Source organism: Ammodytes marinus, assembly GCF_949987685.1.
Source record: "Ammodytes marinus genome assembly, chromosome: 18".
In the NCBI taxonomy this organism is placed as follows: Eukaryota; Metazoa; Chordata; class Actinopteri; order Uranoscopiformes; family Ammodytidae; genus Ammodytes; species Ammodytes marinus.
Window position 1 is genome coordinate 16,702,137 of NC_137222.1, and position 72,089 is coordinate 16,774,225.

The following is a 72,089-nucleotide window of genomic DNA, read 5'->3' on the forward strand; positions in this document are numbered from 1 at the left end:
TCTCTGATGAATCTTTAAACTTTTAGATGTTGTGAAGGATTCTTCACAGTGGTGGCAGCAGTGACGTTGGATCTCCTTTCTTCCTCTATTTTTCTGTAGCGACAGACAGACACATAGAAAGAGAAACAGAGAGAGAGGCAGTTATTAAGTTTATAAGTGGCTTCATTTATATCGTGGGTACTTTCAAAGCTGTCCAGTCACGTCAAGCTCTGTAGCTTTGGAGTCATTATTTTGATTGACATGTATGTTCAGTACTCAATTCAGGATGAGCTTATCTATTTAGTGAGACCAAGTCAGATCAGCTCGGAGAGTTCCTGTATAAACACTATATGCATAACCCAGGTCAATGTCAACAAATGGTGGAGAACAATGGCTGCAATCCCTCCATCCTCCTCTCCTGTTTTGTCTGACTGACTGATACAAATTGAAGTTTTGGAGGACAAGTCTCTATCAGTGTTGTTACACCAGTAGTGCTGTTAAGCCACGTCTCAACTGAGATCATAATATGAAGCAGCACAAGTGAAACACTGTGAATTGCCACCCAATTCTGACAGTCACTTTCTTATATCAGTGTTTTAACCTGGGGCTAAGCATACATCATTTTATGAAACTTATGGCATACAAGGTGTGAACATTCTATTGGATAGTTAATCATAAACAAGTAACTATGGTTACCTGATTTGGGTTGTATGTCTTTGGCACACACTTTCTGTAATCTCTAAGGGAACGAGGCTTAGGCGCCAAGAATGTTAATGTTTTGGGTCTGTGCTGAACACAGTGAACACAACCTTGGTGTGTGGGAGATGAGACTTTATCTGTGCAGCTGCCATAACAGTGTCTTCTAACAGGAGACAAATCATATTAGCTAGCCTGCCTGTGTGCGCTGTCCTTCAGGCTTATCAACACATTCTTGGTGATTACCTTCCCAAGAGCATGAGATAAGTTTGCACCAAGTAGTCTGGATCCAGTGGTGTTTGGATGAACCCCATCAGACTTGAAATGGTCTTTACAGTTCCAAAAGATATTGAAGTTGACAATCAACCTTTTCCCATTATCGAGGCACACTGATGGCAGCCATGTTTACAGGCCAATGAGTCTGCTAAAAGATATACCATCTTGGTTATAGAGTCTTCAATCAAAAGAGTGTATGGCCCTCGGCCTAGCAGTGCTTTTAGAGCTCTATGTTTGGATTTCGGTTAGCCTTAATGCTCGTGGTGTAATTAACTTCCCTGGGTTTAAAATAGTTCACATACAACATACAAAGCATCACATCTAGTCTGGAGGTGACCCAGATCAATACCTGGTAGAGATGTTTTTTTACAGATCTGGGTCAGAGGAATTTGTCCCACGAAACTCCCCCTCCCTCTGTCTTTAGTTTGACGTCATGAGCATCACTGACCTGAGCGTCGGTGGTCTCAGAGCGCGAGCCTTCCGTTTGTCTCGTGGGGACGTCGTTGCTCTGTCTGTCCGTGTCCTGGTTCTCCTCCATTCCTGCTCTCTGAGATCCAGCAGGTCTCCTCTCCCTCTGTGGCTGCTGCTCTGAAGCATGAGACGCTCACACTGAGCTGCAGGAGGAGTGACCACCACATCATGAAGTCTCCCTGTCACTTGGATAAACCCCGCCCCACTTAGTTACTGTTGCTAAGGCTGCAGATCATTGGCTCATTGTTTTCCTTGAATTACACTCGAAAGATAAAATAAGATATTCCTTTATTCGCCCCACATGGGGGTGGGGGGGCATGCACATAGGCAGCAACAGGCACAGTGCAGCATTGAAAGGAATAATAAAATAAGTTAAAGCTGGGGTGGAGGATTTGGAGAGAAAATGGCAGTTGGGATAGAGATTCGGATTCAAATACCTCAACCGCTCCACTTGTTCTCTTTGGTCCCTCCCCTATGGTCCCTCCCTGAAACGCTCTACACCAACAAAGTTGTGCCAAAGTGAATTGACAGTCCCATCAGCCAAAAAGAACAGAGAATCGGAGCCTCACTCTGATTGGTCAAAGTGTACAGCTCATGTTTACTTTGACCAATCAGAAATCATATACCCCAGCTTTAACAAGTGTAGTAAAATATTCCAAAAGTAAGTAAATGTAGCTAGGCTAGCGTAAACTTAGTAGCCTCTATTGCTATCACACAAGTTAACATGTGTTAAGGCTACCAAAGTAAGTGAACCAACTCTGATAAAATAAATTAAACAGCCCATGCTGACCATCTATAAATACTCGATGATTAAACATGTGTTATAATACGGGTGGCTTAAATCCAGCGATCTGATTGGGCCTTACATCTCCAGGGGCGTTGTTAGGATCTTGAAACATTGGGGGCTTAGCCCAGGGCCAGAAAGTAATCTAGGGGGGTTCGGGGGCGTGCCCCCCCGCAGTGGCGATTCAAGGGGTGGGGGGGGGGGGATATGTAGCCTAGTTCAGAGATGATATGTATTTATTTTTTTCTTTCTTAACTTTTTTTTTGCCACGTTCATCACACAAACACTCCAATCCACTGATATGAGATCAGTTTGCAATTTTCAAGTACTAAATTAATGGTAGGACTGTGGCCACTAGAACTGGTCTCTGGTCAGCAAAGGTCTTGAAAACCGCATGAAGTGTGCTTGTTACACGCGTGCCACCCATGCACGTGTATGAGCACGTGCCCCAGCAGATTTTTGAAATCTGAATTAAAAAATAAAAGTTTGTAGTTAGCAAGTGTAACATGTTCTTAGTAAGGGCAGAATTTCATAAAAGGTTTATTTTTCTAGCAAGATATTTGGTCAAAAGCTAGTGGTCATCCGTCCCTCTGTCCAGTTGTTAGGCATCTGGCTGCTAGCAAGTTATGTTGTCTTGCTAATTTTACTATTCATCTTAACTGAAATAAATGTTGACTTTTTCCTTTATTCTCTTCGCCAGAATGCACCAGAATGCTTAGATTACATGTTAAAAACACAAAAAAATCTTCTGGGGGGGATGCCCCCGCTTCCCCCTTCAGGGGTTTAGTTTTCTGACAAACATTGCAATGGATACTAACATGATTTGGGCATTTGGGATTATAAATCATCTTTGAATTGGCTGTACAGCATATCACATGCTATTCATTCAGGTGTGCGATGGCCACCCCACTCTAGCTCTGTGGCCCACCTTGGCCACCCCAGTCAAAATTTCCTGGAATCGCCACTGCCCCCCCGGAAGAAAATGTTGCACTTCAGTTAGTTAAATGCATCAATCTGGTGCACTAGGCACCATTAGGCTGCTATGGCGTCGCTAGGCTGTTTAATTCGGGGCTAAAGCCCCGGATCTAATTTGATTAGCCCCAAATCTAATTTTGAAAAAAAATAAAAATAAATAAAAAATCGAATTTCCGACGGTCCTTGAACGCCCCTCATTTACCAGAACAGACTAGAGCAACAAGTGCGTCAGTACACTTCAGCAGCCAGCCAGTCTCTCAGTGTTTACAACAGGTGAGTAGTAGTGAGCACAAGCCCTAGATTTCACAATGTCTTTATTATATGTCAGTAATTCAAATGGCTGTAAACGTTTTGAAAACCTTACTTATGGTAAATGTACTTGTACTTTGTCTGCGGCTAGAATGCTCTAGCTAGCTAACGTTAGTGACTGTATTAGTGTGATGGTACCAGAGGCATTAAGCCCGCCGTGAACGGCCTGGGCTAAGCCCCGGATCTCTCAAAAACCTAGGAACGCGCCTGAGCCTAATGTTTGGGTTGGCTTTTATCTGAAAAAATCCCCTTATTGTGGCGCTTGTGGATATTTTTGAAGGAAGTCCACTTCTAAGCAGATGTTTAGTCACTCTTAAAGCTCTCCATTTGTAGATGATTTGCCTTACGGTGGACCGATGGAGCTCAAACTTTTTTAAAATGTATTTATAGCTGTCCCCAGACAAATGTGCAACATCACAACTCTCTTCCTGAGATCCTCTGAGATTTTCTTTCCTCTTGGCATATCTGGCCTGTATGGGTTCACTTTGGTGGGCCTAAACTGACCTGTTTTTATCTCTGTTTTATCTAGTGCCGCCCAATTTCTTCCCTAAAGATCTCTCATTACATTGGTCCATTTCATCACTCAATTTGGCCCACCTGATTGTATTTACCTGCTCGATTTAAGCAGTGTGCTCAGGGTTCACAAACTTTTGCACGAACAACATTGATTTCCGGAAAAGAAAAATGTGGAATTGATAAAACACAGACCTGTTATTTAATATAAAACATGCTGGTATTGATACATATAAATTAATAATGATTATACTAAATACAATTCCAAAAGGCTCATGGGGTTCACATACTTTCAAGCAGCACTGTATAGAAGGGGCTTGTGGAGTTCAAGAGTCTTGTGGTGCTCGGATAGAAGCTGTTCTTGAACCTGGTGGTTCTTGTCCTGATGATCCGATACTGTCTGCCTGATGGTAGCAGAGTGAACAGTTTCTGGCTAGGGTGGCTGTGGTCCCTGAGAATGGACCGTGCTTTTCTCCAACATCCATACCGAGTGTAGAGGTCCTGTATGAATGGCAGATCAGACCTGGTGGTGTGCTGTGCCGTTTTCACGACCCTCTGCAAAGCTTTGCAGTCACGGCTATTGCAATTTCCATACCAGGTGGTGATGCAGCCAATCAGAATACTCTCGATGGTGCATTGGTAAAAGTTGCAGAGTATCCTGGAGCCCATACCAAACCTTCTCAGTCTGTGGAGGAAGTAGAGCTGCTGTCTCGCTGCCTTAACATCAATGTCGGTATGGTGTGACCGGGACAGGTCCTCTGTGATGTGTACTCCAAGGAACCTGAAGCTACTGACTCTCTCTACTGCTCTGTGTCGATGGGGACGTGCTCTCCTCCCTGCAGCTTCCTCTAGTCCACTATGAGCTTTTTTGTTTTGCTAACGTTGATTTAATTTAGAGTATAAATTGAGACATTTATAACCTGTGTTTTATCTTTACATTATGCATAATAAATAAAAAGAAAAAAGTGGTTATGATAAAAAAAAAGTTGCCCAACTAACTGAAATCCTCTCTGAAATCCTCTTTCAACCTACTGGTTCCATTGGTGGGTTTTTTATTACTGTGTGATAGCTTCATTATAGCGGATACATATCCTGTATTCTGTATAATGTTGTCATGCTCTATAAAACTGATATTTTCCATGTATTGAATCCTGAAAAAGGTTTTTTGAAATAAACTAGTTCAAGGGGTTAACAAAGATGTGTTCACTATGTTATTGTTGTTTTTTTACATTAACAAACTGTGAGCAATACATTCTCAAAAATGCTGGATGTATCACACATTCTACAAATTAAAACTTATGAAAATTGCTATTTCATTTTAATTTATTTATTTTTATCCAATAAGAATTCCAGTTTCAAAGAGTTTTTTTGGGGGGTTAGCGTTCATTCTACCTTGTATATTAAAGCTTCACGAATACATAAAGCATCTTTTCTAAAGCACATTTTCCTGCAGCATACGCTCCCTCCTCCTGCTCCTCTTCCAAAGCACCACTGTTTCCATTCAGCGGACCGTTTACAACCGATCCCAGCACTGTCTTCTTTGCATATGGCTCACTCCCGCAGCTGTTGATGACCTCCCAAGGTTCCAATATCTTAGGGGGCGAACTTAATTTTACATGGTGTAATCTTTGGAATAAGCACCATATAAATAAGCTTCAAAACTACAATGGAAGTTTGGCATGGCCTGTTATTAGGCAGCCCCTAAACAAGACTTACACTTGACGTTCATCTATTTAATGAATTATTTTTTCAGATTATATAGGCTACATGCCAAATTTACTTACTTACTCTCATTTTGGTTGGATGTGAATTTTCCAGCTTTATGTTTCCAGTGGTGATTTCAGTGACTTTGGCAAAAATAAAACTGATGAACACTTAACATTATGAGAGCAAAGTATGGTAGCGGTGCAATAGGAAGTTCGGGTAAATTAAGGTTATGAAGGAGCAACTGACCATTTAAATTAGTATTGACTCTAATGTTAGCTAGCTCTAACTTTACTTCAAACAATGGAATGGCCCAACTCTAATTTGACAGATGAACACTGACACCCACAGGCTTCGCAAACATTGACATAGATTGATAACTTTAAGATGGCATAAGTGGGCTATTTAGCCAACGGTTAGAGACAGCAGCGTCTTTTAACACATACCTTCTTCTAAGAGTGTAGGCAGTAGCCTACAGACGGCTCTGCCCCTTCCTGTACATAATGTCAGTGTTGGCCACTACTTCAACCTGTTCACCAGCTGTAGCCCCAGATAGTTATGTTTACAGTATAAGTGAAAAATATTAATATACAGTACATTTAAAAAAAGTGTTTTTTGAGCAACACATTTATTCATCATACTCACTTATACAAATAAAAAAGCAAAATAGATCATCATTTGTATTATATTAGGATTAATTTCATTTAATTTAGCTGACCCTTTATCTAAAGTGACTTCCAATGAGTGCATACAACCATGATGGTACACACCCAGAACAAAATAATCACAAGTAGGCCTACAATAGCTTCAAATAAGCTATATAAAACACTTTTACTGCACATTGTAACAACATGTAGGACTAGATGGTTCCATGTTTTTTTCAGGTTGGACCTGTGTGCTTGTGTCTGTCTCTGTGCTGCAGCCTTGTGTCTGTGAACACACACTCTGCTGTGTGTTCTCCTGTGGGCTCCTCTTGATATTCAGCTCTCTCTCAGCCTCCTCCACACGTGGAGCTTTGGCCTCCTGGATGTGGAGCTTCCCGTCTGGAGCCAGGTAGCAGGTGATGCCTTCAGGGTCCAGCAGCCCTTCAGGAAGATCAAACTCCTGTCTGAACTCCTGCCGTCTGTAAGAGTAGCAGCCTTTCCCACAGTCCTCCTGCTTCTTCTCCGTCTTCCCAGTGACTCTCAGCTTCCTGCCCACCTGCCTGACACACAGCTCCTCTGGGGAAAAGCCTGTAGTGTCCAGGTTCAGGCCAAAGTGCTCCCCCTCTCTCTCCAGCTGGTAGGAGACTGGTCGCACGGCCACACTGGTCTGGAAAGGCTCCTCTGTCTCCTCCAGGATGTGGTGTTGAAGTTTGTCCATCAGCTCCACACTGCTGTGGAGCTCCTGTAGGTTCCTCTGTAGTAGATCCTGCTGGTAGAGCAGAGGTTTGACCTCTGGCCACACACTGTGTACAGGCCAGGACAAGTCCATGAATGGACTGAGAGCAGACTGGAATCCATGAGAGCACAGCATCTCCACTGTGTGTTTGGTGTTGATTCTTCTTGTTTTGGGATGAAACACTGTTGCAGTGTCTGTTGTCTTCTGTGTTGCTTTGTGTCTCAGCAGTGGGACAGTCACAGCTTTTATATTAGAACTGGCCGAGGTCCAGAGTCTTCTGGAACTTTCCTGTCGTCACCACAGCTTTCCACTGGGTGGAGCTGTTACTCAGGAGTGCCAGTAGCACTGGATTGCTACTGTGATTTCTGGAACTCTCTTGTGTTTTCAGCTCACTTCAGCACTAGATATCACTCAAACATATGTCATCTAATCAGTTTAACCATTTGACCGAATGCAGCAACCATATTCATTTACTTCCAGTTATGTCTTTCTTTATATATACATACAGATAATAGTTTTTTTTGTTGTTGTCCAGTTTCACCAGGTACACACATGTGTTCTTTCTGGTAGTATTAAAAGTGTTTAGAGCAGGTTTGGCAAGTAGGTACCGTACATTTAATTATAATGAAATCAAAATGTTGTTTGCCTTGTCTCCATCTCTCCATGTCCTCGTTAGTGTCCAGTAGATCAGTACTCTTCCTATATTCCTTAGATAGACCTATCTTCTCAAAAGTCAGAGTATATAATCTATTATCTAAGAGTTGGGACATGTGTAAGCTCAAAGTGCAGCACATTTAAGACACATAGGCACACAAGTAGGTACCCCACTCACACACACACACACAACAACAACATTTAGGAAGCAACATAGTTAGCTAGGAATACAAATCACAATCTACCCCTACTTACACTTCAGTCAATCAATAGCAGGCTTGAAACACATAGGCCTAAAACAACATTCCAAACAACTAACTTAAAAACAATAAAAGAAAAACACAGTGTTGCAAGAGTGGACAATACAATTCATAATCTTGACCTGTGTCTTTCATTAAAACGTCTATTAGCAGAGGGGACATAGGACACGCTAAAACTGTTTGTTCTTATTGACCTTTGCAGCAGCCTACTGCTGCCACAGTTGCTGAGTTGGAACCTCCTATACAGTATAAGGGGTGGGTAGGCCGACCAGTAACCTCAAGGTCGCTGGTTCTCTCCCTGACACCAGACAGGTGGGTGTTAGTTGCAAAACTAGTAGCGGCTGTTATTATGTCTACGTTGCCCACCATCTATATACCATTGTGTCCTTGAGCAAGACTCTCAACCCCAAACTGCTCCAGAGGGGCTGTACAGTTTGTTTTACAGGCTGACCTTGCGCTCTGACCCCCTGCGAAGTGTGGTAACTTGAGAGGGGATATGTGGAAAGACATATTTCAATGTAACCATTGACTAATTAAATCCAATTACAATTCCAAAATATTACAGTCCACCTGAAAGTAGTTAAGCTTCTGTAAAAACAAATCTGTTCATGTATTTTTTTTACCTTAGACGTAGTACATCTCAAATTTGAGTTGATCATCAATTTCAATGCCTAGGTATTTATAGCTACTAACCCTCTCAATTGGTTTGTCAATAACAATGCTGTTAGGGATCTCACTTTTATGACGTCTAAAATATATTTCCATTTATTTAGTTTTATTTGCATTAACATCCAGGAAGTTGTCTTTACACCATTTTGGTGAAGTTACTCACCTCTTCCTCAAAGCTGGTTAGCGCTGAGCTATCTGGTTTCAAATACCCCATAATGGCAGTATCAATCGTGCATTTGAAGAAAGTGTGTGTGGATGTGCTAACTCTGCACTCATTAGTATAGAGTGTGTGGAGCAAAGGGGGGGAAAACACTCCCTTGAGGGGCTCTGGTATTAATGGGCCTGGAGGTGGAGGTGACTGAAAAAAAACTAATCTGTTGTGTCCTGTTTGTTAGAAAACTGTTGATCCAGATTATGAGTTTTTGGTTAACCCCTAGCCCTGCCAGTTTATCCACCAGCTACCACATTACTCTGTACCACTGTCTGCCTTAAAGGGGACATATTATGCAAAAACTCGGGTTTAAATGTGTATTTCCGAGGTCTACTAGAAAAGGTTTTAATGGTCTATTGTACAAAAAGCCCATTAGTTTTCTACCAATGCCCATTTCTTCATTGCCTTTTCAGGCCTTTTTTGGCCTCTCCCTAAAAAATTTGGTTTTGACATCTACCCCCCTCCTATCTACATGGGCGTGCATGCACCGCCCTGCTCATTTACTCTATACCTACCTATATGGGCATGGCACACGCCCAGCTGTCAGTTTTGTTTACTTTTGGCCAATGCAGCATGGAGATCGATGTTACCATGTTTACCTTCATTTCTACAGCAAATATCAGCACACTTATCACTTCTAAACCAAAAGCTTTACAACTGAACCTGGTCAGGCAGGAGTCTGAGCTGAAAACTGTGAAAATTGCATCAAGATTTCTGGTTTCCCTGACATTATCCTCAGGTAAATACAGTTTAAATATGTCACAGTCAGTAACAGAATATGAGCTAAGTATTTATGAATAAACTCTCTAAACTTGTAACATACAACATTTTATGTATGTCTCTACAGGTTAAACTGGGGAATGATCTACAACCCAGTGGAGTGAAAAAGCTTTGGTTGTGATGCCATGCTGTAAATGTACAGTAACGTGGCAGGAACGGAATGTATCATGTCAAGATCCACTGGAAAGACATTATCTTTTTTTTTAAAAAATATATAGAAACAATTACAGTCAGAGCTGCAAATTATCTGACACCCTTTCAATATCTAGTAGGTAATGTATCATTTGTATTGTGATCACTCATTTATAATAAAGTTTTACTGTTAAAACATGTATTGTGTTGCTTACTGTCACTGTTTGCTTCGTGTAGTAAAGGATTACTTGAAACTCACATTTTCATAGTCAGGATGTTGGACTAGTTTTCAGACCGATCTACATGCATTGACTTATACGTTTTTTAATTCAACCCTTTATCTCTGAAGATTTTTTCTTTGAAACAGTATCATTACATTTTAAAATGACCAAAACCATACTTAAAAATAAAGCAGTTTATTCATAGCCAGTGAAATGGAAATATAAAGTGTACATAATTCAAACAGAAGCAAAGCCATATTGTATGTAACTGTCCAGTTGTTGCTGGTGGGCCCTGAAGAAGACCACCTGTTCCATCCAGTGAACAGTCCTCTGATGGAACAGATAGTGTGAAGGTCCTTGTGGGTCAACGCTCCGTCAGGTCACTCATCTGTAAAACATGGCACAATCAATGTTACATCATGTAGCCTACATAGCATACATCATACATCTGTAGTTATGGCAAAGCTACAAACTAATAAATATATTTTTTCTTCCATTATTAAATAAGATAGGCTACTAATAGATTCAGTATAACCCTTGCTCAAGAAGCAACGAGTTCTGAGTGATACTGTGTGCTTTTTGAAATATAATGGACAGGAAACAAACAGCAGCAGAGGCAAATTACAGTATTCCTGTCTGTTATAGTGTACATTACACTAGAGATGTAATAGGCCTACTGCTGCATGTACCACGACTGCTTGCATAACTACACACTGTCAACAACAAACAAATACTCTTCAGTTTCCAACACACCGTACAGTTTCACCGTCTGTTTTTCACACGGGCTGTCACGGACAGACTCACAGATCTAACCATAGACATTATAATGTCTATGGATCTAACCGTTAGCATACAAGCTAACGGACGCTAACGCTAACGGACGCTAACGCTAACGGACGCTAACGCTAACTACTTAACCCAGAGACATTCTCTCGTTTCAGTCGGCGTTGGTTATTATAGGAGGGATAAATTAAAGCACATTACACACATTGAACTCATAAACGGACAGATTTGTTTTTAAATAGGACTACTTACATTTCCAGAGGAGAGATGGTGTCTCTCTGTCTTCCAGGCACAATCTCCTCCACACTCCAGTATAACAGCAGATCACACTAGATTGCCAACCTTTGCTGGGCATAGCCAAACAAAAAATGTAAGTAAATCCATTCAGCCCCGGTCTGCTTCGAGGCTGGGGTGTGATGGTAGCTTGAGGATGAGCTAACACTGCAGCTTGCTTCTCCTCTGTTGTTGCATGAGCGAGTGGAGGCTCAGCTGTGTGTGGTTACCAACGGGGCGTCTTGATTTGCCAATCAACTACCGAGTTTCTGGTAAGCTTTCCCGTGGGAGTATTTATGATAATGAAAACCGACCGGTTTCGTCACCAGTCTGTGTTTTTTGGAAGAAACCTTCAAATCCCCCTTTTTTCTAAAAAAGCATCCCTGAAGAAACTGACACATTTGTTTTTTTGAAGCTTGTGTGTGCTGGTAGAGACCCCAATAACCTAAAAGGGTGCCCAAACACCTGCAATGTTTTGTTTTTCATAATATGTCCCCTTTAAGTACTAAAATCATATATTGAGACTAGACGAGAACAGGATTAAATACAATCAAGAGAAGAGAAAACATTTTATATGTTTGTAATTTAACAATTTCTGTTTAAATGTATCATTTACACACATATCTATTAAAATGTCTTCAGTGGGTGAACACAGTGACACTCTCTTATCTGCCATCTGTTCTGTTTGTGCTTTTCCACAACAGCGTTAATTCTCCCTGGAGGACACTCATCTCCTGGGTTCTCATTTATCATATCCTCTTAATCCAGCAAGGCAACTACCTTTTCTTTAATGTAACTTTGAATGGCTACGACCAATGCAAAACACACAACATTTTCCTTTATTTGTGTGCAATAATATTGAACATATATATATTTGTCTGGGTAATGGTCACAAAACAAAAAAATGTTCCCTCCCATAACTTGCACAGCTCTCATAACTCAAAAAGGTTAATTTAGTCTAACTTGATAAATTAACTTGTATGTTCATGTAAACAGACTAGTATTCATTTGTTTTGAACATTTGACATGTTTCGACTACTTCCTGCAGTTTTCTTCAGAAGCGTCAGCTGTTGCTGTGTTGTATCAGCTGATGTTATAGACAACCAGCCGTCCCACCAGAAGAGGCAGGACGGCTGGTCCTCTGCTGTCCGTCCGTTCTATGGAGAACTGCATCCCAGGTGTGAGACAGCATGTATGCCCCCTCGTCCCGGTTTACTGTCCCCTGGGCCCGTTTCCTGATCTCCACTGCCTCCCTGATTGCACACTCGTTGGTATCCCATATGCAATATCCAACAGCATATCACAGACTGAAATTTGCATCATCACCAGTGACCAACACTGAAGATGAGTATTCAAACACTCTCTGTCCAATATATGTTGTATTGCTACACACACAACTGTGGATTTTATGAGTGTACTGTGATATCATGCAGCTACATGGCTGAATAGACAACATATACAAAGGTCTGACTATAAACGCTCTTGGTAAATATATTTAATTAAATTCAATCACTGCACCGGCTTGCAAGGCTTTTTTTTTGCTAATGAACTGCATAATGCGTTGCACTCTTTATTTCACTCCATATCTGACATATCTCTCCAAAAGATAGTAAAGTTAGAGGATGTATATCTTATTTTTATATCTTGTGACAACTAAAATACAATTGAATTTTAATACAATTAGATACCAATTTTTCTGTTTTAGAGACTAACATGTTTTACCCTTGAACAAGCCAAACATTTATTTATTGGAATCCTTGACAACGGCACTCCAGTTATTTGTGGTTATCTCCAATAACAGCCCCATCCTCTCAATTTAAAGACAAAAATCGTTCAATAGATAGTCAGCAGGATATCAACACCAGAGCCAAGTCCATAACAGATAAGAAGAACATTTGAGTGTGCGATACAACAGTGAATTAACTTTTAAAGTTCCCAAAATGATATAACATCATTCTGCAATACATTGCACCCCTCCTGGCTAAATGATAACCACAGCCAAAGTCATGCATTGCTAGTAACTACTGAAGTTACAAAAGACTGTACATCAATTTCTATCAGTAACATTTGTATTTCAAATAATGGACAACGTGGATGTGAGACATTCTGAAATGTAGCCTACTCCAAGATGGAACTGCTGACTTAAAGAAAACACAAGTTTTTGGTTAAACAAGGGAAAACACAGATACATGAAAGGGGACATGTCAAAAAGCAAGCATCTCTGCTAACATTAAGAACAATGAGTAAGGTATCATTATGATATCTTCTTTGTAAGTAAAATACAGCTTTAAGTTGAAAGAGTACAAATAAGTACCTGTTGACTTTTGAAAAAAGTACTATGTAGTGCCCTTTATGTGTAATTATCTCAATATAAGAGTTCCCCTTTGAGGTAGTTCAGTCTCCTCCTCAGTGTTCCGTAGCTCTTGGGAGGAAAGGTACCCTGCATGTGACCTTCACCTCTTGACATGAATTCACAGTGTGTACACTTTGCAAATGAGTGTGCCAGCCGCAAACATTATCTTCTGAATGAACCCTATTTGGAAGGCAAATGAGCCTCAGCAGTGACCTGGCAGATACCGGAGCTGCTTCCACAGTGTCAGCATCTCCTTGGGGCTCCGCCTGTGGACCAGCAGAACAGATTTGTAAGCGCAGGGATTGTCCCTGTCTGACTCCGGGAGGTCGAAAGTTAAAAAACCTGGATGATGACTTGGAGAGAGCCCTAGTCTGTGCAGGCACATGCCCAAAAACACATCATCGATCGGGAAAAGGTGCACCCTTTCAGACACCTCCTTCAAACGTAGAGCGAGTGATCCAGAATACACCACCCCTCCTCCACCGGCGTATGGCGGGTACACGCCTTTGTAGAAGCTTTCCGGTATGTAATATTTGGTGGATGGCTCACGGTTTGGCATGGCATTATTGATTACATCCCCCACAAACAAATCCATGTCGGTTTCATTTGCATAGGCTTTCCACAGGTTGTGCTCCTCCCATTGTTGGTTCAGGTAATCCAGGAGGGCACCCGTTCGGACGAAGACATCGTCGTCTCCTTTGAACACAAAGATGGCCGTGGGGCAGTACTGCTGGAGCCAATGCCAGAACAGCAGGTCCTTCAAGGTCAAGTTGAAGAAAGTGTCCCTGAAATCCCACTGTAGGATATCCCCATATTTCTGGTTCTCCAGCTCCAGGAGGTTCTTGAGGTCTGGGTGAGGACCTGTGCTCGAGTCCTGCCTTCCAAGCAGAAACACTGTGCGCACCAATCCGCCTTTCTTCTTTGATACCCCCCTCACCACACCACTGCGTCCCCACGTTTCGCGGATGGCCTGCCTGTTTTCAAAGTTCCCCACTTGAGACTTGATGGCCATGAGGAGCATGGGAGAATCCAGACCAGAGCTATTGTTTCTCCTGCACATACCAGGCTGGTTGATAAGGAGGGGGTACTCCCTGCAGTGCATTGACCAGATAAATGCAGTCATTTTTTCTGGCAAGCTTTTTAAATCGGGCATATGATCAAATGAACATTGGCGTGACGTGCAGTCCGAAAAGCATTTGATCTTCCTCGTCATCCCGCTCGTGTTTCCTCGCAGTATGGGATTGTGGTCACGGTCCCAGGCATGCTGCAACTGGTTCCACAGTGCGCTGTCCTCCAGACGAAGGTTCCAAAAAGAGCCAATTGGGTGAGAGGCCAATGTAGAGGAGTTGGCAGAGGTCCCCGGGGCGATATAGTGGACGTTTATTTTCGGAGGAGTGTAGGAGATGGTGACAAATATGGACACCATGATGTAAATCAGAAGGTGGCCGGTCATCATGCAAGGCAGCAGGCACATGCACAGCAGTCTCCCGTTGCACTTGCAGCATTTGCCCATTGCCTGTACAGTGCAAATCAGAAACACCAACACATTAGGAGATATGTTTTTTTTACAATCACAAGAGATATAACATTTAAATTACCCTCCTCTCTCAATGAACACAGCAGTGGCATTGTTTGAGCTAAAATAGTTTTTTATAACTAACACTGCAGGCCGCTCCCTGGTGGTACTGTCTCCTTGGTGACGATCCAGAGGGGGTTATTATCTGCTCTTGTCTACACAATCAGAGCATCATCCATTGCCTACACTGTAAACAATTGCTGTAAATTTACAGCATGATTTCAACAGCATTTACCTGTTATTTATAAAAACAGCATTTAACTGTTAAAATAAAAGGCAGTCTGTTAAATTACAGTCCTTTGCTGTTATTTTACGGAACTGTAATGTTTTTCAAAAATACTGAACTTTCCTGTTAATTTACCATCAAACTTGGAAGGGACAACTTGACATGAGCTGCCTGCACATGTGAAGTTTATACCATTTTCTTCATTAATCCTCATCCATCCACATCTTAACTAATAAGTGTTGTTTATTTTATATCCTCTGGTTAAGTTTACTTAAAGTTGAGTTATAGTTACTTGGAAATGGAAATTGCAGTTAACGTAATTAAACCAAGTTAGTCTTACTTAACTGAAGAGTTGTGTTTACTCAGTAGAATTAAGGAAACGGATTGCCTTAGATAAATCAAGTAAGCACAACAAAGTGTAATGTAGAGACGCTCCCTTTCCCACAATGACTTGCACTGGACTAAACGTGTATTATGTTGCTATTTGCACCCTCAGTAAAGGGGATGTTTCATTCCATTACCTCACTATGCATTTTGTTTAAATAAAACATTTCTGTGTGAACTGTTATTTTTGGTTATAACAAACGGTTTGTGGAAATCTTAAACAAGATCCCTAGTTCAACTCAGGAGACAATTTACAATAGAAATGAATCATTCCATTGAACTTAATATATTGTAAAAAGTGTCTTGAAGTAACAAACAGAAGCTGCTCTCTGTGTTTAGTATTTGAACAAATAGGGGACATAGTAAATTTACATATGGAATGAAACAGATCTGCCCAATGAAATATAACATCCCCTTCGCTCACGGTGCAAACAACATAACAAACATTTAGTCCAGGTTCATCCCTTTTTTCATTAACAGTATAATCCTGTCAATTTTAGTGACAGTCAAATAATGTTAATTTAACAGTAAGAAAATGGCAACCCTGCTGCCAGTTGATTACTGTTTTACTGAAAAAACAGGTTCATACAGTTTTCTTCATTAACAGCATAATCCTGTCAATTTGATTGACAGTCATATAATGTTAATTTAACAGTAAGAAAATGGCAAACCTGCTGCCAGTTGATTAATGTTTTTTTACAGGGAAATTTCTTACAGTGTACCTGTCGGTAGGTACCCAGCCCCTGTAGACGCACTGTTGAACATGTAATATAGTGCCTTAACACCCTTTTTCCTTTGCTCTTAAACGTTGGGTAAACACTGCCACATAATTTTACAAGCGGCATCAAAGAGCATTTCATTTTGGCTTCACAAGTTCTGCATTTTTCCCCTTCCTTTTTAATTTTAGTTTTTGACAACAACACTGTGATATATTGTTTTTAATTTCCTAATTCCATATCATACAACATATTTACTGTCTTAGTCAGATATGCCCTACATCTACATGCCTTTTCTCTATAGTATATACAGAATTAATCAGTATACCTATTACATTTCAATGGAGGTTACTGACGTTCTTGTAACTGCTTGCAAATAATTTATGCAATGAATGAAAAACAAAGCATACGTTAACTTACAAGTGTGTGGACGTCTGTAGTTGGTTAAGCCTACTGAGATAAATGTCCACCTTTTCTTGCTGATTTCATCCGGCTTGGTTACAGGCTGATTATAAGGAGACAGACCTGTAGTGCATCAATGATGTCCATAACGATGAAGGGTGAGGAGAAGAATCTGAAACAGACGTGCTCACAGCAAAGAAAAAGTAGCAGCTGAGCAACAGGTCCCAGGTGACTATGCGCACCACTGAGCATGCGCCTCTTTGGCTCCTCAACACTCCAGTGTATGCTAAGGAGAATAATGACAAGCTGCCTGTACCCTAGCACAGACTGATTTGAACTGTGGACGCAGAAAAAGACTGATTTGCATGCACCTGCAGCACCAGCAGATGCACATGTGCATATTTGCATTGAGGTGGTCAAATGACCAATAAAAAGGCTTATCTCGTAGTAATATAATTTCACTATACAAGTGAGTAGTGAGGGAACACTGGTGACCACTATTAATCAGTCAACTTAATAATCCATGCAATGCATTTAGGAAGCCATCACTGTCCTCATAGGCTACATGTGTATGCAGTTTAATGGATGAAACACAGATAATACAGAATACTAAATTGGAAAAACTAAACCAATCTGTAAACTATTTTTGAAGAAATTGACTATTGTAGTGTATTTTGTTATGACACATTCTAAGATTACTGTAGTGTATTATGTTATTATACATTTTATATTAAGGTCTACTGCTACAGAGTAGGACAGCGACAATGCCTCATCAGGCAGGGGGCAAAGTCAGGGATGTCAGCTGCTTGAGGAGGAAACCCTCAAGGCTGACCTGTAGATTATTCAAATTTCACACAAAGGTGACTGTCTTGTGAGTTAATCAAAGACAGTCTGGCTAAGAGTTAACAGTAGTTTATTGATCCTGGTCATCATCATCATCATCATCATCAGCATTGTCTTAAAAGTTGCTGAATCAGACTTCTTGGCCAACGTGACATATCGACTCTAGGTGATGACTAGACTCAGGATGTCCTCTGGGGGCCAGAGGGCAACCCAGATGTCCCCTGACTTATTAGGGTGGAGCTAGTTAGGGTACACCAATTAGGTGTTAGGAGGAGCAGGGCGTACTGTCCTAAAGAACCAATCAGCTCACTTAGAGTGGCGGTTAAAACCGGCCACAATTCTGGAAAAAGTCGGGTCTCTATAGCAAAGGAACTTCTTCATAGATTTGGTTACAAACACTTTAAATTCTTATTGGCTTCGTTTTGACTGCAGGATGAGTTTTGTTGTTTAATAAAGAGAAGTTTCCTGAGACCTCCTCATCTGCATTCAACTGTGTCTTCTTCCATCAACTAACTACCAACGCGGCTTTCTGAGTAAAGGCCCAAGAAAATATACTGCACTATCATCAGTGGTCATAGGCTATACTGAAGCCTATATCTAATGTAACATATAGTCCTACTAATAATTGATGACACCACTGTAGCCTATTGAATAGGCTTAGCATATAGGCTACCGTTTATGGTGACTCACTGTCATTAAAGATTTGCATATATTTGAAGTGTATGTGGCGCAGGGGTGTGAAGCCAGACAAATAAACAGCTTCAAAAGTAAAGCTTGGTTAAAAAAATATAGTAAAAACAATAGCCTGAATACAAAAACAAGTTCTAATATTTTTATTTCATTATTATACGTATGATATTATTAAATTTTATTCTAAAAATGAAGAGCTACGGTGGCCTATTATGCAATTGTAAAAGGACAATCAAAGTACCCACTGATACATCACTTACATACCTTCGTACGTAACAACGTAAGACAGACACGGTCTCGAGCCAATGGAACACGCGCCTGGCTACAGGTTATCGGCTGAACCCCGGGGTTCAGCCAATGGGAAGAGAGAAGAGGCGGGGCGTGGTGGCTTCGCCTCACCGTTTATGTTTTGCACTGGTTTTGCATGAAGCGATACATGTTTGGTTGAGCTTTGAATGAGGGGCCATCATCTCAGTGGCTCGGAGCTGTTAACATACACTTTAAAGTCTCTCTGGATGCATTTATTTCTTTCAAATGAACGAGCAGGCTCCTCAGAGTGTCAGTTCAGCGTCATTTCACCTCCTCGCTGGGTAAGTGTGGAACAACGTGAGGGATTTGATTTTCTGGGCGACGAAACATGCAACAGAGCTGTTTATTTGTCTGTGACACAAAGTAGCAAGCTTGCTAGCGGAATTTTTTTTGGTAGCCTACTCTTCTGTTTTTGAGGAGGAGGAAGAAAGCTGGGCTATCAGTTATTCCGAGACAAAAGAAAGCTGGATGTTAGCACTGTGTCTGAATATAATAGCGATATATAGTATCTAGCGGTGAAACCAACTCGCTTTTTTGGAGCTTGTCAAAGTCTGTGTCCACTGGAGCTGTTCTAGTGGGAATTGCTGCTCTTTGTAGCGTTAGCCTATTCTTCAAACCGTGTGTTGTGTTTATGGGTTTCGTAGAAGAAGAAGTAGCCTAACCCAAACAAACAAAATAGCGTTGCTTATTTTGCCCACAAGGCCGTGCTGCCGTGGTCAGCAGCAGTTCCAGTAGTCGATAATATGTAGCCTATTTACATTGTGACCCTATCAGCACCTTTTGTTCTTTGTGTTCCTTACATTAAGACTCTCTGCTCAGTTTGAAGTGAGTCTTTATGTTGCTTAATCATCGCTTGTGTAGGTATTGGCCAACATACAGTATTTCACTGTAGGCTACCATAGGTTTTCCCAGCCTTATCGCTATTTTGCCATACGCCTTCTCCCTGATTCAGTTGTTTATGTCGTGTGTAGTAGGCTACAGTATTCTGGCCTTAGTTGACATCACACATTGATTGTTTAGGCAAGGAACTCTAGTGGGATTAAGGCTGTAGTTCTTTTTTTTCCAGGAATGGTCTGCCTCCTTCAGAAAACCATTCATACTATTGCTGCACTAATGGTAAGCAGTCCAAGGGTTAAGCCTGTGAAATTAATTCTGAGAAGGAGCTTGGAGTTTCAGAGTAGCATGCCGAGTAGAGGAACAGTTATCCCTTGCTTCCTTCTCTGGGGACAGAGGTGGGAGACCTCGACCTGCATCACCGCGTGGTTCTAACTGTATATACAGTCTTATGGTGTGTGTGTGTTGTAGCCATATTGAATCAACCATATCAATTGTAGGCTATCACTAGTTTATTTTGTCGCCATTGCCTGCCCGATATGAATTCCGTAACATGGATTGCTCACCTGCCACAAATGGTGCATAGGTCGTAGAGGAAGGGTTCGCAGGTGATGTTAATGGGTCAGCGTGTCTTTTATCCGTCACGGCTTTAAATACACTGATCTGGAGCATGGTTTGATACTGTCGGACACTACTCAGCCTTTTGTCTGAGTGGAGGAATGCTGGTTCAGATAACAGGAGAGGTTTAGGACAAGCATAGGATTACCATAGATTTTATATTGACATGTGTCACATTTTTAGATATTCCTCTCCCCTGCGTAAAAGAATATGCTTGAAAATGACTGCATTGTAAATCATCTCCAATTAGATGTATATGTTACAACTATTGATAAATATCCATTCATTATCGGTCTTGCCATTTGGAGCGAAATGGATCATTCAAAAAGTACAGGGATCTGGAACACTTTAAAGTTCTGTACACTAGGGCATCTTTGAGGTTAAGTACCCATCCTGTGACCCAACACTGGCAAACGGTAAATGGTGAAATGCCCTATGATGATATGATATACTACGAGGTGATGGTGGTTCTCTATACACATTTACTTGGATATTGCTACTGTCAATAATCTGAGGAAGACATTTAGGTTTCAGGGTCTGGACCTTCCAATGTACCTTTTGTTTGTGCTGAACTAATCAGTGAAGAAGGCTGTGAGTAGCACCTAAACAATCATAAAATCCACTATATTTTAGGCAAGTCAACATTACAGACGGCAGCGAAATGCACATTGCGTTATTTTATTTTTTTTAAATATGTTTTGTCAAATTATTAATCAATTTAAAATCGCAGAACATAGGAATTGTTTTCAGTGCCTCTGCTGTACACTCAAAGAGAGTTAGCAGTGGTAGGTATGCTATGAGGAGGAAAACACATTTCATGAATGATGAATCTAGATGAGTTGGCATAACTGATGTAATCTGTTCATAAGAAACGGTCATGACTCATGTGATGAGTTGTACTTTCAGACTTTTCAACTTCTGAACGGTCTTTTTCTTTGTTTCTTTTAGGATGTGCTCCTATCTGCGGCCAATGTCGCCCATCTTCTGATACTCCCCAAGACCCATTGAGACCAATGCCTTAGTTCTGACAGGGCGTGAATTAAAAACACATGCACATATTCTGCATATATATCGTTTTCTAACACCTCCAGTTGGAATTCAGACAACAGTCCATCGCTTGCACAACCCTCCTTCCCCTTTCCCTTTTTCCTCTGTATGGCCCATTTAAGAGGTGCATCAAAACACATTTAGGACAACCATACACACATACACACACAGACACAGGGGCCATCATGTCGTCCATCCTTCCCTTCACTCCACCGGTAGTCAAGCGCCTCCTGGGTTGGAAGAAGAGTCCAGCGGGGAGCGGAGGAGCAGGGGGAGGGATAGGAGGAGTAGGGGAGCAGAACGGAGGAGGAGCACAGGAGGAGAAATGGTGTGAGAAAGCTGTGAAGAGCCTGGTGAAGAAGCTCAAGAAGACGGGCCAACTGGATGAGCTGGAGAAGGCCATCAGCACGCAGAACAGCAACACCAAGTGTGTCACCATACCCAGGTGAGATGAGGACACGCATGGACACACACACTGCTTTTCTATGGCTGTCTAGGTTCTGTGTTGTAAATGCGTACGGACATAAAAAAAAAGACAGACACACACACACACACACACACACACACACACACACACACACACACACACACACACAAAACGTTGTCATTGTCACAGGGCACCATGTGCTTAAAGGTATTTTGGTAAACATACGACATAAGACACACAATTTCATGTATGCTAGCAGATGGCAAGTTTGTTATCATCGAGTGTCTGGAACAAAACAAAAAAGTTTAAAATTTGTCTGTTTGTCTTAGAAGATTTTTTAAATGATCAAAATTAACTTGTTAGTTTAAATAGTTTCAGAACTAACACACTTTAAGTTGTGCTCTTGCCTCAACACACATCCGCAGTCCCCTATGCACTGGTGAACCACAATGCCACCAATACAGATCGGCACGCGAGGTGTGTCAACACACATGAAAGTAACAGTGAGGGTAACGGGCACCCACAGGCTTGCAGAAAGAAAAGTCTCTGTTGTGCAACTACAGGTCCACTTCCCCATTCGGTTGTTCCATAGGTTGGCAAGGCGGCAGAAGTGAAACCTGATTGGAGGAAACAGATGTCCAACAACACGACATGATAGCATCCAAAACATGTCTTGTGTTGCACTAATGTGCAGCAAACATCCATGTGCATTCACATCGCATTTGCGCTGCTGATGGTTTGCTCTTATCTGATCAATCGCTGCAAGTGTGACAGGCCCTGATTGCGCCTACGCAGCTGTGGTCTTTTGCAGCTGCAAAATACTCAACTGCCCAACCTTGTTACATTATTGTATTTAATCTCTCTACATTGATTCGATAGGTTGGAAAAACACTTTTTTGAATGTGCTGCTTGGATTAGGATCAGTGGAATTTAATAAAATGAAATGACTCGAGAGGGTATCAACAGTTTTCTTTTTTTTGTTATATAGTTGAAGTGTATAGAAATATGCACCAATACTTAACAGCATCAGATCAGTATCTCTGTCCTTCTGCAAATGTGGTTTGTTTGGATACCATGGTTCTTATCAGAAAGATGCTGCTTCAGTACAGAATGGAACGTGTGACTGTTGCTTGGGTGTCTAACTGGTGGCACACATTCTAGTTCCTCCTGACGGCAGCATGATGTTTGGATCAGCCCTGGACAATGGCAGGTGCCTCCACCAAAATGAAGTAATTGGTTCCTTAATCAGTTTCTTCAGAGCCTCCTAAGTGGAAGTACAACCTACAAAGAACTGGAAAGCGTGCATTTTTCAGACTTCAAATGCAAAACAAAGCCAGTGTTAATATACAGCCTAGGCTCTGTTACCTGGGCATGTTGCTTGCTACGGTGGGCCCCTTTGATTAAATACATACCATATTGTTTAGATACCAGTTTGCAAAGCGTACTAACAGCAGATGTTGGCAGTAAAACCACATAAAAAAAATAAAAATTCAGGATCATTATATTCTTCACATATTCTCTGAAAACAGAACATATTGCAGATACTCATAGTTTTTAATAGAAAAAAAAATACATAAATGCAAATGTGTATTCTTTAAAAAGAAAAAAACTTCTTGCCACCACCCAAACCTGCTAATACTGGAGCTAGCGTACAGTGGTTACAGTTCACGTGTCGGACGTTCAGTATAGATTTCTTCACAAGCCAAGTCACCAGACCAGGTGAAACCTAATCGTCGCGAGGGGAGCCCCATGAGGAGCATGTGATTAACGTCCATCAGTCAGGCCGAGGATCAGCAGAAAAGGGAGATAACTAGGCGGCTCTTTGAAGATTGTATGAGCTTCCCCGTCTCACATGTTCTATGTAATCCCGACTCTCTCTTCTTTCAATACGTTTACTTTAGTCATGTTGTGTCAAATAGAAGAAATAGTCTTTTCTTGTGCCCCAACCACAAATCAGCTTACCTGCAGCTGATGGTGATTTAAGTGTCATGCTATCACCACACCACCCTGCTTCACCACACCACTCTGCTTTCTCTGGTTATCTATTTGACGGATAGGAACAAACCTTGGAATCGAGACGTCTTTTTTTTACTGGGTATTACAATGCAATCTAGGTAAATCCGGTATTCAATGGGCTTTATTTGCACATTTTGCACATGCTTTGTGAAACATAGAAACAATCAATGTTGATCCTTGGTGACACTGCACATAGTATGCTGTGACTGAAACAGATGCCATTGTCGAGGAAATGGTACTAAGTTAGAGAAGTACTGTAAATGTAACAATTGGGTAAAAAAAAAAGAGAAAAAGAAGGACCATGTGCGGGTAAAGTGTCTGATGCCAGCAAGGCCTTAGTCTATATCCTAGCTCAGAGGAATGTAGGTGAGATAGTAGCTTCTCAAATAGAACTGATAAGGTGATGCTGGTTCTCGTGAGACATTAACTTGAATGCTGCTACAGTCTATAATCTCCAAGGAAGACATTTAGATTTCAGGGTTTAGACCTGACAATTACTTCATTTTGTGCTCAACCAATCAGTGAAGAAGGCTGTCAGTGGCACCCCAACACTTGAGAATGCACTATACAGTGATTTATCATAGTGTGTGTGGGTTTGCTGCTCTGCTTTTATTAACACATAAAAACACACATTCTTATTAAACGGAATGATGAGTTTAAACAGATGTGTGGCATGGCCATAGTTTTTCAGAGAATGATGGCATCTTGGTTGAAGTAGCTGCACGTTATGGGACAACACTTGCCTTTTGAATAGTAGGTCCGGATGTACTACTTGACAGCGCTGCTCGGTAGTTTTTGTGTAGATAGCGATTCAGGCCTTTGATGCCTAGCTCACTTCCCTTTGAACCCAGAGAAGTAGGGTTGATAAAAGAGATACATTACTCTGGCTCTTGAAGTTGTCGTCTTCTTTTTTTTGGGTGGTGGAGGATGTCAGTGAGGTGTCTGGCGATCTGTCAGGCTGTGTAGATTTCTGTTTGAGTGGAGGTACGAAGAAGTAATGAGACGGAGGAGGAAGGGTGCAACTGTGTGTAGAGATAGCAGGCAAGGGTAGCTCATAGAGTAGCGACGGAAATGTGGATGACCTCAGGAAAGAGATAACGGTTTAGTGTTTTTGAAGAAAAAAAAACCAGTAAAGGTCAGGGTGAAAACATCCTCCTGATGTTTTGCAAACAATCCAGTTTACTGATGGGTGGAGCTGAAACGTAAAGGTGGAGTCAGCAGTTCTGACTCCATGCAAAACCATTCTAGTATAAAAATAAATTTGTCAGTGATCATCCCTTTTTATTATCTACTTCTTGTCCGTACTGTGTGTGCACTGAAAATAAATCCAGTTTTAATAAACACCATAGGCTCTGTAAATGGTCACGTAAACAAAGGGGCCCATCGTAGCTACCGACATAGCCTACACGTTTACAGTGCCTAGAGCCTATTTTTTCAGCGCACACACACACACACACACACACACACACACACACACACACACACACACACACACACACACACACACACACACACACACACACACACACACACACACAGTATGGTCAGGAAGCAGATCATAAGGAGATATTCACTGTTTTGGATTAAAAAGTGATTTTGTCTAGCTTTGATCCGTCTTAGAGGCTAGTGGATGAGGATCAAGAAGAGTGGTGCTCAAGTGGAACTCGTCTTTTCACAGACAGACACTGCTGGGATTGCACTGGCAACCTTTAAAGTGGGAAAGGAAGAAAGCGAGACATTAGCAGGGTCTGGGGATTAGGAAGATAAAGTGTTGATAGCAGGTCTCGGCACGGACAGGTCTGTCAATTACTTTGCTCGGATCAGACGGCAGCATCTCAAGTCGGCAACAGTCGGGATGTGTGCTTTCTTCAATCACACACAAACACACACACGCATACTGTATTTATATATACACACATTTGTGTTGTGTCTGTTTTTTTCTGTTGTGTTTTATTACATTGTGTGTAACATTTCTTTATTTATTCATTCACATATCATCGTTGTGTATGCGTATATTTCCTGTTCGACTTGTTTCGTCACATCACACTTCTCATGATGTCTTAGAAATCAAATGCAGGAATGTGAATCGCATGCAGGTGTAAATTCAGATGCAATCTTCAACCGGGCATTGCGGGAGCTTATTTAACCGTAAAACAAGTTTAAAAAAAAAAAAAAATCAGACGTGTACTGTTTTTCATCTCTTTTTACCTATGATCATGTGTAGTGGGTCATCGTTCAGTCTCGTCTACCCAATACATCACGTGTTTGCACCACATCGCTGTCTGTCCAATTTGGGTTTGTCACATGTCACTCAGTTAGTGTCTCCTATTGAAATGCATGAGGCAGGATCTTTATCATTATCTTCCTTCGTGCCAATAAGAGACCAACTGTACATATGTTTGTGATTTCATTCTATTCATTTGGAATGAAACGCCTCATGTTTACCATCTGTTTGCTTTTTATTTCTTTTGTCCTTTTTGCACCTGTCCTCTGTCTGTGTGTGTGTGTGTGTGTGTGTGTGGGGTTGTGTGTGTATGTACATGTGTGTGCATGTTTGTTGTGTGTCTGTAGCAATTGCTCAGATCTATGGGGTCTAGGCTCAGGCCACACGATAGCGCAGTGGGACTCTGCAGGCATGTATGGATACCATGACCACAGCAGGTGAATATGCTCACACGCGTTCAAACACACAATGGGCTCAACAATCTGTATAACATATACATGTCCCTTAATTCCTGCAAATGCTACACCTATGCAGTAAAAATGGTCATGTACACATGTTGTTTTAATTTGGATCTGTCTTCTTTCTATTATATATAGTATTACTACTCACTGGATTGTGTGACCATTTCCGTTCATTAGTGTTTCATGGAAAGAGTGTTATTATGGTTAATGTACTGTAATACAGGCACCAATGCAATAATTGAGCTGCATTTGAATGAAAATGCATATGGAACAAATGGACCTGCTGTAGCCAACATGTGTCGTATTAAGCACACAATATGAGTAATGTTCACTACCTATGCTATTAGATGAAGAGGGAGTATTGATTAGATGAAGAGGGAGTATTGATTACTCATCAACACATATCATGAATAAAGATTTGTTGTTTTCCATTGAGCTGCCATGTCTATAATAGATATGAGTGTTTCTGTAGAGCAAGGCTAGTCAAACACAGGCTAGATTTTACAAAGGACAGGTATGATTAAATATTTGTTTTTAAGTTCACATGACTTTGCAGTGGCTCTGTCCAGTTTGAGTGTCGTAAAAAAAAGTTTAAGTCATAACGCGTTACCAACGTCCTGAACTCCCCAACAGTTGGCTTTCCCGTGGCCTTTCTTGATTACTCTAAAAAACAAAGTAAAGAAAGCTTCCCATCCAGTTTACAGACTTGTGTCAACATATCACTGCACTGTTAAACGACCTCTCTCCCAACCCTCCACAGGTCGTTGGACGGGCGTCTTCAGGTGTCCCATCGTAAGGGCCTGCCCCACGTCATCTACTGCCGCCTGTGGAGATGGCCCGACCTACACAGCCACCATGAGCTGAGGGCCATCGAGGCCTGCCAGTTTGCCTTCAACCTCAAAAAGGATGAAGTGTGTGTCAATCCCTACCACTACCAGAGAGTGGAGACACCCGGTAATGATACCACAGAGTTTTTTTAGCGGAGGAGGTTTATGCAGTAGAAATCAATCTAGATGTTGTGTTTTCGTGTGTGTATAAGATGCAAAATATTGTTGGATTTGTATTATGCAATTTCCATTGTAAATAATATTTGCCTCTGTCAGTGACACTTTGTCTTTCTCAACAGTTCTCCCTCCGGTGTTGGTGCCACGCCACACGGAGATTCTGACAGAGCTTCCACCTCTAGACGACTTTACAAACTCCATCCCTGAAAACACCAACTTCCCTGCAGGCATAGACCCTCCTAATAACTATATACCAGGTCCGTATGCAGGGCAGGAGTTGGAACTCCTTTGCATTCTCTTATTACATTAGCTGTCGTTAAAGCCAAATAGATTTATTTTTAATAGAAGGTTATTCATTAAATCTATAGTGCGTAACTTTTTCAACTTTTGTTGACACAAAGTTCATAAAGCCGCGTCCACAAAACTCTGTATTTCTCAGTATGGCAGCGTTTACACACTGGTGTCGCTCCCTGACACTGGCACAGAAAAATCCTAAGAAGTGTCCAAGAAATCGTACAGTTGTTGATTCTACTGCTAAGAAAAAACCTGGACATACAGCAGAAGGAATGAAATCCATGTGTGATCACAGAAGAGCTGCCTCATGTAGATGCGCTGACATTGTTGTTGTATTTACTCATAAATCCTCATGGGGGCAACGTCCTTTGTTTTCATTTCTGCAATGCGCATGATCCTACACGTAAAATCTAATGTATTTTAATTGTGTGTGTGTGTGTGTGTGTGGTCGTGTGTTTTATCTCACAGAGACTCCTCCTCCTGGCTACATCAGTGAAGATGGAGAAACCAGTGATCAGCAGATGAATCAAAGTATGGAAACAGGTTGACTAGTCCAGTGTTGTCTCACCGGTTGGAGAAAGACACACTGACAAACGTACATCATTTAGCCGTAAACAAAAACACTACAGGGCCTTTTTTTCTTCTTCTTTTGTCTCCCAGGCTCTCCAGCAGAAATGTCGCCAGGCAGCTTGTCCCCTGTCAGTAATAGCCTCGGTAAGACTGCTTTACTGGTATTTCTTTATTAGTTTTCTTCCATTTTATAACGGGTCGAAAAATATATACTGTATAGCTCTTGAAATTGAAAAAAACTTGATGGTAAATTGTTTGATTTTTTTGCAGAGCAAAACATGTTCCAACAGTTGGAAAAACTTAAGTTGTCATATTGACAATAGTAATTTTTTTCCAGGAGGGTTATCAAATAATAGAAAAATGGAAACGGTTAAAGACTTGTAAAGAACAACACGTTAAAATGGCTACCTTGTTTTTGATTCCTTTTTCAGACCTTCAGCCGGTAACCTACAGTGAACCTGCTTTCTGGTGCTCCATAGCATACTATGAGCTAAACCAGCGGGTCGGAGAGACGTTCCACGCCTCACAGCCGTCTCTGACAGTCGATGGCTTCACCGACCCCTCCAACTCTGAACGCTTCTGTCTAGGCCTTCTCAGCAACGTGAACAGGAACGCAACCGTTGAAATGACAAGGCGACATATAGGTATAAGCAAACACACTCACAAGTCATTATTGATACACTGTTCTGTTTGAGCAAAGTTAATTGTATCTTAAAACTTGTAAAGATATAGGAATATTTTTTGGATCAAGCTCAGAGTCCTTTCCTACGTGTTGCTATGTTGAACTGGCTATGAAGAAAATGTCCCAACTTTTTTTTTCCCGTCTCACGCTCTGCAGGTCGCGGTGTAAGGTTGTATTATATTGGAGGGGAGGTGTTCGCCGAGTGCCTCAGCGACAGTGCCATTTTTGTCCAGAGTCCCAACTGCAACCAGCGATATGGCTGGCACCCTGCCACAGTCTGCAAGATACCTCCAGGTTTATACACATATACACATTGTGTTCCTCTATTTTACTCTTAAGCTAGACGGATGCTCTACAACAAACGTAAAGCCCCTCTTGTTTGGTTTGCCAATAAGGTATATTTGGAGTGTTGACATTTACTTTCAACAAACTGATTGAGTCCCTACTGTGGCTTTATCTGGCAGCCATATGATACAGGAATCAGTGCTACCAAACACACTCAATAACACTTGGTGCATTAGTGTGAAACACTCCTGGCTGTATTGCGGACCATGCCAGTTTTTTCTTCATCTGATATTGATAAAGCATAGCATTACAAAGGGCACTAATAGCCTCCCACATACACTGACTCATCTGTACCCATGCAACTTTGAACATTTGTTTCCTGGCCAAATGAGTGGTGTGAACCGTGTTGTTGCTCAGGCACAGAACTGAACGGAAAGAAAACGAGGATCTTGTATACATTAATGTCTCAGACTTGTCTTCATTGTAGATAATATTCACCAACATGCAATACACCCACACCTCACAGTGACCCCACTAAGGGCTTTAAGTCATGTCTGCAGGACTTGTGAAATCATTGGTTGTGGAAACACCCATTGTTGGAAATGTCCCAATATTTATATGATTCAAACACACCAGGCCTTATCAGGGATAGAACAAACAGTTTTAGTAGTATATCCATTGTATGTTGGTCCTAGTGTTTTCACATCCACTCTTCTCTACCAATATGAAGAAATGTGTTGTATGTCTGTATTAACCCATAAGGACCCATGGTGACACCCACGTAACACACACTTTGAATGTCCTACAATCTTCCTTATACAGCTTTTTTGTTGACTTTTACTCATTAAGTCCCTAAGTGACATATACTCAACGTCCTGGTGTGGTGGTAATGTGACAGTCATGTGACTATGTCAGGAAGTGACTTCCCAAAAATTGCATTGTGACATGTGCACACAAGTGAAGGACCCAGCTCATTTTAAAAATATTTTTTTTTGTTACTAAAGGTGAGTTTAAACCCATTTAACAATTATAATGCGTTAATAAGGTGTCCTTTATTACATTTAACTTAGTCTGACCATATTTCATGAACAAATTAATGTAGAACAAGTTAGGAAAATATCGCTGTGACGTATACGTCACATCGGGTTTTAGCCTTAAAATATTCTTGGAAATTCTGATGTGACATATTTGTCACAATAACAAGAATGGTAATAAGCCGCTCAATTAGCTACGCTGTTTAAATTATTTTTAATTAATATATGTTCTTTTGTGCAATTCAAAGTACATTTGAACATATATAATAAAAAAATAATTATAAATTATTATGTTATTGATCAAATATATTACAAAACTATTTTTGCATATCTGTAAATAAAACAAACACAATTCACTGTCCTATGCTGGTCCCATTTGAATGTAGTAGGCTAATTGTTTTATTTTTTCTTATGTATGACTGAGAATAAGCACTACACTGTTGAGAATGCACTTGAGCTCATCATGGGAGATGAAAGTGAATTTGAAGGCTGCGACGACGATAGCTCGGATGAAGACTCAGATTACACTCCCAACAAAAAAGAAATGGAGAGGGAGTGGTGTGGTGATTCATACTCTAGTGAATCAAGTGATGCAGATAGATGAAGTGCCACAACCAAACACAACGGTTGAAGGAAAAAAACTATTTTCTTGGAGAAAAGCAGGCCTCCCCTGGCAGGCCTAGAGGGCGGGTCCCCTCAAGAAAGTATGTAGTGGGCTCAGGAACTGGACAGTGTTCGTGTGGTTGCTTGAGCGCCTTCAGGAGCTGGTAGCTAGCATGCTGGTTGCTGGAGGCCGGGGACTGGAGCTTGCTGCTGGAGGCAGAGGTCGACTCGGAAGCTGGAGAGCATTGTGGTAATGGAAGGCAATCCAAACTTGCCGGGGGCAGAGGCTTGAAGCTGGGGACCGGGGGCAGAGGCTTGTAGCTGGGGACCGGGGGCAGAGGCTTGTAGCTGGGGACCGGGGGCAGAGGCTTGTAGCTGGGGACCGGGGGCAGAGGCTTGTAGCTGGGGACCGGGGGCAGAGGCTTGTAGCTGGGGACCGGGGGCAGAGGCTTGTAGCTGGGGACCGGGGGCAGAGGCTTGTAGCTGGGGACCGGGGGCAGAGGCTTGTAGCTGGGGACCGGGGGCAGAGGCTTGTAGCTGGGGACCGGGGGCAGAGGCTTGTAGCTGGGGACCGGGGGCAGAGGCTTGTAGCTGGGGACCGGGGGCAGAGGCTTGTAGCTGGGGACCGGGGGCAGAGGCTTGTAGCTGGGGACCGGGGGCAGAGGCTTGAAGCTGGGGACCGGGGGCAGAGGCTTGAAGCTGGGGACCGGGGGCAGAGGCTTGTAGCTGGAGACCGGGGGCAAAGGCTTGGGCTTGTGCTGGCAGCTGGGAGACAAACTCAGGAGGGTATAATAAGCCCTTTGCCCACTCTGGCAGGGACTCCCCAAGCCAAGGCTGTAGCTCCACAGCTTGGCGTGCCAGCGTCAAGGCTGCCTCTCGGTGGTCGAGTGTGGGGCCCTTCTCCCGGGCTTTCTTGAGGCAAGAAATGGTAAATGTTACCTCCTCAAGCTCGACCTCAAAAGATCCGTCTGCTGGGTCCATACTTGGTCCGAGTATTCTGTTACGGTGAGTGGCAGACAGGCAGGCAAGGAGGACTCAGATGCAGACAGTTTCACTAGAAGACTATTTATTCCTTCCAAAAACTCGCAAAAAGGCTAGGCACATGGAACACAGGGCCAGACTCACCAACAGGTACAATACTCAGACAGGGAACAAAGACACACAGGGAGTTATATACACACACAAGACAGGGCAGACAACGAGGGACAGGTGCAACACATTAGGGGAGGGAGCAGCAATCAAACAAGAGGGAAACTTGACAGGACATGGGGAGGAACAAGACAGACATACCAAAATAAAACAGGAAACACAGGGAACACCAAAACAAGACAAGACAAAGACAGACCATGACAACAGTATCCAATGAGGCAATGTTATGTGATTCTATTCAGTTTGCGCATTTTGTGACGTAAAACAAATCTTCAAAATAATTTGTTGTTAAACAGAACTGTTAAAGTCACAATATTGATATATGTTGTGGAAATGCAAATACAAATGCAAATGTGTGTTACTAAGCAGAAAAACTGTCATGTTGATTAATTTTAAAATAAGGAATACATTTACCATAAACGCCCAATGTGACATATTTGTCACATCACAGATCTTTGACATTATGGGGTAGTATTTGAAAAAAACTTCAGAAATGTGTTCTTTGTGGTCCACTTGGTCTGTGTTATATCCCCCATATTTTTCCTTTAAGGGGAAATGGGTCTGGGTTCTTATGGGTTAACTCTCTCTGATAATGATGACCAGCCTATGCCTTACAGCAATGTTCCCTTTTTATTTTAGGCTGTAACCTGAAGATCTTTAACAACCAAGAGTTTGCTGCACTGCTGGCCCAGTCAGTCAATCAGGGGTTCGAGGCAGTCTACCAACTAACCAGGATGTGCACCATCAGAATGAGCTTTGTCAAGGGTTGGGGAGCAGAGTATAGGTATGTTACACTCTTACGCACATCATTGTCTCTTACTGCCATCTGTGATGAATGGAGGGTTGTAGGTCAGACTAATCACTAGAGAGTGGTGCAGTGAAATTCATTTCTGCCTCGTCGCAGGTTTTGCTATACGCTTGGTGACATGGAGACTTTCTTGCAAGCTATGCAGTGGCTAGTGGCTGCTGTTGGTGGTTGCTAGTTGTGTTTGTTGCAAAATAGATAGAAGGGGACAAACTGTTGACACGGCTTTTCATTTGGCTGAGCAGTGTTGTATAGAGTAAGATGTCATAACACAGCCAACATTATATCGCTTTTTTCCAGTTTCGACACACTCCATGTACTCATTAGCTAATATATGCATGTGTATAATCTCTATTATATTCCTCCTTTTTGTTGTAAACATGTCAGCGAATTACAGGGCATTTGTCTCTGTCCTCCAGCCAGCAGATATGTGCCATGTTCCTGGCTCTGCTTTCAGTTGTCCCCTTCCAGGAGCCAAACAACAATGTTTGTGGGGGTGTTTTGGCTTGTCCTCACTGGTCAGGGTTAAGCCGCTGTGTATCATGTCTGGTCAACAGTCAGTAGCCCCTTTTACACAGCCAGTGAAAGCCGGGAATATGCCGGCCTTTCGGCCCTCCCCCCAGCTGTGTAAATGCGACAGTTGCGGAACGAGGGAAGAAAGGTGCGAGTGATCGTTCCGGGAATTTTACTACCTCGGGGGGTAGTAAGATTCCCGACACGATCAGTTCCGCCTCTCTGTTTAAATGCTCCAGCTTGTTGTTGCGGAACAGGGGGGCGTTTGACGTTCCATAGTCTACGTTCTAAACATGCGACCATGTTAGCAGTTGAAGGACGTGTGTTTAACATTAACCACGGCGGCCTGATGTCCCGTAAAAATCACCAAATAAAAGGAACGGTGTATAATCTATCTGATCATAAGGTCCGTTGCTCAATCCAAACCCCCGCGCTTCATTTTGCAGAGTGTATGAGTCTATTTCTGCCCAGGAGAAGTTGTACAATGGAAAGCTAGGCTAGGCTAAGTAAGGGATAAAGTATAGCGAACGGGTCACTTGCTAGAAATAAAGACCAACAAGCTGAAGCAGGAGCCCGACGCGCAGCGGAGGGCTCTTGTTCAGCTTGAAGGTCGACCTAGTAACGGGGGAATAGTCTGCTCGCCCCGCTAGACTGTCTGCTTCAGCTGACTGAAGGCTCCGGCTCAGCTGTTAGCCACAGAGCTACTGTTTTGCTAACACATTCCGCCGCCGCTATTATTATCCTAAGTCTGAGCGTATATCCACACTTTATTTCTGTCTACAGTAACGTGACTTCACACACTGTGTGTATGTGTATGTCTGATTGGCAGATCGCTGCCCTCACAAAGAGACTCGCTCACAACCAACCTGTCACACACACACACACACACACACACACACACACACACACACACACACACACACACACACACACACACACACACACACACACACACACAGAGGTGAAGCGGTCGGATTGATTTAGTCAGTTTGGTTAACTGTCCCAGTGATGTTGGACTCAGCGCGTAGCGAGATCAACTGGCACATCGTGGGGACAGTAAAATACGGCCCTCTTACTGCAAGCTCCAGCACTTCTGCTCTCAATTCACCGGCCATTGTTGTTGTTGTAAAGCAGCTGACCGGCGCGGCGCTAAATGTTTACGTCACACCTGACGCTGTTTACAAGCACCTCTTTCATTCCGGAGCGCTGTGTAAAAGGGACTACTGATGCGCCAGCAGGCCGGCGTTGCTTGGTTCTGTGTAAATAACACAGAAGCAAGCAAAGCCGGCATATTGGAGTGATGTTGTTCCGTCAATATGCCGCAATCTCTGTGTAAAAGGGGCTAGTGTCTTTGCTGTCTGTAGGGCCATGGCCAATCCTGGCACGTCCACACTGTAGTCAGCTGGGTCAGATTTAAGGCAATGCAAGCTTCCCTTTTCTCCTTTTATTGGTTTGTTGTCAAACCCTTCAAGAAAGGTGCTCCAGTTTTACTAAATAATATCACCTTTAGTAAAATCAGTGAATGTCTCCCTAAGATCCTCTAACTGTATAACTAGGCTCTGTAAACTAGTATTTTAACAAAGGGAATGCAAACATAGCCGAGCCCACCGTAGCTAGCAACACGCCTGTTTCAGAGACTAGGCTGTGTTTTAACACTGGATTTCTTTTCAGTGCACACCAAGTAGCGGATCATGAGGAGATATTCACTGATTTTGAAAAAGAACTGATTTTGTCAACAAGCATTCTCTGTAATCACTGACTCCACCTTCATCAATACAACTGCAAGTGCTACCACTTTTTCTTGTACGAGGCTTCTACTGTATGCTTAGTCTATTTTATCCCTACAGACGTCAGACCGTTACCAGCACACCCTGTTGGATTGAGCTCCATCTCAACGGCCCCCTCCAGTGGTTGGATAAGGTGCTCACACAGATGGGTTCACCGTCAGTGCGCTGCTCCAGTATGTCCTGAACAGGGGTTCTGCTGCTGCTGCCTACGCATAGAAAACAAACCCAAGACATTTCACAACATTCGACCAGCATGTACTAAGGAGAACCACCATGCAGTCTTAAACTGATGTAGTAACAGCATTATGAAAAAAAAAAAAAAAAAGATTACACAATGGACCTGAAGGATGGGAGAATGACATCACTGATTGGACAATAGTGGAATGTTAAGAGTGACGACACAGCGGTAACGGGATTGATCACCTTTGGCATCGTTGGATTAACGTTGACATGCCAGTTATCATGGACCTAAAAACTGAAACCACCCTGCAATATAAGAGTGATACTTTGTGTCATAATGGACTACATTACAGTTTTTTTTAGTATTTGACTGAGGGTGTGATTTGGAAATGCAAATCAGGATAATTGAGAAAAAGAGCAGCTGTTTGGGGGGATTGAGCATGTGACCTTCTCGTCTCTCTCCAACCACTAGTCCACCTTGTGGGTTCACTACACACCTACCACAGCACAACTTTGATTCAGCCTCACGATTAGACCAACAGCAGAACTGCCACTCCAGGCTTATGTTCAACCAAAAGTCAAACTTTTACGCCTGGACAGTGTTTTTTTTTTTGTTTACCCTTGGTGTTGCTGACCAAACTTCCATTCCATTTTTATCAGATCATTTTCCTGCTTTCTCTCTTCATTCGTCATGTGTTGACCTGATCACATACACACACATATACTGTAACAAAAACGCACACCTGATATCAGTTAGTCCCATTCAAACATGAGCAGTTGGGGGCAGATGTTTGTCGGTGGATAAGAGCTCTTGTTTTTCTCTTTGAGGAGTTTCTATGTTTACGTGTGGTCAGTGGCTTATCAACACAGATAACTGGAATAAGTAAGCTAAGGACTTCTTGGCATGTAGGACATGTCACTCTACTGGAACTTCACACAGTCCTTGGATTTGTTTTGAGACAGTAATTAAGTCATTATTATTATTATTGGCCAAAATGAACAAGCCATTCTAGTTGTTGAGGACCAACTATTTCCACTGTCTCTCTTCACCCCCTTCCTGCATGCTCTTTCTCTTTCACTTACATTCTCTTCATTAACTTTTTACTATTATTTCATCTTGCTTATGAAGAGGAGTTGTATGTTGGATTTGAGACAGATGCAGGATTAGGACTCCCACGCCTCAATGTCCCCCCCCCCCCTCCTAACAGGCAAAATTAGGGTTAGCACCCATCACTTGTGTTTTTCTGATGCAAACAATTATAATGCACAGGTTCCCAGTTCTTGACATTTAATTGATAGGAATACAAAGTCCTACAGTGTGGGGACCAAAATAATAATTGCTTCTATTACCATATTTGCACTGCCCCAAATTATGCATCCTTGATGTTGCTACAATAAAGTGGCCTTTGATGTAAAATACGGCAAGATGTATGCTTTGACATGTACAGGTAGGAATGTTAAAAAACCCCAAATGAAGTCAAGACAATTGGAAAAACTAAAAAATATATGATAAATGTTCGCTATAAAGATTTTAATTTCCTTATATTGTCTGTATTCGGCTTGTTAAAGAGCAATCCATTTGATTTTAATGAGACTTATCTAAAAGCCAGCTGGTACCATAATCTCTATTTTGATCCAAATCTTTGCACCTCAAAGTATTCAAGCTTTAAGTATTTAACTAGTTAGAGTACACAGCTTTTATTTTCTTTACACATTCTTTTAGCTACATTTTTTGTATTTTCATGTATTTTTTCAAATATGAACATATTTAAAATGTTCAAAGCTTTCTTCCTTTTTATTAGATGTCAGTATTTTTTTAGAATATGCCCTCTGTTTGAAATGATCACAGCTTGATGACAATTTACAAAAAATATTTAGAATAGGATACATCTTCACTGAATTTACCACTGGAAAAACTATTTGGTTCTAATTGTGTGTAGAATGAATGAGAAGACCAATCATCGTAATTACCATCCTGTTTTTTTTTCATCCTAATTTGGCTTTGGTAAAACTGGCTGCTTGGAATCTATGAGCAGTTTAAAAAAATAGTATATTGCCTTTATTGTTTCTTATGTGTCCAGCTCTATGGGTGTAATATGCTGATGAAATATGCTGATGAAAACCTAACAGCTCAAGTTACAGGTATGTATTTGTATAGTGATATCCAACGTGCCAATGTCCATTTAAAAATACATTTATTTTCTAATGACCATTTATTAAAACAATTAAAGGCCTACTTCACCGGAGATCCTATTTAGTATAAATGTGCAATTTTTTTTTAAATCGGATCATCTTAGCCTCATTCATTATATTATAATCGTTATTGTATAATGATAGAATGCTGGTTCCGTATGGGTGAAGTATTCCTTTAAGAACAACGATTCAGACTTTTTTGAGATGTTATGATGTAATCCAGCAGCTGGGCAATACAGTATTATCTCTCAGTAGCATTTTAAAAGCTCTGACTTTGGAAAAGGTGAATTCTGTCTTATTTGAGCAACATATAGGACATTCCAGTATACAACATAAAAGCAGGGTCCAATTTCAGCTCTGCAGATGCTTCATTTTCATGAATATCTGATTATGTCTGGTTGTAAACCCTTCATTTCCATTGGCTGTGTTTTAAATGCTCACATGATATTGTGATATTATATCCATTTAATTAATCTTTATTCCAAGTCTGTTCCTCACAAATGTTTACCAAGAAGCGAAATGTTACCACACAAAATAAGATGTTAAGTGGAACACAGAAACATTTGCAAAATGGAGTAGGGTGGACACATTCCAAATATCTTGCTTGATTTTCTCCGATGTGCAAAATGTCCTGACTGTGAGCCTAACTTGATGCACAGTAAGGCCGGTGTGCATGTAAACGTGTTCAGATTTCGATTACATTTCTCACTACTGAAACATAGGGGGGAATGCACACAAAAATGTTGTAGAACACGAACACCAAATTAGAGTTGAAAGATCCTGATGTTTAATCATGCACATTGTCAGTATCCTGTAGAAACTTTAATTCAAGATAGGCATTTGATAAACACTTTGATGGTTGCCCTCCTTTCCTAAAGGACAATGTACTTAAGCACTTGGACCAAATGAAAAGCTGGACACTTTTGACATTTTTAAAAAGCAAATGATGGTCCTGCAGGACGGTTTGCCTCCTAGTACTCACTGGTAACTAGACTGAAATCAGCCAAATGCTGATGTTTTTTTTGTCTCTGTATGTTTATCTGTTCACTTGTCTGTACTTTCCTTTTTAGAGTTCTTATTTTTTTCTTTATCTGGAACAAAATTGACTGGAAGTTGCCAAGATATGAAAGGCAAAATTAATAATCCATGTTTTCCTTTTAGGGTTGATGTGTGGTTTCTTACCCACATGTTTGCTCTATGGAGTGACATCGAAAGTGTCTGGATTGAATACTCAAGAGCATTTTTTCCGTTAAAAATATGCACACAGTATATGTTCTGATGGCTAGACATGCTGTTTAACTTATATTGCCAGGGTCCAGCAAAAGCTTTTGTAGTACTTTTTTGTTTTCATTGAATGAGTGCCAGCTAACATTGTACCCCAAAACCAGACAGCTTTTCTTACTTCCTGAGAAGTCTGTTTTGGAGATAGACGAAGATGATGAGGTTTCATGTAGTCTACATCTACACATTTCTAGGGTCCACATTCCTATTTACATATTGTATTTTTTTTTTTCTTATTGTGATGACAATTGTGTATCCCCAAATAAGCCTTTGTCTGATGAATTCTAAGAAGGTGAGTTTTGGAGAGAGTGAAGCTATTACATGTCAATAGTGAAGTTAGTGTATAGTTGTACTTTGATTTTATCACACATGTTGTTCCTTTATTTTCATTTTTGCTGTCAACAGAGTGTATTCTATTAGACAACAAGCTCTTAGGATTTCTGTCTTCAACACTGAGGATCTTCATAGGCTTTCCAACTATTCTACATATACAAACAACTTCTTACAGTGTACACTAATAAAGCTGTTTTAATTCAACTGAGACTTTTGACTTGTGTTGCACGTCTCTGCCTGAAATCACTTTACGGTAGGCTACACATAACCTAAAACTAAGCAAACGTGAACTACACACATCACAATAACAAACCTGTAGTAGGATATAAGACAGGGAAGCCACTCCTGCTTAAATTGGCCCACGACAAGGATTTTGTATAGCCCGGGAAAAAATGAAGAGACCAGTCTGGATTTTTCTTAAATCTTCATCTCTACATTACTTATTAAAAATACTCTAAATGACAATATTTTTTATTGTGAATTTGGTAGAAATGTTGTCAGTAGTTTATATATTATAAAATCAAAATGCTCATTTCACTCAAACATATGCCTCTTATTAAGAGTAAAACGAGAGACTGTGAACATTTGGAGTGGGCTCTTAATTTTTTCCGGAGATGATATATTTCTTGTTTGCCCATGTGAAAGTAAATATAAATGGTGAATTGGCCCTTCATCAGCGAATTTCGATTTTCTCCTCACTGGAGAAAAACAAATAAAAGGGGGCTTGAAATAATAAAAATAAGGAATGTCCACTTCAGACTTTATCCTAATTTGAATGTGTCTATGGTCTATATCCTTGTCCATGTTTTGACGTTTGTTTCCTATTGTCTTAAATCTACCAATGGCAGGCCAGTAGAGGGCGATGCTTATTAATTAGTTAGGCAGCAGGAACAGGTGTGCTAATAGGAAGGTGAAAATGCTAGCCTGTCAACTTTTCGCGGGCATTTTGAACTCACACCAAGATACCATGACAGTAGACATTCCAGAAAGAGACTGCGAGAACTGTCTATTTAAGAAGAACCTACCTCAAGATTGTTTTCGTATTTGGACTGTGGACAACAGTAAAGTTTGAAGACACACAATTTCGGCTGGCTGCTCGTTGGGCCTACTAACTCTTCATTTGAGGTGAGCACGCCACCGAACTACCTACTGCTAGCTAGAACTTTATCACTGCATTTAACATACATTCCTATAACGGAATCCACAAAAACAGCACACATTCATAGTTTTTTTTTCTTTTTTTTCTGAAAATTATATAAGGAAAAATGACATAAGAGTATTGCCTGCATTCATACAGGCATATTGGCTACATTTATAGCCTACTCAAAGCAGGTAGACCATGTATGTGCTGCTCTATACAAATCCAATTGGTAGGCCTCAGTCAGTTTTATTTAATTCGGGGCCTTCCTTCTGCCTCTGTTTAAAGTAATGATCCCGAAAAAAGTCCACTTAAATGAAATGTATCTATTATTGCATGAATAAATGCCGGTCGAGGAATTATTACCAGGGCTTCTAGTTGTTGTACCAGCGCGGTTGTTTCATTATGGATGCACTTTAGTGGTGTTACATGTAATACACTTTAATGGCCGGTAGATGGAGGTAGAAGCACATTAATGAATAAACTCCAATTGAGAAGCTTTGCGCTCATCAAGCTGTAAGAGGAGAGTTCATACACCCAATTTAAATAACCTACGTAATTATTATTCTCTTAAAGGTTTGATTAAGAAATGTTTTTTTTTATGAAGAGCTAGCTTTCACCAATAAGAGTTATTTTGATCCCACACTTTAACAAACACATTATTCAAATTTTTCATAAACGATAGCCCACGTTATGTTGCACCAGATTACTCAGGTGTTGTGAAAACATTTAACTCTCTGCTCTTAACAAAAAGCGCAACCTACAGTATATCTATTGTTAGTCAGTGTTGTCTCTCTACATTAGCTATTATCCTGTCACATTTTTATCTCTGACCTAGTCATCTATTTTTGTCAATGTTTTATTTATTATTTTAGATAATTATATATTTTTCCATATCCAGATCATTACCTGGACTCATAGTCTGTTTATTTAATTGTTTTGACTAATTGTGAGCCAATTGAGTTTTTGAGCCAACAATATTAAGTCTTAGATAAAAATCTTGCAATTCCACCTCTAAGATGATTATGTTGATTCTTGTTCTATACACACACACACATACACACAGATTGGATACACATTGGATCCCGACCTTGTAACATTAATTGATACATAAGAAATAAATAAAACGATCATTTCTGCCCCTGAATTATTTAGATTTGTTTACTGCCAGTGAGTGAAACGTCCCACCCCTCCCTTCTGTGCACGGTGCAGCGGGTTACTTAGCAAAATGATGGAGACATTAAAAAACAAACATTTAAAAGGTTTGGTTAACTTGGAATTAACAGTCTTTGAAAGGAAAAAAAAGCTGCATATGGACGTGTGTTGTCCATTTACTTTATTTATCAGGATCAAGCACATTAAAGGTGGAGCCAGCAATTCTGGAGAATGCTTGTTGTCAAAATATGTGAATATCTCCTCACCGTCCGCTACAAGTACGTACTGTGTGTGTGTGTGTGTGTGTATGCTGAACAAAAATCCAGTGTTAATACACATCGTAAGCTCTGTAAACGGGCTTGTTGCTAGATACAATGGGCCCAGTTTACAAAAACCCTATGTGAATGATAAGACAAAATGGTTCATTTTCCTCTGCACTCCCTGTATCGACTGATATGTGATTTTGTTATTCTACTTCATCTGTCTGGATGTGCGCTACCTTTGTACATTTTCTAGGCTTATAGGTTTTGTCTGTATGTCCATGTACAAATACTTGGCACAGACTGAGTCTTCCCCTTTTGTCTCTCTGTTAGTGCACGTTTTGCAGTGTGTGTGTGTGTGTGTGTGTGTGTGCAAAGTGTGTTTTTGCTTTCCAGAGTGAGTACTCTTTCTAAGTGACCCGCTTGTGCTCCATTACCAGAACATCATTAAGCCGTTGTTGTGATGCTTGGCTCGCCCTCCTTCCTTATGGTTTGGCCTTGGAACTCATCCGTTCCCCTGAGCCCTATATACAGTACACAGCAGTAAGCATTTCCCAAACAAATTAATACCATGTACCGAGTGTACCTAAACTTTCTGGAAGTGTAATATAGACTGGTAATGGTGGCCGTCATCTTTATCCCTTGCGGTAGCAGAACGGATATTTCAGTTTGTGTTTATGTATCTCGGTGGCTTATAGACACGAGCACATTCATTCCTGTGACTGTGGCGTCTGCTTTATGGACTAGATATTGATCTGAAGTGCTGTAACCATGCTGTCTCGTGCAGCAAATGCAAAATATTTTCATATAACTGTAAGGGTAATTCAGCTTGGTAAATTACAGTCAGCATATGTATTACAGTGTACAGTTATATGTACAGTGAGGTTACACCCGCCTGTTATTAGTTGGACATGAGGTCGGCTGGTCCAGGAAGAGTGTATCTTAAATCACTCACTTCAGTAGAGGCCATAGAGCCTTTGCCTGATTTGTAATGTGTTCTTGTGTATGTATTGCTAGCCATCACTCTATCTATCTATCTATCTATCTATCTATCTATCTATCTATCTATCTATCTATCTATCTATCTATCTATCTATCTATCTATCTATCTATCTATCTATCTATCTATCTATCTATCTATCTATCTATCTATCTATCTATCTATCTATCTATCTTTATGTTGCTGTCTGTATATCAAAGTAAAGAAAAAACACAGTTAACATTCCCTGGACTCTGGTTGCCGTCTTTAATTCCTGGTGACGTAGCAATGTCCTGACACACGACCTGACCCGCAGACTGCCATCTATCATTAACATGACTTTTGTTTCTAACTTTGCCATCTCATGTCCTGGGGTAATGTTCCTTCCAGGGTTCCTTACATTTCACCTATACCTGACCCTTTTGAATCTAAACCTTACGTGTGTGTGTGTGTGTGTGTGTGTGTGTGTGTGTGTGTGTGTGTGTGTGTGTGTGTGTGTGTGTGTGTGTGTGTGTGTGTGTGTGTGTGTGTGTGTGTGTGTGTGTGTGTGTGTGTGTGTGTGTGTGTGTGTGTGCGCATACTAGGGCTGTCACTTTTTCCTAAAATGAAGTTTGAATGGAATTAAAATGACCCGTAATTTGTTCAAATATACTCTATATCGAATATGAACTTTTCACCCCACCTTAGAACAAATTTTCAAAATGTTGAATACAGAGTGACAGCCCTAATGTATACTCTCTTTTCTGTGTCTGTCTCTTCTGGACAAACCCTCTTAACGTCTTGGCTTTGGGTTTTGAGGCACTATGTGTGTTGGGGGCCAAATAACCTGAAGAGGGGTAATCATGTATAAGTTATGTCAACTAATTAAGACTGGGCCCTAACCTATGGTTGACCTTAGGGAAATAACAATGCACCATCTAAAAGCCTTTGTACTGGTGTACCTGTGGCCTCTTGGACACACTACAGTGTTGGATGTCGTGTGTGTGTGTGTGTGTGTGTGTGTGTGTGTGTGTGTGTGTCTGTGTGTTTGTGTGTGTGTGTGTGTGTGTGTGTGTGTGTGTGTGTGTGTGTGTGTGTGTGTTCTGGCTGGCTAGTAGTGCAGGGCTACCTTGACCTGGTAACTGGAGCACAAGGAGAGAAGAAATGAGAGAGCAAAGAGAAAGGGACAGTAAGAGTGAAGGAGAAGAAAAGAGAAGGGGTGAAAGAAAGAAAGTGCCTCTTTAGTGAAAGAATGTAAGAGAGGCAGGAGCCTAGCCCATGTAATTAGGCCTGAATGAGTTTTCCACTGACTCAGTGGGTTGTGGCGATGCAGTGCTGGGACAAAGATAGACTGGAGGTCAGGGAGTCATGGAGTCGGGGAGATGGAGCAGGCTGTATTCATATCAAAAGAGGGGATGCTGGAACACTTGGCCTAAGGGTCAGAGTTGTTCAGGGGAGATGCAATATACCAGTTGTATTAGTGTTGATGCTTCACAGCTGTACCAAAACATATTTCATTTCAATAAAACATATTTTATACCAGTGTTTGTGGAGGTGCACTGGGGAAAAATGTATAATTATCTTCTTAACTGAAACCCTGCAAACCAGTGGTACACTCTCTTATATTGGAGCTGATTACACTAGTCAAAATAGTCCCTTTTATGATGGATATTTTGTCATATCACAGAATAGAACAAAGCCATTCCTAATGTTATTAGCAACACTTGTGCTTTTCCTGCTATGACAAATCCAAATGTCTGCTTTAAAACAGGGCCTTTTAAAAACACCGAGCAGCAGAATAAAACAACCGGATGTGTACTAATCTGCTAAATTGAAAAAATCTGTTTACCAGTGCAACAAGTGTTATCTTCAGTGGGAAGAATTCCTGAAATACTTTGTCCATTTGTTTGCTTTGTTTATAAAACAACACTCAATATTTAATCCAACTCCAATTTTCAAAAAGGAGTGAACAAGTGAATAATGTCACACTAAAAACAAGCCTGATTGTCCATACTTTGCATATCATGTTCCGGACGGCGGACACTCATCGTAAAATGTCAAAGCACCATACTTAACGGCTTAGGCTGGAGGTGTGACTGTTAAAGCCAGTAAGTAAACCACAACTAGTCCACTTCAGTGCCATTCAGCTGGTGTACAGTCCCAAATGGATGAATCAAAAACAATCAAGCTCCTGACTAACCAACTGTCCTTAGACACTAATGGCTTAATCGGTTTGGCAATGTTGATCTTTAAAAAAAAAGAAAAAAATCAATCCAGGAAATGGGGTTCAAACACATTTTGTATTCTTATTGGTCACCTGTGAGTTCTACATTATCCCAAAAATGATTCAACCAACCACATGCCATTAGGATCAACTGGCAGGAAGTGTTTTCGTCGTTGAAATGACATCACTGTTACAACTTTGTGGCCTTCACACAGGTTGGGTTCAAAAGGTCAGCGAGTAACAGCAGTTGTTGTTGGGAAGACGGGGCAAGAGAGGAGGCTGATGGGCCATAAAGGAGGCCGGTTTGTTCTTTCTTTGTGTCAGTTCATTGGGTATATATGGGCATTATCTGGTTGGAAAATATATAAATACTTTTCTTTCCAAATTTTTTTCACATGTCTATCGTCTCTGACCTCCTCTAGTGCCATCTTTAGGTTGACATCAGTTGTTTTGAGTGGAATGTCTATCCATCCATGTACTATTGGGTGGATTGCCTTGACATTTATAGAATCAAATACATATGTGACGGTCACAGGCACTTCTTGGTTTCCTTCCAGTACATATTAAGTTTTTAAATGACATAACGTGTATAAATATAAGGCGCAACATAACGTGGTAAATAGAGTCCCAACAAGCACACAGGAGTGTTTAGTGTTGTTGTAAAGTGTATCTTTTGACTTTCTCCCCTACCAGTGTTTAAGCGGAGCTAACCTGGATGAGCGACCTTTGTCCATTTCTATATCAAAACACATGCACAGTAACAGAAACGGTTTATGTCGCCTTCTCTAGAGCCGCAGAGTGAAGCAAAAAGCTAGAAATGATGTTGAACTATTCCTTTATGGAGAATGTGGTGACTGCTTCAGGTGTCGAATAGTTCCCTTTTCAACCTTTGACATGCATCCCTCTCAGGTGATGAAACAACCTTATACAATTATATTTGTGATGTATTGCAAATATATTCACATGTACTGTGTGTGTGTGTCACTTACCTGTGCATGTCCATCTGTCTTGCTCTGTTATGCAATGTGTAAAGTCATCTTAATACTTTTCTCAGTGATGAGAAATTGTAGCGTGCACACACACCCACGTATATTCACACCTTTCCTTTCTTATCATCACACAAACCTCCTCCACCCCCCTATTATCCCTCCCCTCCTTCCCCCTACATGTGCTACATGGCAGGGTGTGTGTGGGGTTATGAAAACAGTTAGGCTTAATAATTGATGTTCTGCATTTCAATCAATTTCACCACAGTGTTAGGCTAATTAAGGTTAGCTCCATCCTCCCAGGGGCTGTGTGTGCATATGTGTGTGTGTGCACACACATGGGTGTCTGTGTGAGAGAGACAGTATGTGTGTTTTCCTGCTCCTGAGGGCTCCACGCTCCATTTTATATCTCAGAATACATGGGAATTCTCTATTTCAGGAACAAGAGAAGAGATGAGATAGTCATTCTCTCTCTTGCTCTCGCTTTCTTATTGTCTTTCTTGCTCTCTCACTCTGTGCCTCCCCCCTCTTTATCCCCAGGCAGGATCCTAAATGCAATTAACACAGCCGCTTTACTGCCTGCTAATTATTAACACACACAGGCATACACACACCCACCTTACACACACACACACACACACACACACACACACACACACACACACACACACACACACACACACACACACGTACACACGTACATGATTATTTTATGCTGGTCTAATTTAAAGTTCATTGAGGATTGTTTTAATTAATTAAATAAGAAAAGTACACACTCTAAAAAACGTAAGGCTGCCAGGCGGGCACTGCAGGCGTTTGCATATGAAGGTAATAATTATCCTGTGTGTGTGTGTGTGTGCTCACCTACAACATGTTTTGTGTGTATATCTGTGTGCATAGTTCACCCAGCCATAGAACCTTAAGGTGTGTGTACTTGTGAGTCTTTGTGTTAATGAGTCTTTAAAACCCTCTCTGCTAGTATTTAACATTAAGAGGAATAACTAAAGAGTCAAATTAAGAAGCAGTGACGGCTTTATGTACAGAAGAGTTATTTCCATTATTAAATTGTTATGTTTTGGACCATGTTTCTCAGAGGAGAGTGAACCTCAACTACTGACGGTAAATACTAATTGTTACATGCACACTCTGTTTAGTTGCTAGATACAATGGGCCCAGTTTACAAAAACCCTATGTGAATGATAAGACAAAATGGTTAATTTTCCTCTGCACTCCCTGTATCGACTGATATGTGATTTTGTTATTCTACTTCATCTGTCTGGACGTGCACTACCTTTGTACATTTTCTAGGCTTATAGCTTTTGTCTGTATGTCCATGTCTCCTCAATCTCCACACTTGAGGGTTTCTATACTTGCTGAATACTACAGTATACACTGCTTTACACTGATAGAGAAATGCCTCGTTTTCACCGAGCATATCAGGTCGGGTCGGAGCAGCTCAGAGCGGGACAGCTCGCTTACGCTAAATCTGGTGGTGTTTCGGGGTTTAGGCTGGAAGAAGATAGCCGTCGCCAGAATATGGGTCAAAGTATTGGGCCATGAATAAAATGGCCCAATACTTTGAAATAAAATAAGCGGACCGAGCCACTCCGATCATCAAATCATGTACTTTTTGAGTGTCGACTGACATAAGTGTACTCCGAGGTACATGTACCCTCCATGTTAATTACTTTTGTTTTAGGATAATGTATGTGCCTCATATTATTTAAATTTTTTTCATATTTCTGTACTATGACAAGTCAAAATATCTATAGGCGTTTTTTGTCATCACATTGCTAAATATAATTGAGGGATTAAATATTCCAATATTAAATATTGCAAGCCACACGGATACTCATAAGTTAAATAGTTGCACTATTAATAATAAATACAAATATTCCAGATGATTAGCACCTGATTCCCACTAAGTGTCTATAAGTGAATTAAGCACAGTGTTCATCACATGCATGCTTTAGTAACTGTTACTGTATATTTTGACACGTTAAACAACCTGATTAAATTTGTTATTTTGTATTACCCTGATTTGCCATTGATTTTTTATTTATTTACTGTCTTTACGTATGTTGAAACTCTGTTTTGATTATCTTCCCTTCTTTAGGCCCCCTTTTGATTGCACATCATTCTGTATTTACTACAATTCACGTGAAGCAGCAATGGAGAAACACTGAACCAAAAGACAGACACAGAGAAAAGAACCGAGAGGTAAGATGATTTGATGTATGTTGTGAAGAATTGATCTAGTGCTGATTTTGTGTTTGAAGTAAAGAGTGCACAGAACCCATATGTGGCCTCAAGTAACTAGACAGACACCAGGTGTGTTTGTTTAATGATGTCAAGGGAAAAGGAGAGAACCAAACAAAAGACACAATAAGACTGTAATATAACTAAAAGATGAAAGAGAGCAAATTAATACCAAAAGATCTCCATATGAAAATGTGTGTGCTTGCATTTGGTGGACTCAGGTGTTAAAGTACCCTTCCATTACACTTATATTTTGTTAGACACAAGGCCAGAGACACCTTCCTCCCATGCATACAGTATGATGTATGTCCCACGCCGGATTTTGATTGTAAACATTTTTAAATGTGTATATAAAACATGTTACTATTATTGTTGTTTCTCCCTCCAGAGGCTTTTATAATTCCCTATCATCTCTCCATCTTTTCTAGCCCTATTATAGAAAAACATATTTCTTATTAATTTACCTCTTATTTTCTCATCTTCGCTCTCACTAAACACAGAGGTGCTGCAGCCGGGCAACAGAAAGACATGGTGTCTTGTGATGGGGGTTAGGCCTCAGGCCTGAGGGCACACAGCCATGTTGTGTTTTTTTTGTTTCTCTGTTATTCTGGTGGTGTTTCGGGGTTTAGGCTGGAAGAAGATAGCCGTCGCCAGAATATGGGTCAAAGTATTGGGCCATGAATAAAATGGCCCAATACTTTGAAATAAAATAAGCGGACCGAGCCACTCCGATCATCAAATCATGTACTTTTTGAGTGTCGACTGACATAAGTGTACTCCGAGGTACATGTACCCTCCATGTTAATTACTTTTGTTTTAGGATAATGTATGTGCCTCATATTATTTAAATTTTTTTCATATTTCTGTACTATGACAAGTCAAAATATCTATAGGCGTTTTTTGTCATCACATTGCTAAATATAATTGAGGGATTAAATATTCCAATATTAAATATTGCAAGCCACACGGATACTCATAAGTTAAATAGTTGCACTATTAATAATAAATACAAATATTCCAGATGATTAGCACCTGATTCCCACTAAGTGTCTATAAGTGAATTAAGCACAGTGTTCATCACATGCATGCTTTAGTAACTGTTACTGTATATTTTGACACGTTAAACAACCTGATTAAATTTGTTATTTTGTATTACCCTGATTTGCCATTGATTTTTTATTTATTTACTGTCTTTACGTATGTTGAAACTCTGTTTTGATTATCTTCCCTTCTTTAGGCCCCCTTTTGATTGCACATCATTCTGTATTTACTACAATTCACGTGAAGCAGCAATGGAGAAACACTGAACCAAAAGACAGACACAGAGAAAAGAACCGAGAGGTAAGATGATTTGATGTATGTTGTGAAGAATTGATCTAGTGCTGATTTTGTGTTTGAAGTAAAGAGTGCACAGAACCCATATGTGGCCTCAAGTAACTAGACAGACACCAGGTGTGTTTGTTTAATGATGTCAAGGGAAAAGGAGAGAACCAAACAAAAGACACAATAAGACTGTAATATAACTAAAAGATGAAAGAGAGCAAATTAATACCAAAAGATCTCCATATGAAAATGTGTGTGCTTGCATTTGGTGGACTCAGGTGTTAAAGTACCCTTCCATTACACTTATATTTTGTTAGACACAAGGCCAGAGACACCTTCCTCCCATGCATACAGTATGATGTATGTCCCACGCCGGATTTTGATTGTAAACATTTTTAAATGTGTATATAAAACATGTTACTATTATTGTTGTTTCTCCCTCCAGAGGCTTTTATAATTCCCTATCATCTCTCCATCTTTTCTAGCCCTATTATAGAAAAACATATTTCTTATTAATTTACCTCTTATTTTCTCATCTTCGCTCTCACTAAACACAGAGGTGCTGCAGCCGGGCAACAGAAAGACATGGTGTCTTGTGATGGGGGTTAGGCCTCAGGCCTGAGGGCACACAGCCATGTTGTGTTTTTTTTGTTTCTCTGTTATTCTGGTGGTGTTTCGGGGTTTAGGCTGGAAGAAGATAGCCGTCGCCAGAATATGGGTCAAAGTATTGGGCCATGAATAAAATGGCCCAATACTTTGAAATAAAATAAGCGGACCGAGCCACTCCGATCATCAAATCATGTACTTTTTGAGTGTCGACTGACATAAGTGTACTCCGAGGTACATGTACCCTCCATGTTAATTACTTTTGTTTTAGGATAATGTATGTGCCTCATATTATTTAAATTTTTTTCATATTTCTGTACTATGACAAGTCAAAATATCTATAGGCGTTTTTTGTCATCACATTGCTAAATATAATTGAGGGATTAAATATTCCAATATTAAATATTGCAAGCCACACGGATACTCATAAGTTAAATAGTTGCACTATTAATAATAAATACAAATATTCCAGATGATTAGCACCTGATTCCCACTAAGTGTCTATAAGTGAATTAAGCACAGTGTTCATCACATGCATGCTTTAGTAACTGTTACTGTATATTTTGACACGTTAAACAACCTGATTAAATTTGTTATTTTGTATTACCCTGATTTGCCATTGATTTTTTATTTATTTACTGTCTTTACGTATGTTGAAACTCTGTTTTGATTATCTTCCCTTCTTTAGGCCCCCTTTTGATTGCACATCATTCTGTATTTACTACAATTCACGTGAAGCAGCAATGGAGAAACACTGAACCAAAAGACAGACACAGAGAAAAGAACCGAGAGGTAAGATGATTTGATGTATGTTGTGAAGAATTGATCTAGTGCTGATTTTGTGTTTGAAGTAAAGAGTGCACAGAACCCATATGTGGCCTCAAGTAACTAGACAGACACCAGGTGTGTTTGTTTAATGATGTCAAGGGAAAAGGAGAGAACCAAACAAAAGACACAATAAGACTGTAATATAACTAAAAGATGAAAGAGAGCAAATTAATACCAAAAGATCTCCATATGAAAATGTGTGTGCTTGCATTTGGTGGACTCAGGTGTTAAAGTACCCTTCCATTACACTTATATTTTGTTAGACACAAGGCCAGAGACACCTTCCTCCCATGCATACAGTATGATGTATGTCCCACGCCGGATTTTGATTGTAAACATTTTTAAATGTGTATATAAAACATGTTACTATTATTGTTGTTTCTCCCTCCAGAGGCTTTTATAATTCCCTATCATCTCTCCATCTTTTCTAGCCCTATTATAGAAAAACATATTTCTTATTAATTTACCTCTTATTTTCTCATCTTCGCTCTCACTAAACACAGAGGTGCTGCAGCCGGGCAACAGAAAGACATGGTGTCTTGTGATGGGGGTTAGGCCTCAGGCCTGAGGGCACACAGCCATGTTGTGTTTTTTTTGTTTCTCTGTTATTCTCCTCTTGCCTGACCACCTTTTGTGTGTGGATGTGTTCGAATGAATGCATGAATATGTGAACGTGTCACATATGGGGTTGTATTTGTGCACATGCGTGTGCGTATTTGTGTGAATGAATGAATGTGTGTGTGTGTGTGTGTGTGTGTGTGTGTGTGTGTGTGTGAATGGAGGCCCCTGGCCCGGCCATACGTTATTGATGCTCCCGCCTCGGGGTATGTCGGGGGAAATGGATGTGTGCGTGTGTGTAGGAGTGTGCTTGTGTATGTCTGTGTGTGTGCAGGGGGTCACGTTGTGTCGTCAAACGGCGGCTGGTGAAAGATGGCCAGCTCTGATATGATCAGTCATCTGTTGATCAAGATGTACTACTGCCGCCCCGTCGCAGTTTCGCTCTCTTTGAATTTCACTGTTAACTCGCTCTTTTACACTTTTGCTATCTTTCTCTGTCTTTGTCTGCCTCCCCTGTCTCTTTTCATTTCTCTTTGAACTTCACCCTTCATTTAATTTTGTCTTTTAATTTTTTGATTTCATGGAGCTTTTTTACTGAAATAAAGAAACAAATGATGGAAAAATCATAAAGAATAATAAAAAACACATAACAAATAGTAACAATAACAACGCCAATAAAAATACTCTTACAACATGAAGGACACTCCTGATAATATTGAGTCTTAAAGGGGAAAAAAATAATCTTTTAAATACTAAAAGGAAAATAAATATAGTTTGGCTGTTTTTTGTCCTTTTCTCACACAATACTTTTGCTCTTTTGTTTGTAATCACCATGTGTTGTATATATTACAGTACATATCCCTATGTAATCCATTTTTCCTTGCTTCCATTCTTAACATCTCAGTATTTCTTTGCATATTGCTTTCTCCCTATCTGTGTCTTTTCAATGTCGTTGCATTTCCCTGTTTTTCGATCCCTCTGTCACTTACTGTAACACAGTCTGGGTATTGTCTTGTGTGTCTGATGTGACTTTGTGGTTTGACAGTATTGATGTCCACGTATGTTGTGTGTCTTTGTGCCTTTATACTCTGCATTTTCCGCCTCTTACGTCGCTCAATATTTTTCTCCTGATGTCTCTCCCCTCATGCCCCTCTCTCTTTCCCCCTAGTGTTTCTCTTCCTTTCATTAAAGTGTCATATTGCATGTGTACACACACACAGACACACACACACAGCCAGGAAACAGTTACACACAATTGCACTAAGTAACTCACACAGATGTGTAAATGCACGTACACATGGTCAAATATTGAGACACTGATACATACTGTTCGGTATAGAGAGGCACACAACACATACAAGCACACACACACACACACACCCTGCGGTAAGTAGGTAATGTGCTTTAGAAACAGTGGTTAACTGTAAAACACCAGTCTAAAGTGCTCTGCTCTGCGGTGAATAGCTAATGGACTTCAGAGAGTTTGGTTTTTTAACCTTAAGGTGCTGTTATTTTCTGTGGTTAAAAGTTAATGGGGTTTTACTATGTGGTTAGGACCTGTGTGTGTGTGTGTGTGTGTGTGTGTGTGTGTGTGTGTGTGTGTGTGTGTGTGTGTGTGTGTGTGTGTGTGTGTGTGTGTGTGTGTGTGTGTGTGTGTGTGTGTGTGTGTGTGTGTGTGTGTGTGTGTGTGTGTGTGTGTGTGTGTGTGTGTGTGTGTGTGTATGCTCAGACTGAGTTGCAAATAAAACAATTCAAAAACTATATTTTTAAGGTAATTTGGAGGCCCCCTAAGAACAAGATCCGATATCGCTCTTTCGTTCACTCATTCACCCTTCCCGACATAATAGACACTCGATAGTTTATTTAATATTGAGTGGTAAATTGAGATTTCAGACTCATCATCATAATTTAGTTGACATCTCAATAGTTAGCTTAATGGTAATGTTTTGCATCAGTCCAATGCAGCTAATTTAATTGTAGAATATTTGAGGGCACTATGAGGCGTATGGATTTACAAACTCATAATTGGCACACTCAAATACAGTACTATGATGAAGGGAAAATATGGTGCAATAAATAGTAAATACATAGGGATTGTGTTACAACAAGACCAAAATGTTATTGATCCTTGCTGACGCATGGACCAACTCAAAACATTTGACATAATGTTAAGTGCAAGTGTGATTTTTTGGCGGTGCCACACTTGTCGTCTCCATGGTATGATCGGTAAATGGTCATGGTAAGCATGCAGTCCACAGTAGGAAACCTATGGTAACTAACTATCAGGGTGAATCAGGGTAAATATTTTAGATCACTCAGTTACCCCACATGTGTGAGCGGTGAAGTTGCACAAGTGTCCTGTCTACTTTACTGTATATTTGGAATGTCAGCATCAGTGTTCCATGGCTTTTCCAAACTGAATGTGTGCATTAAGTCACTCAAGTGGTATAACTGAATGTAACATTACAGATAAAAAGCTAATATTGTTCCGTTTTATAGAATGCATTCAGTTTTACAATTTACTAAAATAATGTAACATGTAGGTATACTATATATTAAAAGTAGGGGAGAATGGGGGAATCTGAGGCATCGGGTAATGTGAGCCACCCCCTGTATCTAGGCAACGGAAAACATTTTGGGTCATGTGATATATATGTTTTCAAGCCCCTCTCATTTCCCCATGGCCCTGAAAGAGAGGACCTCATGGTGCTGTGGTAAGCATGTTTTTTTCACCAAAATAGTTATTTTGCATGTAAAAGTACATTTTCTTGCTGTCAACTTAATCAACTGTTGTGCCAAAGCAAATGTGTTCACGTAGAAAAACTTTTATCATACGTGTTGATGAACTACCAACATATAAAAACCATGTGATGATATTAGCTAAAGATTAGCCTGAAATGCTAAGAGAGGTCGTTTTTTCTCAAATTGTGGTGGTGGGGGAAAGTGAGCCAAATGCTGTGGGGGAAAGTGAGGCACTGTCTCACTTTCCCCACCCATGAGGCACAAGTTAAGTTTAGTCTTAAACATATTTTAATGTAATACTACATAACATGTGTTTTATTTTAATGTCATACACATTGTAGAAAAGCCATCATGCCAAGGAAATACACCAGGAAGACGACCTGGGGCAACCACACGGAAAGAGCACCTTCTCATCTTTCCCTGTAACCTTCAGGGCGGGAATGTAGAGTAGGCCTAGTTGTAGAGTATGACAGGCTGATGTTATAATCCAGTTGGGTCTTCTCCTGTGTTCTGAGTCCCAGGCTGTTCTCGCTGGTTCTGATTTTCCTATGCTTTGACCCCCAGACACAAGCTGGCTCTAAGGGTCCTGTGTTCTGACCCCCAGACTGTGTTCTTATCTAACTGGTTCTATCTTTCATTTGAATCTTATTAAAACCTTTTGAATTATAATGTGTTGTATTTGATTTTGTTCAGAGTTACTTTCAAGTGTTTATAAAATTAGCTTTGCTTAATTGACCAAACCGCAAGAAATCATTATTTTACGAGTCCAACATTAGATCTGGAATGTGTGGCTAGCTTTCAGGATTCTAACTGTTACAATATGTGTTGTTATGGTAGTTTCAGAGTGGAAAAAGTAAGTGGATCAGTTTACCCCCTTGATTTTTCTGGTCTGTCTCAGTTTACCCCACAGCTGGGGTAAAGTGAGCCACATGACAACTTTTTTTAAAACAATCATATTTTCACTGCACTTTGTCTTGAAAAAATTCTGCTAATGCCAATTTCTAGGAAACATCCTGAATTAATGGGAAATAATGATAAATCATTTTAGCTCGCTTAGAGGGGAGCAAATGTAAAAAGTGGCTCAGATTACCCTGTTCTCCCCTACTTAACATTTTAAACATATTTTTTATTAATTTGATTGCTCAATTCTGCATATTTACACTTAACATTACAATGTGTGTGTTAGTGAGTATATACTGGCACATCTGTCTTCTTAAATCATATACCATTGTGTTGTTTTCTGTGGGAAACAGATAATGTCTTTACAATCTGTGGTTAGAGTTGAGACCAACACAGTTCAATATACAATGACCCCAACTGATACATAATGTAACAGCGCTGGCCACACTGATGTATTAGTGGACTAAATGACTGGATTAATGGTGCTCAATGCAGGGAGGGAGGAAGGCACTAAGAGGCCTGAAAAGTGCTTTAAATTAAGGTGTGGAACTGTGATCGGCTATGATGGGGCGAGTTTATGTGTATGTCCGCATGTGTTTGTGTATTTCTTTACTCATGAGAACCAATTGAATAAAAAGATCAGGTAATCTATAACAAATGTGAACACTTTACAACGACTCCTGCTTCCATTGTACAGGAAAGCATTGTTGTGGGTCGGCCTTGCGTAAACTTTTATTCTTTTGTTAAAAGCACCACACATGGTACATAATATATGTAATATATTTAGACACATGTCATTAGAAGAAAGCCGGATGTTGGGTCATTGCAGATTGACATTCTGAAGACCAGACGTCTCTAAACGTTCGCGGGGGTTCGCGATTTCTTTGCGTGAGTCGCAGAGCCTCTCTGTTGTGTCGCATGCATTTTGAACATGTTAAAACAAATTGTGCAACAAATCTACTCACAAAATAGTCGCAGAGTCGTCGCTGTGTCTCCAACCCGTCTCCAACCCTTCCCAATTTGGTATCCATGGAAGTGCGAGAAATGTGAGACAACTTTGTGAGGAGTTGGCGATCGTCGGGCGAACATCGGGCATTCTCTTGGTGTGCTCCAGCAGTACACTTCGTTTAGGTGGGATTCTTTCCCCGTTTGTATGACAACTTTTATTGTTTGAGTTCTTGAGTTTCTGGTATGGTTGTAAACTACCCGCTAATGTATTTGGATTCAAGTACAATCCCCTCCTTTAGTTGAGGTAGTAGTTCTGTGTCATTGTGAATTAGAAAATGTCAAAGTTGGCAAGATGTTGCACACCCTGTGTCTTATAGTAGAAACATGTTTGGCATAGTCTTTTAGTATCAAAGTAGAAATATTGTAATGGCTCAATGGTTCCAAATAATCTATCAACACATTTTTCTGCTTTTTGGTCCTATACTATTGCATTGTCAAATCAATTCACTGGGATGTTTCATCAGAAATGGGCCTTGCATCAAACAAAGGCATGGTTAGAATTGTTTTGATTTGGTATCAATCGCAATCTTCATTCTGTAATTTGATGAACATTTGTGATAACTGCCATTTTTTAATGTCACAGCTTCCATATTGTAGTTGTTAATATGTGAAGCTATTGGTGCTCTTACAACTAACACCTATTTAACAGCTAATGTGTCAGTACAGTATACGTATTTGCTTTTAGTCTATGTTTTTCAGGAGCTAAGAGCCACATGGGTGTTTCAAAGGGTTTAAATTTCACTTAGAACAATCATCAATTCATCCTTTATGTGAAGATATGCACGCATATGCTAATCATTCTTTAACCTTTGTGCCTTTAATCATGTATTGTACTAGTTACAAATGATTGTTTCAAGGGGAGCAGGTTGAAGGGTGTATGGCTGTGTGCTCGAATGTGTGTGTGTGTGTTTGCATGCCTGTCTGTTATCCTGACGTGTCTGTCTGCTTTATATCCCCTAGACGAGTAACATTATCTACAACTGTCTTTATCCCTTCTTTTCATCTCTTCATTTCTCCCCCCCCCCCCCCCCCCCCCCCCTCTACTTACTTTTCCCGTTTCGACAATTTTCAAATATTCCCCCATCCTTTCTCCCTTAGCCCTCCCTTAGTTCCTCATTGACTGGCCCAAGTTGTAAACAACTGTCAAACATGGCCTTCTTAAATAGCCATACAACATAACTCATCAATGTTTCAGATGGAGGGCTGAATATCAGCCAGCTATACCCCATACCTCACTTATTTACATCCGGCTTTCCCCGCGCCACTGAAACCTCAACAGCTACATCAATGATTCATCAGCCAATGTTTTAGCAAAAGGCATGCCTCCTCTGTCGATACGGAGGAGAGAAGGGAAAGAGGAGGAGGGACATGATGAGAGTAAAGAAAGGTGAGGAGACATGACCAAAGAAGGGTAGGAGAGAGTGTAGAGACATAAAAAAACAAAGGATGGGATTTGTAAAAAGAAAGAAAGATAAGGAATGGGATAGGGAGAAAAAAATAGGGAAAACTGAAAGGGAACAGAGAAAGGATCGTATAGGGGAAAACTGAAAATGGTTATTAGAGGAGAATAGGACAATAGAGATGGTGATTGAAGGGCTGGTTTGGTATAACTGTGAGAGAAGAGAGGAAACCAGCAGAGATTATAAAGTGAGAGGAGATTGGTAGTATAGAAGAGAAAATAAAGAGAGGGGAGGAACAATTGGAATAGGGAAAAAAGGTGGGGTGAGAAAAAAGGACAGAGCAGAAGAGAATGAGAGAAAACTGAGGTAACAATGAGGAGGGAAATATAGGAAGTTGGTAGACAAGTTGCCAAAAGGAGATACATTTGGTACCCCTCACTTTCCTCCCACCTCAACTTTTTTTTCTTGCTTTTTTCCCCAGTGTCCAATACTTGATCCTTCTTTTAGGGATGAAACATAGTCTTTTTTCAATCAATGACATTCTGCAGACACACACTCAGACACGAGTCCGAGATGTATTTTACTATTTAGACTTCAGTAGAATATGACTGCACTTTCCTCTTGGGGTTTCATAGGAGTTCAATGACATTTACACATTGATTTTAAAAATATACGTGCATTGTGGTATATGTGGTTTTTGTGGTATACAGTTACACAAGACAGAAGGCAGAGTCTGAAGTCAAACGGGCAGGAAGGCCACTACTGTACAGTATGTAAGAGAACACTGAGACTATTTACATTTGATTATATAGACCACTTCCGCCTTGTTATTTTAAACCCATTAGTCACTGAGACATACCATTTTTTCAAATGGATATTTAATTAAGAGCTGGATCACCTTGTCTTTTGCAGATGATCTTATTTTGTTGTTATATTACTTATAAAATACTACTACTTCACTAAAAGTTGCCACATTAACAAGGTTTTTGTTAAGGCCGGGTTGGTTGGACTCAAGTGCAGAGACACTAGCCGAGACAGTACTGGATTCAATGTTGTTCATTGAACCAATGGGCTTTGCATGGAGATCAGGCAGTGGGGCTGACAGGCATGGGGAATCAGATGGGCAAAGGGGAAAATCCAGGAGGGGGACAGGCAAGGGCAGGCAGGCAGTATTCATTTAAAATGTTAGTATTGATTTTAAGCATGTCACCCAGCCCTTGGGAATACACAAAACATAAAATTACTGTTTATTTAGATTTTCTTTTCTTCATTTAGAAATCTCTAAATATGTTTGGGCAAACACAGAAAGTATGGCTGACTTGTATGGAAGTGAATGACAGGGTCTTCGGCTTGAAGACAGAAAAAAGCAAACAGGGCACAAGACAAGAAGAAGAGACAGAGAGAAAGAAGTACAAAAACAGGAGACAAGGGTATATGGCCTTGACTTTGAGGCAGAGTTGGTTCAGGGTAACAAGGACGAGACATGGCTGCTGTGTTTCTCTCTCGTTCTCTGTCTCTCTTTTTCTGTCATTTGGCGCCCAGGGTGAAATTATGATAATAAGAGAAAGGAAAAGCTATTACTGTGGCTGCTCTCTCATTATGTAAATTATATTAAACAGGCCCTCCGTGTGTGCTATGTGTGTGGTATGGGTGGATATTCAAGTCTGAGCAGTTTAGTAGTAGCCAGGTGCACATGCATAAGTCATACTGGTGTGTGTGTGTGTGTGTGTGTGTGTGTGTGTGTGTGTGTGTGTGTGTGTGTGTGTGTGTGTGTGTGTGTGTGTGTGTGTGTGTGTGTGTGTGTGTGTGTGTGTGTGTGTGTGTGTGTGTGCTTGTTTGGTTGGTTGTGTGTGCATTTGTGGGCATGTTTAAAATGACTTTCTCCAAATGCGTGAGTGTGTGTATCCTGGGGCTATGGGTGCTAATCTCCACAAAGTGATTACAAGGTGTCAAATTCCCCCACATTGATTATGACATGTTAATTACACGTCATGTTTCCAACTGCTCTGATAACACAACACACATATTAAGAGGTGTACTGTATGTTCAGGTTGTGAGTGCACATGCCATTTGCGGACGTACATGAGATCATTGCATATCTTAGATAATAAAAGGAACATTCCTGTGTGTGTGTGTGTGTGTGTGTGTGTTTTAAATATTTAGACAAAGCTGTGGAAACAAGCAGTCACAGATGTCTCTGATGTTGGAATAATTGCTCTGGATAGTTGCGGTCAACTGCATCAATGTAACAGTGTGTTTACCCTCAGGCAACTGACACATTTGACTAAATTAGCCATGACACAAAGAGGCATCACAGGAAACTGCATTCTATATTATAATATTTGTATTACTGATAAACAGGATGTTTATGTGATGGTATTCTATGTATTTTAGAACTATTCAAATCCATATCTCGTAGGTCTGTTTGTTCACACACTTTAGAATTCTTATAACTGATCATTGACGTGAAAGAAAAAACTTTATCTCCACCCCTTTTACCAGTCAGGTATTTAACTGTTAAATAGTTTTTAAGCAAACATTAATAGTAATAGATAATACACTGAAATAAAAAAAAACATAGGTAATCATGTGCAAACCGTTCTTGAAATAATTTATTTTGTATTTGACATCCACTATCGCATCATCGAGTCAGTAATAAAATGCAGAATTGCGATGATAATCAATAGTCATTGTTTCACTTGATTTCACATATAGTAAATTGCCTTAAAGCAAATCATTCAGAGAGTTATTCTGAAAAACTAATTACAATATTCTTTATGTGATTATGATATTTTCTGACAAATATTGACAATCAGCTGAAACGCTTCTTTCTGTGTACCTTTTTGTCCTATCTCTCTCTTTCTGTCTTTTGTGCTTGATTGCATGTGCACTCCAATATGTTCCTGTGTGTGTGTGTGTGTGTGTGTGTGTGTGTGTGTGTGTGTGTGTGTGTGTGTGTGTGTGTGTGTGTGTGTGTGTGTGTGTGTGTGTGTGTGAGTGTAAGATAGAGTGTTTGCTTGGTGGTCTGCACTGCTCTACTCCATTGCTTGTTTATATGCTTCATACCACAGGTCCTCCGGGGTTTATAAATATTGATCGTTACAAAGGATGGATAGATGCTTGATAGCCTGTCCAGGCCCTGGGAATACACACTCACACATACACACACACGCTCTCACACACACACTCCTAAATCCCTCTTTCCGAGTAGCCTCAGCCCGATACAATCTCTCTCTAATGTTTTACTTTGATTCAGAAAAACAAAAGCAGAATTGTAAAATGAAAATGCATGTAATACCTTTACAGTCTTTTTGTATATCAGTGTTCCTTCAGTATCTTAACTCTGAGAACACACAACAACATTTTATAGGTTTTTATCTACACTGCAGGACATATCTCAAAGGCTCTTGTAGGTCTCAAATCTGTTCTAACACAGTGTTGTCAACGATTAAAGGTGAAAGAAGGCCCTTTTTAGTTATAAGGGTAGACCTATGAGGAGTTAATTTTTTAAACCAGACTACCAAGACATGTAAAGACAATACTGTACTTAAATGCATACCACCACCAACCAGTGGCCACTGTGCTGGCAAAGGATGAAATTAGTAGCAATTTTGAAAAGTAGAAAAGCAGCAGAAAAATATTGCTGTGGAGTGCCCCCGGTGGCACGGGGTTGAGTCGCCATCCATGATCCCTTGAAGCACACAATCACTAATAGACTATTGTGTGAAATAATTAAGATGCATCATTAATCCATTAATACCCAAGCTGCTCTGCAATTATTTTAAAACCTGCATTTCAAAGTCTGATAAAGTGGAGCAGGACCACTTGAGATGAAACCCATTTTATTTTTTCTGACAATTTGTTTTACTTTAATTGGCTGGTAAGAGAATGTGACGACTTCCAACTTCATTTAATAATTGTACAATATCGCAAAAAAGTACATTTTCACATGCAGCTGTATAGCTTTGCAAAGAGGTTCAGAGTAGATTTCAAAGATGGCTGAAGATGAACTGTTTTTATTTCATCTAGAGATATCCACTAAGTTGAAGAAAGCTACACCTACAATCAAGTTTTTTTTAGAATTCAAAATCATACTTCTCTTACTCGCACAGTTCATATAATTACATTATCTTTGCATAACTGCCAGAAACAACCAACATGTTTCTATATAATTTAGTAAACTCGTCATTTTCCCATTTGACTTGAGAGAGTGGTCCAAAAGCCCACAACAGAGACTTCCGTGTAAATGTAATGTTATATTGTCCATCATTCAGTCAGGAGGATGTACGTGGATGGATGCTGCTCATGTTCAAAGCCATAGAGAGCATGACAGGGTGGCCCCCTAAGAGCACACAATAGATTGAGATGATTGGATTGAGGCTTGGCTAAAAGTGCAGCAAGACCACTTGAAGAGGCAGAGTATCTGAACCGGAATAATGAGACCGAGAGATCAGACGCTGTATTACCACGATCCCATCTGCACCTCTGCACTCCTGAACACTTCATAAACCATCTTTCTTACTTTTTTAAAAGGTCTCCTGTGGGGCCCAGAGAATGAAAGAAGGGGAAAGAGAGAGGGAATAATGAGATGGGAAGATAAGACCAGCTTTATTTCCTGGTACGCAATAGGGTTGCAAGACACTTGTAAACATCACAATACTCTTGTCATGTGACTGTGTGCTTGTTCTGTATCGAGGTGGAATATTTAAAGGGGACATATTATGCAAAAACTCGGGTTTAAATGTGTATTTCCGAGGTCTACTAGAAAAGGTTTTAATGGTCTATTGTACAAAAAGCCCATTAGTTTTCTACCAATGCCCATTTCTTCATTGCCTTTTCAGGCCTTTTTTGGCCTCTCCCTAAAAAATTTGGTTTTGACATCTACCCCCCTCCTATCTACATGGGCGTGCATGCACCGCCCTGCTCATTTACTCTATACCTACCTATATGGGCATGGCACACGCCCAGCTGTCAGTTTTGTTTACTTTTGGCCAATGCAGCATGGAGATCGATGTTACCATGTTTACCTTCATTTCTACAGCAAATGTCAGCACACTTATCACTTCTAAACGAAAAGCTTTACAACTGAACCTGGTCAGGCAGGAGTCTGAGCTGAAAACTGTGAAAATTGCATCAAGATTTCTGGTTTCCCTGACATTATCCTCAGGTAAATACAGTTTAAATATGTCACAGTCAGTAACAGAATATGAGCTAAGTATTTATGAATAAACTCTCTAAACTTGTAACAGTGTTTCCCCTACCATTGTACAGGCCTGGCGGGGCCGCCAGGCCAACGGGACCCCCCGCCAGGCCAACAGCAGCCTAACTTTAAAAAAAAATAATAATAAAAAAAAAAAAGTATTATCAATTTTTCATTGATTCCGTAATAATAATATGCGAGCGTCTGCGCGGCACTGTCGGTCTACCCCTCGTGTGCGCCTGTCTTTACAACCTCTCGTTTGATCATCCCATCAGCTGATCTGTGTGTCTGCGTGTGTGTGTATGTGTGTCTGCGCGCAGCGCGATGCGCGTGTGTATTCGGTGCGGGTGCGCACTTGTTAAAACACGGAAGCCAATGAGCAGGAGCATGACTAGCAAGCAAACGTTGATCTAGTGGCGAAAATAAAACCAGCGCCTGCTCTGTGGAGATACTAAGGACCCAGTAACAGGGACGTTGAACAGGAAAAAGTGCTGCGCAAAGTTTAGAAAGTTAAAATCGCTACGTCGCCGTGGCAACACAACCAATCTGTATCAACAGCTGAGACAGCGCTGAAAAAAACGGCATGCACTCGTTTCAGTAAGTTTACAGAAGTGCCACACTGCTACTGACTTTGACATTCTTCTCAGAAAAGCATTCATTTATTTTCAAGGGACATATTAATTAGGGGGCCAAGCCCGAGAAGGGCTGGGACCGCGTTTTGCAGAGCAACGCGGTTCCCAAGCCCTGCGGGGCAGGGAACCCTATTGTTTTTGCTGGGATTATTCTTTATTCTTTATTCTTTATTCTTATTCTTCCATGCGTAAAAGTGGTGCTGCAGCCCAAACCGTAAAGGGTTGGGACATGCCACTTGCATGGCTTATCCAGGTCCATGGTACGTACGCAGACAAAAAATTTAGACATCCCGGCCACTAGGTGGCGCTCCAACAGCAGAAAAACACGTTTGGGGCTATAACTTCCACACCGAAAGTCCGACAGTCAAAAACTCTATATCCACAGATGCCCACAAGTCAGCTGCATCTTTTGAGATAGGCCACGCCCATTTGCGTATATATACATTTTTCGCTACATCGCAAAAACTGTGTCAGTCACCAAAACATACTCCTCCTACAGTTTTCGCCCGATTTGGACCAAACCAAAAGCATTATGCTCTACCGACTCCCACGAGCAAAAGTTGGTCAAATAATTCTTCTACGACCATCGGAAGACCAAACGGTAGCGCTTTAAAGATTTGCGAAAATCCCTTGAAAAAAATAAATAAAGGGATTTTCTTGAAACTCAAGGGAGACTACCATGGGGCATACCTGAGTCTATAAAAAAAATATGGCCAAGAAATTCCTATGTATGCCGGACTTATTAAACAAATTATTTTTTCACTTTTACTTCCTGTTTCGAAGTGTTTTGGCGGGAAAATTCAAAAAAGTGTCTTTACAATGGAGAGGTTGACAATTTGATTTTGCTATAACTCCCCAACCGAACATCGCACATTCAAAAACTTGACATCCACTTGTTTGGTACATTGAGCTGCATCTTTCCGTCTAACGTAGTTTTGCGAATGTAATCCATAGGGGGCGCCAAAACCACAAAAATCAAAGAAAACGCGTTTGGGGCTATAACTTCCACACCAAACATCCCACAGTCAAACTCTTTATATCCACAGATGCCCACATGTCAGCTGCATCTTTTGAGATAGGCCACGCCCATTTGCGTAAGGGATTTTTTTTCGCTACATCAAAAAAACTGTGTCAGTCACCAAAACACACTCCTTCTACAGTTATTGCCCGATTTGGACGAAACCAAAAGCATCATGCTCTACCGACTCCCACGAGCAAATGTTGTCTAAAGAATTTTTCTACAACCATCGGAATACCAAACGGTAGCGCTTTAAAGATTTGTGCAAATCCATTTTTAAAAAAGGGATTTTTTTTAAACTCAAGGGATACTATCACGGGGCATACCTGGGTCTATAAAAAATATATGGCAAAGAAATTCATATGTGGGCGGGACTTATTAAAAAAAATAAAAAACACATTGCAATGTAATTGAATGATTTTAGATATTAGAGCATTTTACATCTTGATTCTTCCCGGCCAGAATAGCTGGGGTGACCAATGACTGAGGAAAAGACAATACTGGAAAGAGCAAGAGGGTCGGAGCAGAATAATGCCACAGAAATACATCAAGAAAAAAGTGAAGAGGAGGTTTTCCGATTCAGACAGGGGGACAGAAGCAGGGAGAAGCAGAGGGTCTGACTGCAGTCCCAGCCTAAACTATTGTACTTTTTATTCTCCCTCCACATAAATTCCACCACAGTAGCATAATATGTCATGTCACTCAAAATAACATGTTTCAGTTATTGCCTGTTTTCTGTTGTAGCAATGTGTTATATAGGGTAAGCTATGTATGCTAAAGATTTACAAATGTCTTATTAGGGGGCCAAGCCCGAGTAGGGCTGGGACCGCGTTTTGCAGAGCAACGCGGTTCCCAAGCCCTGCGGGGCAGGGAACCCTATTGTTTTTGTTGGGCCTTTTATTAGGGGGCCAAGCCCGAGTAGGGCTGGGACCGCGTTTTGCAGAGCAACGCGGTTCCCAAGCCCTGCGGGGCAGGGAACCCTATTGATCTTGTAGGGATTATTCTTCTTATTATTCTTCTCCACATAAAAGTGGTGCTGCAGCCCAAACCGTAAAGGGTTGGGACATGCCACTTGCAGGGCTCATCCAAGTCCGTACCCCGTACGCAGACAAAAAAATTCAAACATCCCGGCCACTAGGTGGCGCTACAACAAAGGAAAAGGCGTTTTGGGCTATAACTTCCGCACCGAAAGTCCGACAGTCAAAAACTTTATATCCACAGATGCCCACAAGTCAGCTGCATCTTTTGAGATAGGCCACGCCCATTTGCGTATATATACATTTTTCGCTACATCGCAAAAACTGTGTCAGTCACCAAAACATACACCTCCTACAGTTTTCACCCGATTTGGACGAAACCAAAAGCATTATGCTCTACCAACTCCCACGAGCAAAAGTTGGTCAAATAATTTCTCTACGACCATCGGAAGACTAAACGGTAGCGCTTTAAAGATTTGCGAAAATCCGTTAAAAAAAAAAAAAAAAGGGATTTTCTTGAAACTCAAGGGAGACTATCATGGGGCATACCTGAGTCTATGGCAAAAATATGGGCAAGAAATTCCTTTCTGGGCGGGACTTATTAAAAAAAAGAGTTTTTCAATTTTTTTGCCTGTTTTCGCCATTTCCTAAGTCTTTCGGCGGGAAAATGGGAAAATTCAAAAAACTGTCTTTGCAATGGAGAGGTTCACAATTTAATTTTGCTCATAACTCCCCAACCGAACATCGCACATTCAAAAACTTGACATCCACTTGTTTGGTACATTGAGCTGCATCTTTCTATCTAACGTAGTTTTGCAAATGTCATCCATAGGGGGCGCCAAAACCACAAAAAGCAAAGGAAACGCGTTTGGGGCTATAACTTCCACACCGAACATCCCACATTCAAAATCTTTACTTCCCCGGATTCCGTGAAGCGAGGGGCCGGCGACGCGGACGCGGACGACGACGCCCGATCCCGAGTCGCGTGGGAGGCTTGGCCCCCGTTCACAACTGCTTGCAGTTCTAGTTTATTTATTGTTTTAACTGTCAAGTTATCTTGAAAACAGCAGGCTATTGTAGGCCTACAAGCTTTATGTTTTTGTATTTTCAATGCTACTTTATTTGTAGGCCTATGTTTTAAATTGAGAAATAGGCTAGATGAAATATAATGGTCGGAATAGGGAATTTGCCTTATGTAGCACACATGTTGATAGGATAATCATGATGTGTAGCCTATGTTAATTCATTTATTTTCAACAAGGCTATTTGCATTAAAAAAAAATAAAGAACATTGTTCAATAGGCTAGCTTCAAGGTGAGGTGATTCAGATTATTCCAGAAATGAGTCTAAACAGGACCTGTCTATATTAGATCTTAGTGTTTATTGTTTTTTTATTGAAATCCATGTGTTTTTCTTCAATAATTTACGTGGCTTGTGTCTCCAAATTAATACAGAAAATAGTTATAGGCAGGGCATATGTTGTTTACAGAGCACAGAATTAATCAGATTTCGCCTCTCAAAGTGCACCAGATTGATGCATTTAACTTTAAAAAGGATAAGGTTTCTTCTGCAGGGGGATGCCCCCAGACCCTAGAATGTCCATTCTCACCCAGCAGGATCTAAAAATCCTGTGAGAAACACCACATGTACAAACGTACTGAATGTGAAAGCATAACCCTATGCCCTCATTTTTAACAGGCTGTCAAAAGAGGCTCATCCCAAATGGGGTTCGTTTTGGTCAATTTCTTCTAGAAATTTGGTACGCACGCGGCACGCATACTCTTAATCAGCTCTTACCACCGGGCCTAAAAAAAATTCTAGGGGAAACACTGCTTGTAACATACAACGTTTTATGTATGTCTCTACAGGTTAAACTGGGGAATGATCTACAACCCAGTGGAGTGAAAAAGCTTTGGTTGTGAAGCCATGCTGTAAATGTACAGTAATGTGGCAGGAAAGGAATGTATCATGTCAAGATCCACTGGAAAGACATTATCTTTTGTAAAAAAAAAATATATAGAAACAATTGCAGTCAGAGCTGCAAATTATCTGACACCCTTTCAATATCTAGTAGGTAATGTATCATTTGTATTGTGATCACTCATTTATAATAAAGTTTTACTGTTAAAACATGTATTGTGTTGCTTACTGTCACTGTTTGCTTCGTGTAGTAAAGGATTACTTGAAACTCACATTTTCATAGTCAGGATGTTGGACTAGTTTTCAGACCGATCTACATGCATTGACTTATACGTTTTTTAATTCAACCCTTTATCTCTCTGAAGATGTTTTCTTTGAAACAGTATCATTACATTTTAAAATGACCAAAACCATACTTAAAAATAAAGCAGTTTATTCATAGCCAGTGAAATGGAAATATAAAGTGTACATAATTCAAACAGAAGCAAAGCCATATTGTATGTAACTGTCCAGTTGTTGCTGGTGGGCCCTGAAGAAGACCACCTGTTCCAACTTCCACCCAGTGAACAGTCCTCTGATGGAACAGATAGTGTGACGGTCCTTGTGGGTCAACGCTCCGTCAGGTCACCCAGATAGCTGTAAAACATGGCACATTCAATGTTACATCATGTGTAGCCTACATACATGATACATCTGTAGTTATGGCAAAGCTACAAACTAATGAAAATATATTTTTTCTTCCATTATTAAATAAGATGGGCCACTAATAAGTTCAGTATAGCCCTTGCTCAAGAGGAAACGAGTTCTGAGTGATACTGTGTGCTTTTTGAAATATAATGGACAGGAAACAAACAGCAGCAGAGGCAACTTACAGTAGGCTATTCCTGTCTATTATATGACACTGGAGATGTAATAGGCCTACTGCTGCATGTACCACGACTGCTTGCATAACTACACACTGTCAACAACAAACAAATACTCTTCAGTTTCCAACACACCATACAGTTTCACCGTCTGTTTTCACACAGGGGCTGTCACGGACAGACTCACAGATCTAACCGTTAGCATAAAAGCTAACGGGCGCTAACGCTAACGCTAACTACTTAACCCAGAGACATTCTCTCGTTTCAGTCGGCGTTGGTTATTATAGGAGGGATAAATTAAAGCACATTACACACATTGAACTCATAAACGGACAGATTTGTTTTTAAATAGGACTACTTACATTTCCAGAGGAGAGATGGTGTCTCTCTGTCTTCCAGGCACAATCTCCTCCACACTCCAGTATAACAGCAGATCACACTAGATTGCCAACCTTTGCTGGGCATAGCCAAACAAAAAATCCATTCAGCCCCGGTCTGCTTCGAGGCTGGGGTGTGATGGTAGCTTGAGGATGAGCTAACACTGCAGCTTGCTTCTCCTCTGTTGTTGCATGAGCGAGTGGAGGCTCAGCTGTGTGTGATTACCAACGGGCGTCTTGATTTGCCAATCAACTACCGAGTTTCTGGTAAGCTTTCCCGTGGGAGTATTTATGGTAATGAAAACCGACCGGTTTCGTCACCAGTCTGTGTTTTTTGGAAGAAACCTTCAAATCCCCCTTTTTTCTAAAAAAGCATCCCTGAAGAAACTGACACATTTGTTTTTTTGAAGCTTGTGTGTGCTGGTAGAGACCCCAATAACCTAAAAGGGTGCCCAAACACCTGCAATGTTTTGTTTTTCATAATATGTCCCCTTTAATGGCACCATATCTGCAATATTTTTGAGCTTCAGTATGCTGCTACATACATTGTGGCTGTAGGGCGAGGACGTGTGTGTGTGTGTGTCCGTGTGTCCCAGCTCATCTCTCAGGGTGTGTGTTAGTGTCTAATTCCCACTGACAGATAACTGGTCAGAGCAGCACTGTGTCAGCCCTGTAAATTAGACTTAACTCATAAGCACAGTCGCCAATTGTCCTCCTACACACATGCTCTCCAAGACACACATGGACATATGGAGAAAATTCACCGCATGAATTGATATGGATCGAAAGTGGACATGCACACTCAAATGTGTACACATCTTGAATTATTATACAGATACACATATGTACAGTGGAGGCACACACAAACTCTCAAACATGTTTAGACAAAGACACACACACACAGTTCCAGAAACCAACTTATTCAGTACCTGTCACCTCTGCTTAATAAATAAGAATCTGGTTTTGTCTCTGCGCCTGTTTGTGTGTGTTCATTTTGTGTGTGCTTGTAAGAGAGAAATAGAGATGAGGGGCTGAGTGGTGGAGCGTAGCTGTCTAGATTAGTTGGTGTGGTCAGGCTCCTTAATGAAAACCAATAGAGATTCTCTCTTCTTTAATGAACAACACACACCTCACAGCCTCAATTTACACCTGCAATAAGGCCCTGTCATTCACCCTGCAGTGTGTGTGTGTGTGTGTGTGTGTGTGTGTGTGTGTGTGTGTATGACAGAAAGGGAGAAACTGAGTGGATACGGGTTCTTTTTCCCTTTCTCTTCTTTTCTTCTACTTTCTTTATCTCTTGTTGTGTACCTATCTTTCCATCTGTCTGTTTCTTTGCCCCACTTTTTTTCTTGTTAGTTCTACTTTCCTGTATTGTGTTGCGTGTGCATGGCTATGTGTGTTTGTATGTGAATCTTGCAGAGTAAATCTGGTAGGTGACACCCCTGATCTGTCTTCTATAACCAGTAAGCAACCCTGGCAATCAGGGGGCACCAAATGAATTACCATATGTATGTGTGTGTGTGTGTGTGTGTGTGTGTGTGTTTCAGTGTATGTATGTGTGTGTGTGTGTGTGTGTGTGTGTGTGTGTGTGTGGATACAAACCTCTGGAACAATTAACTTGCTCCTTTTGTCGATAAAATTGTCTTCTACATGAATGTATTTAAAAACATGTATATCCTGTATAGTATATTGCATAGTTGCCAAGTGTTCTAGTATGTGAAACAAGTGAGAGGACAACTTGTTCAACATTAATATGGAAAGTACACAGAAAAAATACATTGCCATTTAGCCAACAGCTGGCCTAAAGTTTGTTTTTCTTTTTTCCAGTTCTTATTACTTTGTACTGTTTAACATCAGCTGCCAGAACCTGAAATACAACAGATTATAATGATATTAATCATCAAGAAAACTCTAAATATAAATCCATGTCCAATGTGCCAACTGTATGACTCTGGCTGGATTGGAGTAAAATAAGGGAAGCATATGGAACCATAAAGCCTCTTTACAGAGAAAACAATTACTTATTCTTCCAAAATATTTTTTTAAGAAGAGGTAAACTCAGTTTTAAACCCTATGCTCTGGTTATATTGCAAAAGATCAAATTCTGAGATCATGTTAATAATCAAATTACATATTTTCATAGGAATATGTGTCTGTTGTTTGTAATACAGATTTAGATTTGTGTGTGTGTATATGTGTGTGTGTGTGTGTGTGTGTGTGTGTGCGCGCGTGCATTTGTGAATGATGCAGACCAGATGTTACTTATTAGATGATCAAATGTATGCTACACAGCAGCACAATCATGAGTAAGTAGTACACTACACATATCAATGCAAGTAGTTCAATGCAGTTTAACTTTTTTGGAGGGGAAATTCCATTCATTCCGATGAACAATAAACAGGAAATGGAGAAGAAAACATTGTTTGAAGACACGTTTAAAAAGATGACACCACTATTATTACACAAAAGAAGGTGCTATATGGAATACAATTAGGTCAGATCACTTCACCAAAAAAGAACACAAACACACATCTGAACACACATCAAGGAGTTACATGCAGCATTCACCTTTGTGCCCTTAGAGTTGTGAACATTTTTTATAAATAAAATATTATTTAGTAATTTAGTAAAATCAACATGACTATCGCCATGAGCATAAGATCAAACATATGTATTCATACAACCGCCTTGTTTGTTCACTGCATTTAGACCAAATACACAGTGGTCCTTTCATTAGAGTAAAATCCGTAACAGAACCTAAAGGTGCCATTAATGCCATCCATGATACTGTGAACACAAGAAGGTATTCTGATCCAGCAGGTAGTGAGAGGTGACGGTTACCTTTGACAGTAAGCTGATGTATAACGGTAACAGGTCACAGTTTGTTATCTGAACAGGTATTTGACCTGTCTGACCTGACTATGTATACGACTAGACTGGAAACACGATCGTAGCCTGACAGGCACTGAGCGCCTCTGACTGACTAATTCAACAGCTAGAGTCACAAGTGTAGACTGTGTTTGTGTGAGTGTGTGTGTGTGCGTGTGTGTCGTTGTGCGTAATGTGAATATGTGTCTAAAAAAGTGGTAACAAAGTTAGATTGGCAGATGACACTTTATTTTTCCTACGTGGTTTTGTTGTTGCACTCATATGAGTGTGGGAAAACATGGTTGAGTGCATTTGAATGAAAAGAGTCATGATTTGAGGGTAAGAGTGAGTGAGTAAACACAGGTACAGGAGAGACACTAATGATTCTGAAATTTGACTACAACTCCATCTCTCTTAGTATCACTTTTCTACAAGCAAATGGCATATGCACTTTCACTGACTGACACACACACACACACACACACACACGCACACACACACACACACACACACACACACACACACACACACACACACACACACACACACACACTTCTGACTTTCACTTGCATCTCAGATACATGGCCAGACAGGTGAAACACACACCAGAAAAACACATCACCCGAGCCGTACACACCGTTACCTTCCACTCTGTCACCCTACTTTCACATCAGTCTAACCTTTCTTATTAATTACTTGAGCTTGCAAACACACACACACATAGTGTGGAACGCGTCATAATCGGAGGCCACGCCCATCGTGGGGGAAATTCACAGCACTCCATTCACTTTGTATTGAATGACACAGTATTATGCAAACAAACTTAATAAAAACGTAATAAGACATGCCTTTCACAAATACACGTTACTTTCTTTAAAGCCACGACTCTTGTCTGTCTATACGAGCTGTTTTTGTGAAAAAAATTTAGTAATTTTCAATATCGAGAAAAAACTCTAATGTATGCTGTATGCTAGGCTAAT

The 72,089-nt window shown here is 40.6% G+C and overlaps 2 protein-coding genes across 2 annotated transcripts; one reads left to right on the forward strand and one right to left on the reverse strand.

The window, feature by feature from the left end:
• Positions 1 to 13,625: 13,625 nt before the first annotated feature.
• On the reverse strand, positions 13,626 to 14,936 carry LOC307264747 (N-acetyllactosaminide beta-1,3-N-acetylglucosaminyltransferase 2; the record flags this gene model as incomplete). Its single annotated transcript, XM_080046237.1, has 1 exon — positions 13,626 to 14,936. One exon carries the CDS (start codon positions 14,934 to 14,936, stop codon positions 13,626 to 13,628), a length of 1,311 nt encoding a protein of 436 aa, XP_079902363.1.
• Positions 14,937 to 18,710: 3,774 nt separating this feature from the next.
• smad2 (SMAD family member 2) lies at positions 18,711 to 39,113 on the forward strand. The gene is made up of 11 exons (XM_080046739.1): positions 18,711 to 18,850; positions 20,970 to 21,513; positions 26,083 to 26,172; positions 26,957 to 27,150; positions 27,323 to 27,457; positions 27,963 to 28,025; positions 28,155 to 28,208; positions 28,496 to 28,708; positions 28,903 to 29,040; positions 32,457 to 32,601; positions 34,983 to 39,113. Exons 2-11 carry the CDS (start codon positions 21,254 to 21,256, stop codon positions 35,104 to 35,106), a joined length of 1,416 nt encoding a protein of 471 aa, XP_079902865.1. The 5' UTR covers positions 18,711 to 18,850; positions 20,970 to 21,253; the 3' UTR covers positions 35,107 to 39,113.
• The last annotated feature ends 32,976 nt before the right edge of the window (positions 39,114 to 72,089 follow it).

Coding starts and splice junctions, on each gene's coding strand:
- smad2 (XM_080046739.1), top strand. CDS start 21,254: ATGTCGTCCATCCTTCCCTTCACTCCACCGGTAGTCAAGCGCCTCCTG. Junction 27,458..27,962: donor TCCTAATAACTATATACCAG/GTCCGTATGCAG, acceptor TTTATCTCACAG/AGACTCCTCCTCCTGGCTAC. Junction 28,026..28,154: donor TGATCAGCAGATGAATCAAA/GTATGGAAACAG, acceptor TTTGTCTCCCAG/GCTCTCCAGCAGAAATGTCG.